We start from the raw sequence: 72,089 nt of genomic DNA on the forward strand, positions 1-72,089 counted from the left end.
GAGCAATTTCACAGTAAAAAACAATCCACTGCCTACTAAGGATGCTCATGATGCATGGATGCAATTTCTACCCTCATCATACATCTCTAAAATTTCTCTTTTCTATGCACATGGTATGCATGGGGATCCCTTACTCTACTGCCAGCGACTTGCCCAGCATTTAGTGTAGAGTTAGCAATTTCATATCCAAGTCGTGTGGCGATCGGAGGACTCCATTCCCCACATCACAATTTGCACAGAAAACATTTATTTCATTATTCCAAGAACACCCAAAACTGGTGCTGGCCCCAAATTGGGTCTCTTCGGGAATGGACCTCAACGACCCTAGGATGTGGAGTTCTTATCGGGCTTGGCTAAGGCTTGCAAGTAGGGTCACGACCCGGCCACAGAGAGCTCTACTGCGCCATCTAGGTCGGCTGTTCCCCCTTTCGCCACCCCCGTAGGTCTACTCGGGAACGAACCTCCAATACCTACAGCTGTGCCTCTGTCGTGCCATCAAGTCGTTCAAGAAAATGATATGATGCATGAAACATTTTTATGTTCACAGTTCCCATAAGCAGACAAGGCACATTCCATCATCTTATAATCTTTACCATCCAAGTTTCATGAAGTCACACCATCCAAGCACAAGTTTTACCATCCTTCATCGTTAAAAACTAAAGGTGATTACAGTTTAAAGCCATGTCAATCACATTTTTCCAGCCCTTGTACATAATCACATTCAGAACTTTCCTAACTTCAAAGCTTGGCCAAATTAAAACATACACTTTTTTTTTTCTCACGAGGTCAATCACTCAAACTCACAAGCAACAACAATCATTCAACCAATTAAATTTAGCATGGGTTCAATCAATTAATTCAAGGTAAAATGCTTCCAATCTCTTTGGTTATACCTAGATAAAACAAGACATCAAGGCACGAAAACACTAATCGTTTCCCTAAGAGCTAAATCTGTCCAGCACTCACGTTCATTATTTTACTTAAGTTTTCTAACATACTAAAGTAGGAAAATCAACATACAAAGACTCTAACTCAATGTCCAAGTTTCATGATTTTATTTTATAAGAAATCAAGCTTTTAGGGACACAAAACCGAGGCATATACAAGGGTTCTCCTTTCAAAAATTCGGTTGTTAAACACTTTAGTTTACACATTCGTCAAGGTTCAATCCAAGCATGACATCTCCAAATAATTTGCATCACTTATTGTCAAAACCGAAAATCATTGAAGTTTATTGGTCCTTTCTTTTTACAAGGTTAATGTCCATGGTCCATTCTCATGCTCCCAATTTATTTTAAAGTTCTAAAATACGAAATCTTTGCCTTTTTCCTCAAAACGTTCAAAACTGTCCAGCCTTATGAACCTCCTTATTGCTTCCTTCTTTTTCAATCATCACACCACTAAATCAAGGGAAATTTTCGTGCAAAAACAAGGTTTCATCATCTTAGTGCAGTACCTCAAATTTCCTAAGGGGTGTCTAAACTTTCAAGAGTGAAACCGAAATACATAGGGCTGAAATTAACATGCAATGATGCAAAATTAACGTGTAAATCCGTGGTTTCTTGATTCCAAGGGTCAATAAATATTTGAACAAGAGATCAAGTCAAAAGGTATACAAATCCGAGACATGCAAATGGAAAGAAACCACACGCACACATCAATGGTTCAGACTTTTAAGAGTGAATTCGTTAAGAGAAAGGTTCACACATTTTTTTTTTTGAGAACTTAGAATGCAAATTCAGATTTGGAGTATATTCAACATGCAATCCAATTTATAGATTTTTCTAAGGACAAACAAGCAAAAATAGTCGAGGAAAGACAAGGAAATCAACATGCACACTCCAAAGTCTCAACCTTTTTATGAATCAAGTTGATTGAGAAAAAGTCCACTCTTTTTTTTTTTTCTAGGGGCTGGCCAAGACATGTAAATGGGAAGATAACACACTCTTTGAAGGGATTCAACATGCAAAAATCATATTCAAGTCACTTCCACATGCAGTCCAAAATACAAGAGTTTATCAAGGAAAAACAAGCAAGAACATCAAATCGCAACATGCAAAATCAAGCAAGGTGAGAACTCCCCCTTGCCTTTGATTTTTGGACATGAGATTGAAGAGAGAAAGGCTGGAAATGGTTGATCTTCAAGGGAAGCTTGCTGGACCGAAAAAAACAGTGGCAAGATTCTTCAAGTTCTCCCTCTAAAGTGGGTTCCTTCAACACGAAAATTAGAAAGAAAGGTGGAGGAAGGTGCTATGGTGTTAGGCTCCCCCAAATCAAGGAAGTAAAGATGAAAAATGGCTTACCTCTTTGGTGTTATGGTCTCGGTTTGAAGAAAGCAAGCAAGGAACAAGGTGAGTGCTTGGAGTCTCTCGGTTTTGGCCTTGAAAAGTTGAGAGAATGTGAGATTTTTAGGGAGGGGAGGTCACGGTTTGAAGAGAGGATGGAGACGATGAGAAAGTGGAAGGGTTTCAAGAGAGAGTGTGAGATAGTTTCTTGGTTTGGTGCAGCAAAAATGCAAATTCAGACCAAGTGTCCCCTTTTTGCATGAAAGGTGAAAATGAAATGGCCAAGGAAATGGATTCACGGTCCTAGGCTCCTTGGACAAGGTTCTAAGGCTTCCAAATTTTGAAATTGGCCAATTGAAGTAAGAGGATTGTTGCATGAAAAAGGGCTCACAGTTTTTTGTACATGAAAAGTGAATTTTAGAAAGGCTTGCAAGTAACACTTAGTGTATTTTGATAAGCAAGCTGCATGGAATGGTCTAGGCTGCATGCACACGGTTTTTGATGAGGCAAGTTCCAAGAATCGGCACAAAGTATCAAGGCTTAAAGCTTTGGACAGCATGCATGCAAAATAATTGGTCGACGAGGAATTTGACGCAACTTGGTTGACATTTGAAAGGACATTTGACATGGTGGCAATTTCAAGGAAATCATGTTGGAATTTGTGAGACAAGACAAGAAGGTTCCGAAGTTACTTGGTCTAGGAATTGGGGAACAAGATCCATTGCATGCAATCTTAGTGGCCGAACTAGATTTTTGGGATCTTCAAGGGAATGATTACTAGATCTCGTGAAGTTCCGTGCAAAATTATGATGGCTAAGTAATCATTGAAAATCCAAAGTAATGATTACCAAATCTCATGCTTTTCAAGAAAGATAATTATGACAAATATATTTATCAATTAATTATTATTACTATTTTTTGAATAATTCAAATAGAACGAAAATATACTTTCTGAACAGAATTATCAGTGGACACTTTAGACAGTACTGCAGAATAAATTAGTCCTGGATGATTCTGAAACCAAGTATTGCACGCAATTTTCCCTAAAATTCCAACTCAAAATTAAATCACTATTCTAAAAATTTTAATTTCCATCTACTCCTTCTGATACTAGAAAGTCAGAGACAGCGAGAAGTTCTAATCCAAGAGTTGCTAATTAATTCGTGAAATTTGGGGCGTTACACGTAGTGTTCCAGTTTAGTCTTCACTAGAGTGATCACTTTCACTTCTGAAAGTGGTTACACGCAAGGTTCTTCATCATGGGGCTTTCTGGAGTGATCATTATGAAACTTGAGAGTGATTACGCGCAGACACTATGGTTCTCTTTAGCTCTGAAGTGATCACTACTACTTCTGAAAGTGGTTACTCTGGCCTATCCTTTGAAATCAGCTCCCTAGAGTTATCACTATGGAACCTGAGAGTGATTACTCTCAGTTCATATTTTCCCAAAGGGTTAAAAATCCATGGAATTTGTCTAGAATCTCCTGCATAATTATTCAACTGCTCATAATTGTGAAATATATTCACAAAAATTAGTGTAAATAAGGTAAAAATTAAGAAGCTATAATATTTGACCTAAATGAGATTTTTATACTATTTATAATCTCTAAGTCTATTTTTCCTATTAAAACCCTATAAAAAGCTAGACAAAATATCTATAAATTATGGATTCATCACAATCTCGCTATAGCAAGATTCTGCAGCAGCCAGGGTGCAGAATCGTCTGATATTTTTGCTGCAGTGAGAGATGGCTCACTGTAGCGAGAGTGTCGTGACCAGAAAGGTATTTGAGGGGTTTAGGATTTGGGAAACACATTTCCACACTTTTCTCTTCATCTCTCTTCCAATTCTCTCTATTCCTAACCCGTTCTTATCGATTAAATTGTCTCTAAAGCCATTCGTAAGTTGAATTGAAGGTTGAAATTGTGTTTGGGATGCTTGGAGAATGAAACTCGTGTGGGGAGCACATTCTTTGTTGATTTCGTGTTTGGGTCTTCAATTTGAGGTAAGAGGGGACTCTACCCTATCTCCATTTGTTTTGAAATCCAAATATTTGCTCTAAGTCACAATGTGATTAAGATAAAATGTAGAAATGAGTGTATTTTGATAAAAGATTCTTGATTTAGCTTGATGAAATGTATATTGGACATGTGTGAGTGTGGAATGGAATGGCTTGATTGTGATGAGGTCCTAGGAAAATTGGATGCTTGTGCATAATGTGATTGGATGTGGGCATATATGCCGCGTGTGTGAAATTGAATATTGCGTTGTGATTTAGATTACGAATGAAATTATGTGTTAGCATGCCATCGCTGGATGTTGAAAAATTTGAATAGTTGGAAATATGTGTGAATGACATGTTAGATGCGATTGTGAATGTGTTGGAAGCTATGAATGGTTCAACGATACACTGGGGATGTGGAAGATGGGGGCGGAAGAAATACGTCGGGGAAGAGAGGGTGGTGGTGACACCAACAGTGAGCATGACTGCACCACAGGCTACACACTCTCCTCCTGACTCGGCCTCTGACTAACACCTTTGCCAAGGAGCCCATGACCACACACGTTGTATCCGTGAGGCGGGGGTTATCTGGCGACCATCCATTGTGTGAACTGATTAAGTCCCTAAGGTTGAGGGCATTAGGAAACTGTGATCATAGTGCCACAGTGAGTGCACATGTGTGTGGAATGTTTGTTTGTGCAGTGTGTGCACCTGTTTCTGAATTGAAATGGAATATTTGAAATGCGTTACTTGTGTTTGCTAATGCTTGAATTAAGTTGTGCTAGAAAATAAATGGAGTGTGCAAGGTGAGTCTCTATGCTTGCGTGTGTTGGATAGTGTTGAGTACTCACCCTTACATTGTTTTTTATGTGACCAAGACAATCACCACCGGACTTAGTGAAGGGATGAATGATACTGCTATAGGACTTAGAGTATTTATTTTCAAACTCAAATGTATTAATTAAGTTCTATAGCAATTATTTGATTCAAATTGTAATCCATCCTTATTTTGAAAGATTTTATTGAAACTATATGTTGATTGTCATGACCCCTTTTATAAGGAATCGAGAACACTGTTTCTACACCACATACTTATTTAAGATAAATAAATAATAGAGAATATAAGTATAAAATTCACTTCTCATTCAAAATAAAACAAAGTTTCTTACAACAAATATCCAATAGAACAACATAATATTACATTTAGTTCATAATATTCAAAATACACAAAATTATACAATGTAGCTCCTCTACATGAGGTCTCAAAATATAAGGAAAAAGGACTTTGATGCAAAATTACTTGACTCTAGCTTCTAACATTTCTCCACTGACCCCTCAGCCTGTGAAGTAGATGTAACAGTTGCTACATCTGCTCATGTACCACCATACGATCATCGCAATACACACGCACACAACGACATAAACATAAATGCAAGGGTGAGCTTTTAAAAAAATAAAATGAAATCGTATATATAGAGCAAAATATTACTCACAGCAACAGCCCCATGCATTACCAGCCCATCTAATGCACAACATGAAAAATGGTTTCCAACTGGTTTTACAGCCTAAGTAATCCAAAAGGAACCAAGCCGGTACAAGAACGACCCATTCCAGTATCTGGATCCAGACAACATAGCACACCACAACTCAGCATGCTCTACCATTACACGCCTACCCATCTAAACACGTAAATCAGCTCTATAATGATGCAAGACATATATCTCAGCATGATGCAACACGGCTAAAATCATTTCAATAGCTCAGCTAAGACAAATTTATAATAAATCAGCCAAATCTCAATGTTATTAAATCAGTTATCAACAGCTACAACATAGAAAGATAACTTTCAAGTATTAAATTCTTTATATCTCAGCTTTTACCAAAGAGATTTAACAAAACTGACTCAAACCTTTCTTAAATATCATATCAAACCGTTCAAAACATAGTTCATAGACTAAAATAAGCTCCCCTTACCTTGGAATGGTGATTCACTCCAGATCTACCAAATATTACTTATTTTATCGCAAGATTCACCGAAGATTTGGCTTTAGAATGGAGTTTCTCCTAAGAACACCATGAACTTCTATGAGAAAAAGAAGGAGAAAAGAAACAAACGGTGAATCTAACTTCAAACTTAAAGAAACTTACTTCAGATCCCTTAGAACAGATGCAAAATCACAGATCTTGAGAGAAATGTAAGTTTAGGAGGGTTTAATATGAGACAAAATGTTAGTATATGGCCTTGGAACCTTTAAGAACCTTGGATAGGAGTGAAAAATAAAAATTTCGTGTGAACCCCTTTTTTATAGAAAATTTTTGGAATTTACTATTCACTGCCGGAAACATTGTTCACTGTCTTACTGTTCACGCCAGAAACACTGTTCAGGACACTATTCATGCCAAAACACTGTTCATCACCTTACTATTCACGCCGAAAACACTGTTTAGGATACTATTCACGCTAGAAATACTGTGCATGAGTACTGTACACGTACTATACGCTTATGTGACATCAAGGTGACATCACTGATGACGTCACTGTTCACTTTTTTTTTTTTTAAATAATTTTAAACTCCATCTAAATCTATTCCAATACCAAATAATCCTTCAATTAGCATTTAACAAGTATAAAATATTATAGATTATTTAATAATAGATTACAAGCCTGACATTGGGAACTAATTGAATGAAATTTTATTTATTCCCACTTATTGCGAAATTAATTTATTTTAGGAAATTAAATTAAGGTGTCACAATGGATGCATTGACTGGGTAGGACTAAAATGATGCACTTGATGTTCATAAATTTTGAGTAAGCAGATTTAGTGCTTGATAATTGATGAATCCGCATTTTACTAAATTTTTATACAAAATTTATTACTTTTTATAGAAAAGAATAGACTTAGATAGTGTAAATAAGATGAACATTCCAATTAGGCTAAATAATATAGGTCTCTTAGTTTTTGGTTAATTTACATTGATTTAGATAGTTTATTTTACATGTTTTAATCATTTGAATAATGTGACAGGAATCCCTAAGCCTATTTTGAAGAATTATAGGATTTTGAGGAATTTGAGGTGAAAGTAACTACTTTGAAGATTGATAGTAACCACTATAGCAAGCTACTTTCAGCAAAGGGACCAAAGTGATCACTTTCAACTTTGAAAATAATCACTCCAAAGAGCTCAGAATCCACTAAGCTGCGCGTAATCACTTTTAAAGTTGAAAGTGATCACTCCAGAGAGTGCATAATTTCAGGAGCTGCGCGTAAACACTTTCTAAGTTCAAAGTGATCACTCCAGAGAGCCCAGAATTCGCTGATGTTGCGCGTGTTTACTCTGAAGATTCATAGTGATCACTTTGGAGGGCGCCTACCTTAGTATAAATAGATTTTTACCAAATTAGGGTGCGGACTTCTTACATTTTTCATACCTTTTCTCTTCCTTACTAAATTAGGATGATTTTCCAGAGCTTAGGGCAACCTTGGGTGACAGCTAAGGGTCCAACCTAGGGTTTGGTTTCTCATTTCCCTTGCTTTTACATTAGTGCCAATGAGTTTTTTACATTTCCAACTTGCGTTTTTGACCCCCATTTCCATGGAGGGCTAAATTTTGTGTAATCCTTGGTGAGTTCACATGGATTCTTGAGTTCCTTGATTTTAATGATAATATAACTCCTTTCTTTACATGAATTACTTCTTCCTTGTCTCTCGAATTGAATTAATGGTGAATGAGGGGGATATTGCTTAATTAACCCTAATTCGTTTTAAGGAGATTCTAAACTAGAGATTGCTTAATCCTATGTTTAATTCCAAGGTTGTGTAATCTTGGGATGAGGGATTAGAGCCTAACAAATTGCGTAATTTTGTTAGGACTATAAGGTTGATTTTTGCTTGTTAAATTAACCTAATTCATGGGAGAGAGGATGAGTGTTAAATCTTGAGTGGAATGAGGATAGAATCTATGTGAGTGAACCAAGGATTGCTACTTTCTATTGTTTTAATTAATTAAACTTGTTTGATTGTTGTTCTTTATATTGATTTGAAACCACAAAACCCCCCATTTTAATTGTTTGTTCGGTTAATGCCTTCATCATGTTTAATGAAGATTAATAGCTAATGTTCACGGGAGACAATCTAGGGTAAACCTAGTACTACATTAAGTTGTTTAAATTTTGATGAGGATTTGCAACAAATCTTTTAAACATAATGACAAATCAATTCGATCATCAATAATGAAGAAAAGCTACCCTTATCTAACATTATTAACATGCAATGGTTGTGAATGTAGCCAATGTCATCAGTCTATGCTACATTAAATATGAGAGATGCGGAATAGAACATGTCTAAACTAATCCATTTGTTTGTTAATTATTGGTACTATTTAGTTAATATATAAGCTAACTCTATGTTATTTCACATATTTAAATTTACCACATGAGCATTACCATCTATGAAAATAATGAAAATATGCAGAAGTTTTTGGATTTTGTGATGATATGTAGCTTTTAAAATTTTACGCATCAAATTTGGAGAAGGTTTTACTTTTCTTTAAGTACCTTTGTAATGAATAAAATATAGCATTCTTTTACTTAATCTAATTTGTTGAATTGATTTGATTTAGGAGTTATTTCTATAATATATATATATAACAATGGTTAATTTAAGAGCTCTTGGTTGTAGAAACCAAAACTACTATTGCTCTATCTTTCATTTGTGATCATTTAGGATACAAACTTCTTTCCTTTTGTACTTGTTTATTCCTGAATAAAAAATATAACAAAAGAATATAGACGTGTTAACATGACATTTACCATACCAATGGATAAACATCATGGCTTCAAGTAGGCAGATCATGTCAACATTTTGTGTTTTTTTTTACACGTTATGATTGATAATGTAACGTCTAAAATTTTAAATGTCTGTTTTATGCTATTAATTGATTTTCTCAATTAATTTACATGAATAAGGTTAATAAGACATTAATTGAATATTTATTAGAATTCAAATCTATGTTAATTAGGTAGACTAGAATTAAAAATTTATAGTAGAATTTTCTCTTAGGAGAGAGACTGGTATAGTTTCAGTAATTTAAATTATCAGAATAAAATAATATTATTTACCCTAGATCCAACGGTGGAGAAGCCATCCACCACACCTTGATTCAATGGTTCATAATCCACTTTATGGCTCATTTGAGACCACAAAATTTGTGAACCAATCAAAATTTGTCAAGTAACTCCATTCATCATGGCCACTTAGATATTTTGCTTTCCCTCATCGCTTTATAAAATTGATCAGTTCTCCCTCATTCTCTTCTCCATCTTTCTGCTTTTCTTACCTCCATAAGCTTTTCTCTCAAGCTCACCTACACTTGCAACTTAGAAACATCTTTGGAATCAAATTGGTGCTCAAAGGAGGTAGGGTTCTATCTATGTTAATATGCTTATATGGATGTGTGTGCCTATTTATTTCATGTTTTAAATCTTTTAATACATGATATATGTGGTGTTTTTATGATGTATAGTTGGATTAATGATGGTTTGGGTTAGTTTGAAGGTAGATCAAATAGAAAAACAAAGAAGAGAAAGAAAACAGCAAGTCTAAAAATAGAATTTTCTAGGGTTTCCGTACAAATAATATTTTAAATATTTTTAAAATATTTTTAACTTAGAATATACATCCAGATCTTTCTATACATATAAATTATTAAGCAATTGGATTAGTATAGAATTAGTTATGAATTTTTGAAGTTTGGGTTAAGTTTCATATTTTGATTTTGGCCAGGTAAGTTTGCGTAAGACATAACTCGTTCCACATAACTTGGATTGAGGTGAAACAAATTTTTTTAAAAATCTAAGATATAATAGTTTCTACCATAACAATTTCACAGTCCAATTCGTTTTGAGCAGTTCCCAGAATTTTTCCGAAGTTACCCCTAGTGCTATTGAGTCAGAAACAGAGCAACCTATAATAACCAACTTTAGAACCTTATAGCTTGAATTCTATTTAACCAAATGAAATGAAACTTTTTGGATATTGAAATTTGATTTCTTAAATTTAAAATGACATGAATTTCATAGTCATACACTTAGAATTCGAATTTTGGTGGATTTTAACATTTCTGAGTGCTGTTCTAACTAATCACAGAAGAGGTCATAGTAGAAAGCAAAAATCTTGAGCTGTATTTGTCAAAACTGAATGGGACCAATTTGGTTAGAAAATAGACAAATAGGGCTTCAACATTTAAAAAAATTCAGGTATATTGAATTCATATAACAATAAACGTAGTAAAAATAAAACAAGGCAAAATTTATCGCTTTAAGGAAAGAATTATGAATTTAAAGGTTTTGTTTATTTATTTATTTATTTGCTATGATATGTGAATGATTGTTTGTTAGCTGGCACAATTCATTGAAAAACAAATATGATATGTTATGCTACACATATTTTGTAAGAATTATGGATAAATTGTAAAATTTCAAAGATATATGTGAGATACAATATGAAAGTTATGAAAGTTTAAGATTATTGAAAGTTATAAGAAAGTCCTATATCACTTGGGCCAGTCGGTGGGAGCATTAGGAAAAGTAAACCTGACAAATCCTATATATGAACGAGCTCAATCTTGATAAGCAGACTATTACCCAGGAGTCTTATGGCCAAGAACTCTCAGGGGACCAAGGATAGAAACATATATGAGAATTAAGTACTTGAAAGTATTTTAATTAATATTAATGCATTTCAATGTTGCTTTCAATTACAACTTTAAGTACTGTTATGTCACATGTATGATTCATGTTGAGTCCTTTAATTATTTATTTAATTTCTTGTATATGTGTATCATAATCATTATGATCTTGTGTATTACAACTGTTAAACATAAAATTTACTTTGTTTCAGGCCATGTTTTCAATAAGCATAATTGAAAATTTTCCTTATTGGTTTAACAATCTTTTATTTAAATAAAAATCGAAGCAACTGAGAATAAAAGCGATGTCACATAGAAATACACAGCCCTACTGAGAATTTTCAAAATTCTCATCCTACTTAGTTGTAGGACACTGAGTTCCCGAATGTGCAGTGGGCCACGATAGTAGTTGTAGGACACTAACCTTGGTTCTAAATTGTCCGGTGAGAACTTATTAGGACTGCACTTTGATGACATTGAGCCACTAATCTTTTTGTATGTAGTGGTCCTTATATGTATTCCTGATTATATGTAAATAACATGGTGTCCTATATATATATAAATATGTATAGTTGTCTTTCTGTAAAATGTATGAGTTAAATTAATTACTATGTTTATTTAGGTTATTCCATATTCAATTTTCTTTTATTTTTGTTATTATAACGTCTCACTCTTTTATACATCTGATAATTACTACTAAATCAACACGAAATGAATGAGCAGAATAAATAAAATTTTTATTACTGTAATGGAACTACTGTATTTAGTAATTATGACTTAAGCATAAACTAAATTCAGTAGGGTGTTACAAATTTGGTATCAGAACCTGGTTATCCTAGCAAGGGTCTGAGGATTGGATTGACTATGCTTCGTATATATTCTTTAACTTTTAGATTTAATGCACTGGATTATGGTTAAATTCTAGAAGTGCATTTGTAAGAGGTGTCTGTCCATGTGAGCTATTATTTACTAGCACACTAAACTTAGTGTTGAGCCTGATTAACTCAATGACTTTTGTTTTGTGTGTTCAAAACTTAATGGTTTCGGGAGAGCGAGGTAGACCACGAATTGTACCTGATCAAGAGGACCAGACTAATTTTATGAATACGATGCAAGATATTGCGCATGCCATTAATAAATCCACATTTTACCATAATTTTTAGTATAATTTTGTTAATAAATAAGTAGTAAAGTGCTAAGCAAACTTGAAAATATCATAAACATTGCATTAATATTCATAATTGTGTAAATAGTTTTCATTTTAAGATTTTTAGTCCAATTCTTGAAAAATTTGACTTAAAAGTGACTTAATCCTTGTGCAGAAGCTTGAGCTCAGAATTTGAGTTGAAGGTTGAAGGTTGAAGTGAAGAAAGTAAAGGAATTAAGCTTAAAAGATGAAGAATCAAGTGTTATATGAAGGGCATAATCACTCTGAGTACATAGAGTGAACACTTTGAAGAAGGAAATTCATGAATATCAAGAAAGTAGCTACTTCAAGTGTTCAAAGTAGCTACACAATTGAGTGTGTAGCCACTTTAAGTGCCTAGAGTAGCTACGCAAAGCGCGTAGCCACTTCAAGCATTCAGAGTAGTTACGCCCAAGGCTAATTCAGAACTGCACAGTGCGCGTAGCTACTTCAAGTGCCCAGAGTAGCTACGTTGTCAGCGCGTAGCCACTTCAAGTGCTCAAAGTAGCTACGCAAAAATAACAGAATTTTAAATATCACTTTTAAGTGTCAACTTCGGACGATTGGAGTTATTAAATCAGTTTTAGAAGCTTCCAGAAGACCTTTGATGCTAGATTTCTCAGAGATTAATGTGTAGAAAGGAAAAAGGTAGGAAAAACCATATAAATAGAAGTTAAAGGTTCAAAAAATGGGACTTTGGTTCATTTTTGTTATTTTTCACTTTGTAACTGTTTTAACTTCCAAGGGAAGTTAGAGAGAGAGATTGGGAATGACTTTCAAGCTTTATTTCTAGAGGAATCAGAGTGAAGATTGGGTCTTTGAAGTTGTTCTTCTGCTTCTTGTCTTCTTCTTCTCTTACTTCTCCTTTCTCCATTGTAATGTTGTTCTAAACCTTTTTGGTTATGGATCTATGGATCCAGATTTCATATTGTGATGTAATTGTGGATTGAATCTTGAGATTTTAATTGAATTGAGTATGTGATTCTGTTCTTAATGTAGTTGTGAACTAATCCTTCATTCAATTAAAATTAGAGGAATTTTCATCAATGAAAATTGAGTTTATTTCTCATATCTGAATCATATGCCTAGGTTATTGAGATCTTAGGAATAAGTATCATGATCTAGTAATCCTATAATTTTCAGAACTTAATGCAGTATTTGATTAAATTTTACTTAAGGGATTAGGGAGATTTAATTAGATATTAGGATCAATGAGGCAAGGAATTGTCCTTTGGTTAAAGAAGTGAAATTAATTATTAATCAATTAAAATTCTCAAGAGTTCAGAACATGATTACATTGCAATTGAAAATCTGGTGAAGTGATTCCTAACTATTTTCCATATAGCATTCTTAATACAAATTCGTATTCTGTTTTTACAGCAAGTTTATTACCTTTTATTGTCTTTATTTCTTACTTTCACATGTTACAAACCTCTCAATAATTGTTTTGCTGAACTAATTGTTAAATTGTGAAGTGGTAATTGAAATAAGATCCTTGTGGACGATACTTGGGGCTCATATTGAATTCCAAATTTTCGTACTTGCTACAACTACCTAGTACACTTGCTAGTTAGTTCTCCAATTATGTGACAAGTTTTTGGCGCCGTTGCCAGGGATCTTTATTTTCAATATCATTAGTAGCAAGTAGACAACTAGATTGAGCTATTTGTTCTCTGTTTTCTTTTTGAAAATTTTATTTTTATACATTGAATTTTGTATTACATTTTCTGCTAGTTTTCCTGTACACCTTTGCTGTCCAATTTTGTATAATTTCTGTGTCACTGTATTTTGTGTATTTACATGTTTAGATGTTATGTTTCTTTCTTAAATTTTCATAGGATATTCTGCTAGTAAATTTTCTACACTATATTGTTCTGTATTTTCATCATTTTCTTTTAGTGTTTCTGTTGTGTTCAGTTTTTCTAGTGTTATATGCGTGGAAAAAATAAAAACAAGACTGCTTTTGTATTTGATCCGGACATAGACAGAACATTAAGGAGACTGAGAAACGAATTAATAGAAAAAAATTCAGCAAAGAAAGAATAAGAATTGGAATCTACACATTCTACTCCTAAATCGGAAGAACTTCAAATTCCTTCTCCTACACCACCAACGCCTCAAGATAAGATAATGGTTGAATAGAACATGATGAGAACTTTAGGGGATTATGCAGTGCCTAACATGCATGGATACAACTCCTCTATAGTTGGACCTACCATACAAGCCAACCATTTTGAAATAAAACCAGCTTTACTTCATTTACTTCAGCAAGATCAATTTTTTGTTCAATTTCGGATGATCCTAACTTACATATCTCTAACTTTTTGCAGCTTTGTGATACAATAAGGATGAATGGAGTTAGCGAGGATGTAATTAGATTGAGACTATTTCCATTTTCATTAAGAGATAAAGCTAAATATGGTTGCAAGCTCAACCACAAGGAAGCATGACCACTTGGGTAGACCTTGTTAATAAATTTCTTACCAAGTATTTTCCACCATCTAAAGCTGCCAAACTAAGAGGAGAAATTACATCATTCATGCAGCAAGAGAATGAATCGTTATATGAAGCTTGGGAGAGGTATAAAGAATTATTGAGGAAATGTCCACACCATCGCATACCGGAATGGATGCAGTTGGAAACTTTCTCAAATGGAATGAGTCCAGCCACTAGAACCATGATTGATGCAGCTGCGGGAAGATCATTGAATACTAAGTCATTGGAAGAAACTCAATGAATTATAGAGATGATGGCTTCATCTATGTATCAAAATTCTAATTCGAGACACTTTACAAGGAGTGAAGGATATGAAGCCAAAATTCTTGAGACTTTTCTTGCACAAAACCAGCTGCAAAGTCAAATGTTTTTAGAACAAATCGCTGCACTAACTTAGCAAATAAGCAACTTACAGGCTGCTCCAATTCAGAATACTCAACTAACTTGTGATTTTTGTGGAGGAAATCATGCTAATGGATCATGTGATGCATCTAACAATGAACCTCAAGAGCAAATTAATTATATGGAAAATTTTCAGAGACAACAACCTTCATTTCCACCTGGTTTTCAGTATCCTAATAACAGAAATCAGCAGTACTCTAATTGGAATACTCAATATTCTGCTACAAAGAATTTTAATTCTGCTTTACCTTTTTTTGGTGCAGGTCCAGCAGCACAATAATCCTATTTTCAAGGGAATCCAGCCACTCAACCTCAAAGGAATCAAAAATTCTCCAAGCCTATGACTGAAAGGTTGAATGAGATGGAGGAAACCATGCTGCAATTTATGAAAGTAACCCAAACAAGCTTCAAGAATCAAGAATCTTCCATGAAGAAGCTTGAAACTCAAATTAGACAGTTGGCTGAACAATTATCCAGCAGAGAAGAGGGGAGATTTCCTAGCAATACAGTTGTAAATATAAAAGAACAATGTCAAGCTGTAATGACTAGGAGTGGAGCTGTTGTGGGGAGTCCCAAACCTGTCGAAAAAAGAGGAAATAATTCTGCTACAAAGGAGAAATTAAAATCTGATCTAGATGAAGGAAATTTTACCTTGCTAAAATGATAAAATTCAGAAAAAGAGAGTTCTCCAAGGGCTGTAAGGAAGACAAAGAGGCAAATACTTGAGGAAGCTAATCAACCTATTGATGAGGAGAAATACAAGAGACTTCCTTACCCTCAAAGAATGCCCAATCCAAAACAAGAAAAACAATTTGAGAGGTTTCTAGATGTCTTCAAGAAACATCAAATAAATATTCAATTTGCTGAAGCACTTGAGCAAATGCCTTTCTATGCTAAATTCATGAAGGAGCTTTTATCTAAGAAAAGAAAGCTTGAGAATGATAAAACAGTCCCTTTGACTGAAGAATACAGTGCTATTTTACAAAGGAAGCTCCCTCAAAAATTAAAGGATCCAGGTTCTTTTAGCATTCCATGTTCTATTGGAAATTGCATCATGGGGAAAGTTTTATGTGATCTTGGGGCCAGCATCAATCTCATGCCTCTTGCTATCATGAAGAGACTTGGAATAGAAGAAGTCAAGCCTACTAGCATAACATTACAACTTGCGGACAGATCTTATACATATCCCTATGGTGTTGTAGAGGATCTGCTAGTTAAGATTGACAAATTTATTTTTCCTACAGATTTTGTAATTTTGGACATGAAAGTGGATGCCGACATTCTTTTAATTTTGGCAGACCATTCTTAGCTACAGGAAGAGCTTTAATTGATGTTCAAAAGGGAGAACTTATGTTGAGAGTGCAGGATGAAAAGGTTATTTTTAATGTATTTGAGGCACTCAAACATCCCAATGATGATGTTACTTGTATGAGGGTTGATATTCTAGATTCTATTATTTTCCCTCATTTTATTGATAATGCTGATGAAATCTCATTGTTAAAGGAAACAATAGTTGCAGGGAATCATGCAGCTGGTCACTTTGCCAATTGTTCCTTTTTCAAAAAATCCAATAAAGGAAGAACTAAAAAATGAAATGAAGGAAAAGAAGACTGAGAAACTAGAGCTGAAACAGTTACCTTCTCACTTGAGATACTCTTTCCTAGTCCAGTCCAAGTTGTCCCTAAAAAAGGAGGGATGACAGTTGTGCCTAATGAAAAGAATGAATTAATTCCTTTTAGGACTGTAACGGGCTGGCGCATGTGTATGGACTATAGAAAATTGAATGATGCAACTAGAAAAGATCACTTTCTATTGCCATTTGCTGATCAAATGTTGGAAAGACTAGCTAGACATGCATATTATTGTTTTCTTGATGGATATTCCGGCTACAATCAAATAGCGGTGGACCCTATGGATCAAGAGAAGACTTCATTTACAAGTCCATTTGGAGTTTTTGCATATAGAAGAATGCCATTTAGATTGTGCATTGCTCCCGCTACTTTTCAAAGGTGTATGCCGTCCATTTTTTCTGATTTAGTAGAGAAAATTATTGAAGTGTTTATCGATGATTTCTCTATTTTTGGCAATTCTTTTGATAATTATTTAGCTAATTTGTCCATTGTTTTGCAGAGATGTCAAGATACTAACCTTGTTTTAAATTGGGAAAAGTGTCATTTCATGGTCCAAGAAGGAATAGTCCTTGGCCATAGAATTTCAAAAAAAGGAATGGAGGTGGATTAAGCAAAAACAGAAGTTATTAGTAAACTGCCTCCACCAATTTGTCCATTTGTATTTGATGATTCTTGTTTGCATGCATTTTCTGTTTTGAAAGAAAAACTTATCTCTGCACCTATTCTTGCAAAACCTGATTGGAATTTACCTTTTGAATTAATGTGTGATGCAAGTGATAGTGCAGTAGGTGCTGTTTTAGGACAGACAAAGGATAGGAAATTGCATGTCATTTACTATTCTAGCAAAGTCTTAAATTTTGCACAAGTAAATTACACAACTACTGAAAAGGAACTCCTTGCTATTGTGTTTGCTTTTGATAAATTTAGATCATATTTGATGGGATCTAAAGTCATAGTCTATACTGACCATTCTGCACTCAAATATTTATTGTCCAAACAGGATACCAAGCCAAGATTATTGAGACGGATTCTGCTGCTGCAGGAGTTTGAATTGGAAATTAGAGATAAAAAGGGAAAGGAAAATGGGGTAGCTGATCATCTGTCCAGGCTTCCATTGGACAATTTAACCTCTAATTCCTTGGACATTAATGAAGAATTTCCAAATGAAAGACTACTTGCTGTGGAAGATCTGCCTTGGTTTGCTGATAATGCAAACTTTAAGGTCACTCAACTCATTCCAAAGAAATTTGCTTGGCAACAAAGAAAGAAATTTTTACATGACAGCAAATTTTATGTGTGGGAAGACCTTTATCTATTCAAAATTGGGGAGGATGGTCTACTTAGAAGATGTATCCCACAAAAAGAACAAGCTGAGATATTATGGCATTGTCATAATTCAGATTATGGAGGCCACCATGGGAGTTCAAGAACTGCTGCAAAAGTTTTGCAAGTAGGAATTTTCTGGCCTACACTTTTTAAAGATGCCAAAAAATTATGTTAAGAGTTGTGATAAGTGCCAAAGGACAGGCAACATCTCTAGGAAACATGAATTGCCTTTGACAAATATTTTAAAAGTGAAATTATTTGATGTATGGGAGATTGATTTCATGGGACCTTTTCCCACATCTTTCTCTCGTGAATATATTCTTGTGGCAGTTGATTATGTTTCTAAGTGGGTGGAAGCCATTCCAACAAGGACAAATGAAGCCAAGGTGGTAATTTCTTTTATAAAAAGGAATATCTTTGCTAGATTTGGAGTGCCCATATTTTTAATAAGTGATGGAGGTGCTCATTTCTGCAACAAGCATCTTGAATCAGTTTTAGCAAAGTATAATGTAAAACACAAGGTTACTACTGATGAAACGATATTTGAGCTACTCGTCATGCAAAAGATTGTCGTTAATCCTCATCAAATATGCAAAGAAATGAATGCAGTACTAGGGTGTTATCCTAGGTCGTCTCCAAGGAATTTTTGGTTGGGAACATACATCGAACAAGTGTAAACATGTATTTTAAAGCAAATAAATTGGGGGGAGTTTGTCAAATTCCGGGTTTTAATCAAGAACGAAATGTAAATTTAATGAAATTCAATCAATTAAAATGAGTAATCCCTAGTCAAGCAATGAGTTCTATCATTATTCTTCCAAATGATTCAATAATCCCCTTTTCTTTCCCTTAAATTAAGTTAATCTAACAAGCGAAGACTAACTTTAACATCCCAATTAAAATTAAGCATCTTAATGGGCTCCAATCTCTATCCCTAAGATTAAGCAACCTCAAGGATTAACCAAAATTAAGCAATTTTGAATTAGAATTTCGTTAGGTAAATTAGGGTTCATTAAGCAATGTTCCCTTCATGCAAATTCCATTTCATTCAGAGATTGGGGTTAATAAATTCAAGGAAAGAAAGATTTGTATTGCAATTAATTCCAAGAATTCAAGATTCATGTGCATTGACTAGGAATTACAAGGAAGTTTAGCCCTCCATGTGGATGGGCTTCACAAAAGAGAGAAAGAAATGCAAGAACGTAAACATCATTAATGCAAATTCAACAAAAATCAAAAGAGAAATTGGAAATTAAAACCTATAGAGGACCCTTGGCTGTCACCCAAGACTCCAATGTCGTAAGCAATTATCCCAATTTGGCAAAGGAAAAATGTGTAAAGTGTCAAAAGTCTCGTACCCTAATTCCTAAAATCTATTTATAGTGGATGACATGTCACCAAAGTGTCCACTTTTGCCTTTGAAAGTGTCCACTTTGGGCCTTGAAAGTGTCCACGCGCAGGATGGAAGGAATGCCGCTTCTCTGGAGTTACCACTATTTGTGCTGAAAGTAGCTACTTTGGATGGGCGTAGCTACTATGAGAGCCCATAGTAACCACGCGCAGGAAGGCTTCAAAATCAGCGTCCAGGAGCTTCTGAAGTTGCCACTTTTGGTCTTCAAAGTAACTACTTTGGATGCGCGTAGCTACTATGAGAGCCCATAGTAACCACGCGCATCATGCTTCAAGATTGGCGTTCCTGGAGCTTCTGGAGTTGCCACTTTTGGGCTTGAAAGTGGCTACTTTGGAACCTTTAATGCCATGCTTGCTGTAGTTGCCACTTTTACTCCTCAAGGTAGCTACTTTGGGGGCAACTTTCATCTAAGGACCAAGATTTCTCAAATTTGACTTGGGCATTCTGCAAAATCATCAAGATAATTAAAATTGCAATCTATATCTATGTAATTAAATGCAAATTAACCAAAAATTAATAAACCTATGATATTTATTCAAAATGTGATTTCTATATTATTTTCACTATCTAAGTCCATTTTTTCTATCCAGAAGCATAAAAAAGGCAAGTAAAAATATAATAAAAATTGGATTCATCACAACCCCAAACTTAAACTTTTGCTTGTCCTCAAGCAAATCAAAATTCAAACAATTCAAATGAAGAGGGTTGAATTTGTCCAAAGAAAATTTTAGAAATTTTCATTTCAACTTCATGCTTTAATTAGCAATTCCAACATCTTCACAACCATAGACTCATTCAACAGAGGAATCATATTCATGTCAAATATTCCATGCAAAGTCCCACTAAATTGAAACAAAATAATCAAGCAAGGTTTCATGTGACTCTCATAATGCAAAGAAACTATCCATCTCACAAGGTGGTGTTTCACTCATCACTCAACAACATTTCAGGCTAAGTGTTTTCCCTCAATCCATGCATTTAGCCTCACCCTACCATAGGCTTGCCCATATTCTCGATCTCCCTTGCCTAGATACAACGAACCACCTATCATGAGGGCTTTGTTGGTCACAAATGGGGTTAGGATAGGCTCAAATTTTAACCAAGGAGGGTGACAAGATCAAGTGGGTACTCAAGAGGAGGGAGTTCTTTTGAGTGATTTAGTGCAACAACTAGAGTGGAATGCCTTAAATGATGTAGCTTAAGAGGTTGAAGCATTCTTTCACCACATTAATTTTTTTTTTTTTTTTATTTGCCTTATATGGAGATCCTTTTTCAACTCAAATGCCTTGCTATATTTTTCTTTCTTTCTTTTCTCCTTTTTCATTCATTCATATTTTTGTGATATTAAGGACTTTGAGAATTATTTTTTTTTTTTTTTTGACATGTATTATGAACATGTATGCTGTCCACCACCCCAAACTTAAGACATTGCTTGTCCTCAAGCAACTACAAGCATAATCAACACCCCAAACTTAGTTTCTTGCACTCAATCTTGAGGCAACTCAAAAGAAATACCTCTATTAAGGAAAAGGGAAGTAAATTTGTTGACTAAGTTTGGAAAAAGCAAGAAGTGGGGAACAGGGAAGTGAAGTGCAAGGGTGGGGGGAAGGGTATGTGCAAAGAAGGCCTCAATCATCTAGATGGAAAATTGCACAATGCATATTGAATTAAGAAACAAGGCAAGTTCTAGAGGATGAATGCAACAATACATGTAATATGCACACAGAAAAAAAAAAGTAAGAGGCCCAATTCACTACCATGGTAAAAGTGATAATGACTTGCAAAATGAGAGCACAATTCACCCGGCAAGAAAATATGTTCAAAATGTTAGGAACGAAAATATGTACAAAAATGAGAATGAGTATGGGATGGATGGAAAATGCAATCAAAGCATAAAAGCAAAATTATAAAACAGGGGAGTAAATTAAAAGGAAACTAGAAGAAATGAAATAAGGAAAATATTTTTGTATTTTATCTAGTACGGTGCAGAAAAAGTAAGCTACAAATAAATGCAAAATAGAGACAAAGAGTTCACCCCCCTTTTATAGATGATGTATTCAAAGTTCAGGGTAAAATGATGCTCCTCTTGATGGAACTGAGGGCATCTCTGCACAATGATAACAAGAGTTCAGAAAAAGAACGAAAAGGGAGGTAACATAACTGTTTGAAGGAAAATAACATAAAAGCAGGAACAGAAAGACAATAAAAGGACAAGTGGTTCCTAATTACTTGGGAAAATAAAGGAAAATAAGTACAAGCAGAGAAATAAAAGAAAACACGAAAAGTGGACTAAATGGCATCTTCATCAGAGGTGGATGAGGTGGCGCCTTCATCTTCTTCTACTTCTTCTGCTTCCTCTGAGGAACTGGAGTTGTGGACATCTCTGGGAGCATTGGGATTGAATGGGGGCAAGTCATTCTGAACAGCAGCTCGGAGGAAAGGGGCAGGGAAACGGTGGGCCTGATATATCTGGTCTGAAGTCATCCCCATCTTCTTGCCAATGTTCAGCATCATAGTCTCCATGAGGAGGAGCATGCTGGTTTGACCAGAGTGGATGGCAGACTGCCTCTGTGCTATTTGCTGCAGCTGCTCCTTGATTGTTGCAGGGGTTTCCTTCTTGTATTCGGGTGGCAAGGTGAGACCGGGGTCTGAAGACTTCTTTGGCTTAAATAGGTCCTTTACCAAGGCAGTGGAAATGGGAGGAAGTGCTCTAATTCGCTGCTGGTAGTCTCCAAAATCAACACCTGCATCCTGGCACAACATAGTGATTAGAGAGGGAAAAGCTAAAGAATCTCTGCTCCTTTTAAGGACTTCCAGCATGGCTCTGCTGATGACCTCCCCAACATGGATGGGCATGCCAGTGAGAATAGCATAGAGGAGTTCTGCCCTCTTTACTGCAATGGTGGAGGTGTGGATGACTGGCATGAATGAGCTGACAACAAAGATACTCCACACCTTGGCAGGAGGGAGAAGGTGTTTAGTGGTCAGATTCTTGGGCTGCATTTTACAATCAAATTCCCAATTTTCTCCTTCAATACAGATTGCTTGAAGTATAGGCTGGTAATCCTTTTCCTTTTGTTTGGAGAATGCAGTGAAATCCAATTGGTCAGGTTGCTTCTGCAGAGGAGGGATGTTTAAAACCCTCTGGATGGTGGCTGGAGTGAAACTAACTTGCTTACCCCTGACCATGGTGTGCTTGGGGGGGTAAATGTCATCTTCCAGGTGCAGGGCATTAGCATAGAACTCCTGGGTGATGTCCTTCCACCCATTGCCTGCACAAGAAGTGAAAAGTCCCCAGCCACGTCTGTCTATCTCCTCCTGAAACTGTGGAAATGTCCCCTGCTGGATTTCAAAATTCCTGTCCTGGACGATCTGGCGCCTCAGGATGTTCTCTTTGAAATATTGTTCATGCTCTGGGGACCTAAACCTTGGGTCATGAGTAGGAGGGGGTTGTGATGAAGAGGCTTCAGCTGTCCTACTCCTCTTGGTTCTAGGTGTGTTCCTTCGAGGATTGCCCGACATTATCTGCAGAGAAGAGAGAATATGTGAATGAATAGTGCAGGGGCTGCAAAATAATTTGATATCATCTTAAGTGATTTGTGCACAATAGGGTGTGTAGTGCTACATATGACCCAGAGGGCAATGAATTTCAATCATAGCCTACAAACATAGAGCTCAAATGGTATAGACAAGAGCAATTAAGCACAAAGAATGGTGTGACATACGTACACTATGTATAGCAATCCAATGGATAGTAGAATATGACTATTAAAGCTTTGAAACTCAAGGATCATAATGCAGCAATTAGTGAAATTAAAGTCACGAAAAGCATGTTCAACACCCAGAAAGAGCAACAATTATGGTTAATTTTGTAATATGCATGAGAATCAAGTGCAGCAAAAGTAAAATGGCATGGGATTGAAAAGCAAAACAGCAAAATGGAGGGGCCGAAACTAAATGGAAATAGGCACGAACCAAATTTAGGCATTAACACACATGAACAAGAAGTTTAAAAGCACTATTGGCATGTTTAGAGCATAAAAATGAGGGAGGGGAGCATAACAAAAACAACAAATGAGAGTTTTGGCAAAGAGAGAATGGGCGTGGCCACTATTGGGGCCAAAAGTGGGAATGCTCACTTGAATGGGATTAATACGCCCCTTTTGAGTGTAGTTTAGTGACCTCTCCCCCTCTAATTCAAGTAAGAATGCTCAATTATACAAGAATTACACCTCAATTTCAAGAAAAAACAAGTAAAATTGAAAAGCCCCAAATTGGGGAGTCTATGAACCCTAACCATAAATGGAGAGAAATTGAGAGAATTACCTTGTTTGAAGCCTTGGGTGTGGTGAGGGAAGGTGCGTTTTGGGCTTAGGAGTGAGTGGGTGTGAGTGGGTGGGAGTGGAAATGGTGCGTGTTGGGTGGTGAGCGGTGTGAATGCGTCGTGAATGGGAGGAGTGTGTGTGAAATAGTGAGCGTCTTCACTTTGAAGGGAATTAGTGCCTACTATGGGTTGGGCCAAAGGGGAATAGTGCAAATGGTGTACGTGCCTACTCTAAACAAGTAACGTGGGGCACCTAAAAAGCTAAAATTTAGTTCCAAATTGCGCGTAGCCACTTTCATCCAAGAAAGTGACAACTACAGTGAGGGTGTGAGGAATGCCATTTGCGCGTGGCTACTTTGGTTCTCCAAAGTGGGAACTCCAGAGAAGCATCTTTGCAAAGAGAATTGCGCGTGGCTACTTTGGTTCTCCAAAGTGGGAACTCCAGAGAAGCATCTTTGCAAAGAGAATTGCGCGTGGTTACTTTGAAAGCCCATAGTAACCACGCGCATCATGATTGAGCTCCTGGCGCCAAAGTGGTCACTCCCACTCTTAAAAGTGGGAACTACAGAGAAGAAGTTGCTTACCTTGAGCCAAAGTAGCCACTATAGCCTACGAGAGGGGCCACTTTCATGAAGGATGAATTGCATCTAGCAAGAATGAGTGCCCAAAGTGGTGCTGCTGCTAGAATTCCTACAAAATTGTGCATCCACAAAAAATTATTCACACAAAATTGAAGCATATCAGAAATTGCTTAGCTCATTACACCTCAAATGAAGACAAAAATGTAATTGAAAGAATGCAAAGGAGAAATAATGAAAAGACAAAATTGCTTATTCACTTGTGAGTTGCCTCTCACAGAGCGCTTCTTTAACGTCATTAGCTTGACATGTGAAGTGATTTACTCATGGCAAGGGTCTTGTTTGGAGGGAATGATGGGGGAGTACACATCCACCTCTTCAATCTCCTCCACAGGAACTGAGTTCTCTAAAAAATGCTTCAGGCGATGTCCATTCACTGTGAAACATTTGGTAGTGGATTCACTCTTGATTTCCACTGCACCATTAGGGAACACTTGTGTGACTATAAATGGACCAATCCACCTTGAGCGAAGCTTTCCAGGCATGAATTTAAGGCGGGAGTTGAACAAGAGCACCTTTTGACCAACACAAAATTCTTTCCTGGCTATCAATTTGTCATGGTATCTCTTGGTTCTCTCCTTATAAATTCTGGAATTTTCATATGCCTCTAGACGTAACTCTTCCAACTCTTGTAATTGAAGCTTTCTTTGCTCTCCAGCTAAGTCATAGTGCATATTACAAGCCTTCACTGCCCAGTATGCCTTGTGTTCTATCTCCACTGGTAAATGGCAAGCCTTGCCAAAGATTATTCTGTAAGGAGACATGCCCAAGGGTGCTTTGAATGCAGTCCTGTGTGCCCACAAGGCATCATCTAGCCTGCGGCTCCAATCTTTTCTGTGGGGCTGTACAACTCTTTCAAGTATTTTCTTTATTTCTCTGTTGGAAAGTTCTGCTTGGCCATTCGTTTGCGGGTGGTAGGCTGTGGAAACTTTGTGCAGAACTCCATATTTTCTCAGCAAGACTTCCATTGTCTTGTTGCAAAAATGACTCCCTTGGTCACTAATGATGGCACGTGGGATGCCAAACCTGCAAAATAGGTTGGAGCGAACAAATTCTGCAACAACTCTAGCATCATTAGTCTTGGTAGCTTTAGCTTCTACCCATTTTGAAACATAGTCAACAGCAAGTAAAATGTATAAGAAACCAAAGGAAGAGGGAAAGGGACCCATGAAGTCAATACCCCAGACATCAAAGATGTCACAATATAGGATAGGTTGCTGAGGCATTTCCTGTCTCCTGGTGATCATTCCTCCTGACCTCTGGCAACTCTCACAGACAGAATATGTTTGCCAAGAGTCCTTGAAAATGGAGGGCCAGTATAATCCTGAGTCCAATACCTTTCTTGCTGTTCTTTGAGGTCCAAGGTGTCCTCCCACAACCGAATTGTGGCAAAACTGCAGTATGGATGGGATTTCCTCATCAGGGACGCATCTTCTGATCACTTGATCATTACAGAACTTCCATAAGTAAGGGTCGTCCCACACATAATGTTTGGCATCGCTCTTAATTTTGTCCCTTTGAATTTTTGATGCATTTATAGGGAAAATTCCTGAAACCAAAAAATTAACCAAATCAGCATACCAAGGTACATGTGATGTGCACAACTCTAAGAGTTGTTCATCAGGAAAATCATCCTTGAGGGGAATAAGTTCAGGGACTCCTTCTATTCTGCTTAAATGGTCTGCCACCAAGTTTTGTGCTCCACTTCTGTCTTTAATCTCCAAGTCAAATTCTTGAAGTAAGAGCATCCACCTTATCAGCCTGGGTTTAGAATCTGTCTTTTTTAGCAAAAACTTCAAAGCAGAATGATCAGTAAACACCACAACTTTTGATCCTAACAGATATGATCTGAATTTATCTAATGCAAACACTATGGCCAACAATTCCTTTTCAGTTGTGGTGTAATTGGATTGTGCAGTGTCTAAGGTCCTAGAAGCATAATAAATGACATGAGGGACCTTACCAACCCGCTGTGCAAGGACAGCTCCCACTGCATAATTTGAGGCATCACACATCAGCTCAAAGGGTATTGACCAATCTGGAGGTTGGATAATTGGTGTGGTGGTTAAGGCTTTTTTAAGGAAGTTGAAAGCCTCCTTGCAGTCCTCATCAAAGTCGAATTCAACATCTTTTTGCAGCAGCTTTGAAAGAGGAATTGCAATCTTGGAAAAATTCTGAATAAACCTCCTGTAAAATCCTGCATGGCCCAAAAAAGAACGAACCTCCCTCACGCATGAGGGGTAAGAAAGGTGTGAAATAACATCCAATTTTGCAGGATCAACCTCAATACCTTTTTTAGAGATTATGTGTCCTAGAACTACACCCTGCTCTACCATGAAATGGCATTTCTCAAAGTTAAGTACAAGGTTAGTTTCAATACACCTCTTCAAGACTTTTTCCAAATTGACTAAACATGCATGAAAGGAGGTGCCATAAACTGTGAAATCATCCATGAATACCTCTATGCAATGCTCCACTAAATCAGAAAAAATACTCAACATGCATCTCTGGAATGTGCCAGGAGCATTACATAGGCCAAAAGGCATTCTTCGATAAGCGAAGGTGCCAAAGGGACATGTAAATGTGGTTTTCTCCTGGTCTTGAGGGGCAATACAAATTTGAAAATAACCAGAGTAACCATCTAGAAAGCAATAGTGGGATTTACCTGCCAATCTTTCAAGCATTTGATCAATGAAAGGTAGTGGAAAGTGGTCCTTCCTTGTGGCCTGGTTCAGCCGCCGGTAGTCTATGCAGACTCTCCAGCTGTTCTGGACTCTAGTAGGTATCATTTCATTCTTCTCATTCCTAACCACTGTAAGTCCAGATTTCTTGGGGACCACTTGCACAGGGCTAACCCAAGTGCTATCAGAGATTGGGTAAATGATCCCAGCTTGAAACAACTTGGTGACCTCCTTCTTCACCACATCTAGGATGATGGGATTCACCCTCCTTTGAGGTTGTCTCACCGGTTTAGCATCTTCTTCCAACAAAATTCTATGCATGCACATGGAGGGACTAATTCCTGGTATATCAGCAAGTGTCCACCCAATGGCTCTTTTGTGCTTTTTGATCACTTCTAGCAACTTCTCCTCTTGATCACTATCAAGCTTGGTAGAGATGATAACTGGGAGCTTTTCATTTGGTTCCAAATAGACATATTTCAAATGCTCCGGTAGAGGCTTTAACTCTAATGTGGGAGGTTGCTCTATAGATGGAAGTGATTTAGCCTTTTCATTTGACAAAATTTCTGCAACATTCAAATCAAAGGGGTTAGATTCAACTGTATTTGCTACATCCAATACTTCACATTCCAACCCTATGGAATTATCAGCTTCATCAACACTAAAACTTTTAGAACTTTCATTCAAATAAGCAGAATTTTCAGCACAAGTATCATACAAAGAATTTTCATAAGATTCACAAACAAAAGCATCTACATAATGGGAAAAATTAAGAAAAGAGTTTCTCAAAATTTCGGTCCAGCTCTCATCCACCAATGCATCAAATACATCAATATGGAAGACAGAATGTTCTTCAATCGGATGTTTCATGGCATCCAATATGTTGAAGCGCACAATGTTATCCCCAAATTCCATGGTGAGTGAACCGGCATGTACATCAATCTTCGTTCTTGCAGTCTTCAAGAACGGTCTTCCCAAAATGATAGGTGCAGAATTTTTGAGTGACTCTTCTTCTTGCATGTCAAGGATGTGAAGTCAGCTGGAAATATGAGGTCATTCACCTTCACCAACACATCTTCAACAAGTCCAGCTGGGTGTGTTGTGCTTCTATTGGCCAACTGAATCACTACACCTGTGGGCTGCAAGGGACCAAGAGATAGAGAAGAAAAAATAGACAATGGCATAACATTAATGGATGCTCCTAGATCTAGCATTGCATTGTCTATCCTATTATTACCAATGATGCATGGAATAGTAAATGTTCCTGGGTCTTTACACTTCTCAGGCATTGTGGTTCTTTGTTTCTCAAAAAGTACAGAAACATTCCTACCCATGTTGATTCTTTCATTACCCTTCAGACGCCTTCTATGTGTACATAAATCTTTCAAGAACTTGGCGTACTTGGGTATTTGTTTAATTGCCTCCAGCAAGGGTATGTTTACCTCAACTTTTCTGAAAGTGTCCAAGATTTCTTTGTCACTCTCCTCAGCTTTCTTACTTGGTTTGGCAATCATAACCCTTTGAGGGAAAGGTGGTGGAATTGCCCTTTCAGCTTCTTCTACCACTTCTTGAGTGGTGGGTGCATTTTCTTCCTCCCTTTCATCAACCAAGGGGCTTGGGATCTCCTTCTCCCTAGGCATTTCAGGCTCTTGCATTACCTTTCCGGACCGCAAAGTAATTGCACTGACATTCTTTGGGTTTGTGACTGTCTGTGCTGGGAGGTTGCCTGAACCTTGGGACTGAATTTGATTTATAGAGGAAGCCAACTGTCCCATCTGGTTCTCAATTGTTCTGATACTGGCCTCTGTGCGCTGTTGAAAATTAATGTTGCTCATGGCCATTTGCTTCACAAGCTCCTCCAATGATGGCTCATTCTTCTGACAAGAAGAGGCTTGGGATGAGGATGCTTGCTGCTGCTGGTGAGGTTGTTGCCCATGTTGTTGATCATTCCATTGGCGTGGCTGATGTGGCCTACCTTGACCAGCTTGGTAATTGTTACTTTGCTGATTTTGCTGGTTGGAATTTCCTCCCCACCTCAAGTTTGGATGATTTCTCCAGCCCGGGTTATACCGGTTTGAAGAAAGATCCCAGTTTGGTTGTTGCTGTTGCTGCTGAAAAGGAAATTTGTTAGTGTAAATATTTGCAGCATAGGCCTGGGGGTTACCTTCAGGAGTATCTGACTCCTGTAATGTGGGGCAGCTGTCTGTATAATGATCTGCAGCTGAGCATATTCCACAAAGTGTAGCTGGAACTGGTGGTGGAGGTGTTGAAGAGACAGCACTCTTTTGCATTGCAGCTAGTTGCTTTACCATGGAAGCTAGCTCATCAATCTTGTGCTCCAATTTGTTTGGTTCTGTAGCTTGAACTTCATGCACACCTCTAGTAACACAAGAATTCTGTCTAGTTGCAAATTGCTGGGAGTTGGCAGCCATGTTTTCTATCAAGTTCCTGGCTGCCACAGGGGTCTTGTCTACCAAAGCTCCTCCACTCGCTGCATCGATCATACTCCTATCCATTGGGTGTAATCCCTCATAGAAGTACTGGATCAGCAATTGATCGCTAATTTGGTGGTGGGGGCAGCTTGCACATAGTCTTTTAAACCTCTCCCAGTATTCATAGAGAGTTTCTCTTTCTAGCTGCCTAATTCCACAAATCTCCTTTCTTATGGATGCAGCTCGGGAGGCCGGAAAGAACTTCTCTAGGAAGAGTCTTTTGAGGTTGTCCCAACTTGTTATTGATCCCGGTGGAAGGTAGTACAACCAGTCCTTTGCAGTGTCCATTAATGAGAAAGGGAAGGCCTTCAATTTGACATGCTCCTCTGGGACACCTTGAGGCCGCATGGTGGAGCAAACAATATGAAACTCCTTCAAGTGTTTGTGAGGGTCTTCACCTGCAAAACCATGAAATTTAGGTAGAAGGTGAATTAATCCAGTTTTCAAAACAAAAGGAGCGTCTACATCTGGATATTGGATGCACAATGTTTGGTATGTGACATCCGGTGCAGCTAGCTCCTTAAGAGTCCTCTCGTCACCTGCCATTGCTCCAAAACTAGAGTTAAGTGAAAATGGAGAAGAGTAAATAGAATTTGGTGTCACAGATTGCAAAGATGCAGTAGGTGATGATAATGATTCAGAGTGTTCAGAGTGATCCCTATGTGTCCTAAGGTTCCTATAAAAAGTCCTATCAATCTCCTGGTCTAATGGATACAAATCTCCAGGGTTTGATCGGGTCATGCACTAGATATCAACTAACTAAATTGAAAGCAAATTGAGTAAATGAAATAACAAGAACAATTTAAAATTTCTCTGCAGAATTCTGCAGAAATATGCAGCAAAAGTGCAGAAAAACAGAGAATTATGCAGCAAAATGAGTGCAGAAAATTGGAAGTGAGAGATTGAAAAATTTTAGCACTTGAATGAAGGAAATGACGCAAGAAATCTTGCAACAACAATGCAGAAACAGACTACTAAATTCGTATGACTATCAACACAATACAAAAACTCAAAATGAAACAAACGTACTAACATGCAAAACACAAAAACAGAGTACCAAGCATGTTCAACATAAGTTCAGCACCAAAAACTCCCCGGCAACGGCGCCAATTTGATGAAACGATATTTGAGCTACTCGTCATGCAAAAGATTGTCGTTAATCCTCATCAAATATGCAAAGAAATGAATGCAGTACTAGGGTGTTATCCTAGGTCGTCTCCAAGGAATTTTTGGTTGGGAACATACATCGAACAAGTGTAAACATGTATTTTAAAGCAAATAAATTGGGGGGAGTTTGTCAAATTCCGGGTTTTAATCAAGAACGAAATGTAAATTTAATGAAATTCAATCAATTAAAATGAGTAATCCCTAGTCAAGCAATGAGTTCTATCATTATTCTTCCAAATGATTCAATAATCCCCTTTTCTTTCCCTTAAATTAAGTTAATCTAACAAGCGAAGACTAACTTTAACATCCCAATTAAAATTAAGCATCTTAATGGGCTCCAATCTCTATCCCTAAGATTAAGCAACCTCAAGGATTAACCAAAATTAAGCAATTTTGAATTAGAATTTCGTTAGGTAAATTAGGGTTCATTAAGCAATGTTCCCTTCATGCAAATTCCATTTCATTCAGAGATTGGGGTTAATAAATTCAAGGAAAGAAAGATTTGTATTGCAATTAATTCCAAGAATTCAAGATTCATGTGCATTGACTAGGAATTACAAGGAAGTTTAGCCCTCCATGTGGATGGGCTTCACAAAAGAGAGAAAGAAATGCAAGAACGTAAACATCATTAATGCAAATTCAACAAAAATCAAAAGAGAAATTGGAAATTAAAACCTATAGAGGACCCTTGGCTGTCACCCAAGACTCCAATGTCGTAAGCAATTATCCCAATTTGGCAAAGGAAAAATGTGTAAAGTGTCAAAAGTCTCGTACCCTAATTCTTAAAATCTATTTATAGTGGATGACATGTCACCAAAGTGTCCACTTTTGCCTTTGAAAGTGTCCACTTTGGGCCTTGAAAGTGTCCACGCGCAGGATGGAAGGAATGCCGCTTCTCTGGAGTTACCACTATTTGTGCTGAAAGTAGCTACTTTGGATGGGCGTAGCTACTATGAGAGCCCATAGTAACCACGCGCAGGAAGGCTTCAAAATCAGCGTCCAGGAGCTTCTGAAGTTGCCACTTTTGGTCTTCAAAGTAACTACTTTGGATGCGCGTAGCTACTATGAGAGCCCATAGTAACCACGCGCATCATGCTTCAAGATTGGCGTTCCTGGAGCTTCTGGAGTTGCCACTTTTGGGCTTGAAAGTGGCTACTTTGGAACCTTTAATGCCATGCTTGCTGTAGTTGCCACTTTTACTCCTCAAGGTAGCTACTTTGGGGGCAACTTTCATCTAAGGACCAAGATTTCTCAAATTTGACTTGGGCATTCTGCAAAATCATCAAGATAATTAAAATTGCAATCTATATCTATGTAATTAAATGCAAATTAACCAAAAATTAATAAACCTATGATATTTATTCAAAATGTGATTTCTATATTATTTTCACTATCTAAGTCCATTTTTTCTATCCAGAAGCATAAAAAAGGCAAGTAAAAATATAATAAAAATTGGATTCATCACAACCCCAAACTTAAACTTTTGCTTGTCCTCAAGCAAATCAAAATTCAAACAATTCAAATGAAGAGGGTTGAATTTGTCCAAAGAAAATTTTAGAAATTTTCATTTCAACTTCATGCTTTAATTAGCAATTCCAACATCTTCACAACCATAGACTCATTCAACAGAGGAATCATATTCATGTCAAATATTCCATGCAAAGTCCCACTAAATTGAAACAAAATAATCAAGCAAGGTTTCATGTGACTCTCATAATGCAAAGAAACTATCCATCTCACAAGGTGGTGTTTCACTCATCACTCAACAACATTTCAGGCTAAGTGTTTTCCCTCAATCCATGCATTTAGCCTCACCCTACCATAGGCTTGCCCATATTCTCGATCTCCCTTGCCTAGATACAACGAACCACCTATCATGAGGGCTTTGTTGGTCACAAATGGGGTTAGGATAGGCTCAAATTTTAACCAAGGAGGGTGACAAGATCAAGTGGGTACTCAAGAGGAGGGAGTTCTTTTGAGTGATTTAGTGCAACAACTAGAGTGGAATGCCTTAAATGATGTAGCTTAAGAGGTTGAAGCATTCTTTCACCACATTAATTTTTTTTTTTTTTTTATTTGCCTTATATGGAGATCCTTTTTCAACTCAAATGCCTTGCTATATTTTTCTTTCTTTCTTTTCTCCTTTTTCATTCATTCATATTTTTGCGACAATTTGAGTTTAATCAAAGATGAATTTTTTAAACTAAGCTTGGGGTGGCTTCTTGTTTTGCATTGCTTAATGACAAGCAAAGTTCTAAGTTTGGGGTGGGCAGCAACAAAGCTCTAAGTTATTTGAAAAAAAAATGAAAAGCAAAATGTTAAAAAGTGTGAAAAACATAAAAGAATTGAAAAAAAAAATTCTCTGTATAATTGATGCAATGATAGTTCTTTAAATGCTGCAAAAATTCTGTAAATTTTGTGCATATTTGGATGAATGAGAAAGATGAGGTAACCTCAATTTAAGTTTTGAACATTCATCTACTTGAATTGCATCTTTTCTGTTTGGAAGTAACCACATTGTTTCCCTAATTGATTGAACACCTACCTGTCCTTTAACCTCAATTTCACCTGAAAAAGTCCTCTTGATATGTGACTTGTTGTATATTTGCAGAGGAGATTGAGAATATTTGTAAGCCTATGGTAGAGTGTGGTAAAAATGATGATTTTGAGAGAAAACATTAAGCCTAAACACTGCTGAGTGATGAGGGAAACACTACTTGTGAGCTGTGAATCATGTTTTTCAATTTTGCTCACATGAAACTTTGCTAAATTACTTGAACTCAGATGACAAGTTTTTTTTTTGGTTGTGTGATTAATTCAGTGTGATTGTCATGATGATTGAAATGATTAATAACTTGATTGAGAATGAGAAATCAGAAAACATAGAACTGGAAAATAGAAAAGTTTTGAAAAAAGTCAGTTTTGTTGCTTAATTTCAATTAATGGATGAATTTTTTCCCATTTATATGATTTGATTCGCTTGAGGACAAGAAAAATTCTAAGTTTGCGGTGGTGATAAATCCACATTTTACCATAATTTTTAGTATAATTTTGTTAATAAATAAGTAGTAAAGTGCTAAGCAAACTTGAAAATATTATAAATATTGCATTAATATTCATAATTGTGTAAATAGTTTTTATTTTAAGATTTTGAGTCCAATTCTGAACAATTTGACTTAAAAGTGGCTTAATCCTTGTGCAGAAGCTTGAGTTGAGAATTTGAGTTGAAGATTGAAGTGAAGAAAGTAGAGGAATTAAGCTTAGAAGATGAAGAATCAAGTGTTATATAAAGGGCGTAATCACTCTGAGTACATAGAGTGAACACTTTGAAGAAGGAAATTCATGAAGATCAAGAAAGTAGCTACTTCAAGTGTTCAAAGTAGCTACGCAATTAAGCGCGTAGCCACTTCAAGTGCCCAGAGTAGCTACGCAGAGCGCGTAGCCACTTCAAGTGCCCAGAGTAGCTACGCAGAGCGCGTAGCCACTTCAAGTGCTTAGAGTAGCTACACAAAAATAACAGAATTTTAAATATCACTTCTAAGTGTCAACTTTGGATGATTGGAGTTCTTAAATCAGTTTTAGAAGCTTCTAGAAGACCTTTGATGTTAGATTTCTCAGAGATTGATATATAGAAAGGAAAAAGACGGGAAAAACCATATAAATAGAAGTTAGAGGTTCAGAAAATGGGACTTTGGTTCATTTTTGTTATTTTTCACTTTGTAACTGTTTTAACTTCCAAAGGGAGTCAGAGAGATAGATTGGGAGCGACTTTCAAGCTTCATTTCTAGAGGAATCAGAATGAAGATTGGGTCATTGAAGATGTTCTTCTTCTTGTCTTCTTCTTCTCTTACTTCTCCTTTCTCCATTATAATGTTGTTCTAAACCTTTTTGGTTAGAGATCTATGGATCCAGATTTGATGTTGTGATGTAATTGTGAATTAAATCTTGAGATTTTAATTGAATTGAGTATGTGATTCTGTTCTTAATGCAATTATAAACTAATCCTTCATTCAATTGAAATTAGAGGAATTTTCATCAATGGAAATTGAGTTTATTTCTCATATCTGAATCATATGCCTAGGTTCTTGAGATGTTAGGAATAAGTATCATGATCTAGTAATCCTAGTAGGTCAAAATGTTTGCTTTGGATGTGGCAAACCTAGCCACAAGATCTACGAATGTCCAACCAGGAATCCGCAACAAAACTCTAGACCTCAACGTCAAGGGCGAGTTTTCACCATAGATGCATATGAAGTTGAAAACTCTGAGGAATTAATTCGAGATACATGTGAAGTGAACGGTGAGATTCTAATTGTACTTTATGATTCAAGTGCTTCACATTTATTTATTTTAGGTAATTGTGTGTCTATTTTGCAAATTCCAATTTATGAGTTATCATATGATTTGTTGGTCTCTACCCCAACCAACAAACCTGTTAAAACTAGTCAGATATGTATGAATGTTCTCCTTCAAATTAAGGATAGAACTTTTTCAGCCAATTTGATTTGTCTTCCTCTGTCTGGATTTCATATAATCTTTGGCATGGATTGGCTTTCTACTAACCGTGTCGTGCTCAATTGTTCTGATAAGACTGTAATATTTTCCTCTGTTTCACTTCCTAAATCTCAACTTAGTAAACCTCTATTTGAACTCCATAACTATAAATCATTGCGGACTAGAGAGCCAAGGTTTCATTCTTCTGTCAACCAGTGTGATAGAAGTTAATCAGAATAGGAAAGATATTCCAGTTGTCAAGGAATACCCTGATGTATTCCCAGAGGATATTCCCAAATTTCCTCCTGAAAGGGAATAGAGTTCACCATTGAACTGGTGCCGAGGATAGGGCCAATATCTATAGCTCTATATAGGATGTCACCTTTAGAATTAGCAGAACTTAAGAAGCAGATTGAAGAACTCTTGGAAAAAGGATTTATACGACCGAGTGCATCACCATAGGGAGCTCCAGTTCTGTTAGTCAAAAAGAAGGATGGAGGTATGCGGCTATGTGTAGATTATAGACAGTTGAATAAGATGACAACTAAGAATAAATATCCTTTACTAAGAATTGATGACCTCATGGATCAGTTGCACGGGGCGATGCTATTTTCCAAGATTGACCTATGTTTTGGATATCATCAAATCGGAGTTCGGGAGCAAGATATTCCTAAGACAACATTTTGAACCCGTTATGGACATTATGAATACACTGTGATGTCCTTTGGGTTGACTAATGCACCAGCAATATTCATGGATTATATGAATAGAATATTTCTATCATATCTTGATAAATTTGTGGTAGTGTTTATTAATGACATACTTGTTTATTCGAAGACAAAATAGGAGCATAAAGAGCATTTGAGAATGGTTCTACTCTAAGAGAAAAAAAACTTTATGCTAAGCTATCTAAGTATGAGTTTTGGATGGCTGAAGTGAAGTTTCTTGGACACGTAGTATCCCAAGGATAAGTTTCTGTGGACCCCAGCAAAATAGAAGCCGTCCTAAGTGGGGAAAGGTCAACCACAGTCACTGAAGTCAGAAGTTTTCTGGGTTTAGCTAGATATTATCGACGATTTGTAAAAGATTTCTCTTAAGTGGCTCTGCCTTTGACAAAGTTAACCAGGAAAAATGCTCCATTTGAGTGGACACCAGAGTGTGAGCAGAGCTTTCAAGCATTAAAGAGAAAGTTAACAACAACATCAGTGTTAACTTTGCCAGATCCTCAAGGACCGTTTGAAGTCTACTGTGATGCCTCCAAACAAGGACTAGGATGCGTACTGATGCAAAATAAGAATGTGATCGCATATGCTTCCAAGCAATTGAAACCACACGAAAGAAATTACCCAACACGTGACCTCGAGTTGGCAGCAATCGTGTTTGCTTTAAAGATATGGAGACACCACTTGTATGGTGTCAGTTTTGAAGTCTTTTCTAATCATAAGAGTTTGAAATACCTCTTTGACCAGAAAGAATTAAATATGAGACAACGGAGATGGATGGAACTCCTCAAGGATTATGATTTTGAATTGAAATACCATTCGGGAAAAGTAAACATTGTAGCAGATGCCTTAAGTAGAAAATTTCTAAGCGCAGGTTGGATGACAATCAAGGAAACAGAACTTATAGAGAGCTTTCGAGATCTTAAGTTAGGAATTTTTGTGACTCCTTCTACTATCCAATTATGCCAAATGCAAATAACCAGTGACTTCAAAGATCAAATTCAACAAGCTCAACAAAAGGATACCAATTTCCAACAAACGCTCAATCTTGTACAATCAGGGAAGTTGACTAACTTCACTCAGGATAAAGAAGGTATATGGTGATACCGAGATAGGGTGTGTGTACTTCAGGGAGATGACCTCCGAAAGAAAATCTTAGAAGAGGCTTACCGAAGTGAGTTCATCGTACACCCCAGTATTAATAAGATGTATTAAGACCTTAAGAGAATGTTTTGGTGGCCGGGTATGAAGTCAGATATGGTACATCTTGTGAATAAATGTTTAGTCTACCAGAGAGTAAAAGCAGAGCACCAAAAACCTTCTGGAACATTACAACCTCTAGAAATCCCTGAGTGGAAATGTGAGAGCATTTTTATGGATTTTATAATGGGTTTACCTAGGACCCCTACAGGGTATAATGCTATATGGGTTGTAGTGGATAGACTAACTAAATCTGCTCATTTCTTACCTATTCGAGCAAATTACTCCTTGGACAAATTGGCTCAATTATACATTCAAGAGATTATAAAGCTAGAAAGGGTTCCTTCAACCATTGTCTCTGATCGAGACCCAAGGTTTACTTCAAGGTTTTAGGGGGCATTACAAAAAGCATTTGGTAGTAGACTATGTCTAAGTACAGCATACCACCCACAAACTGATGGTCAAACTGAACAAACGATTCAAACTTTAGAAGATATGCTGAGAGCGTATATAATGGAACAACGAGGAAGCTGGGATCGATACTTACCACTGACCGAATTCGATTATAACAATAGTTATCATTCCAGCATTGGCATGGCTCCCTATGAAGCATTGTACGAGCGAAAATGTCAATCTCTGTTATGCTGGTATGAATCAGGTGAAGCAAATTTATTAGGACTGGACTTGGTTAATTAGACCACAGAACAAATCAAGAAGATTCGAGGTAAGATGCTTGCAGCTCAAAATCATCAGAAAAGTTATCCAGATGTCAGAAGAAAACCGTTAGAATTTCAAGAAGGAGATCATGTATTCCTTAAGGTTATGCCTATGACGGGAGTCGGACGAGCCATGAAACTAAAGAAGTTAAGTCCTCGATTCATTGGTCCTTTCCAAATTTTAAAATGAATTAGGCCAGTTGCATATCAACTTGCTCTACCCCCACATCTGTCAAATCTTCACAATGTATTTCATGTATCTCAACTTAGAAAATATCACCTGACCCTATACATTCCTTTGAACCTAAATCCATACAGTTAAAGGAAGATCTAACCTTCCATGTATCTCTAGCACAGATTGTAGATAAGGGAAGTAAGCAACTTCACAACAAAACTGTAAAGTTGGTAAAAGTAGCATGGGAAAAGAGGGTGCTCAAGGTTTCACATCGGAATTGGAGTCTGACATAAAGAGAGAATATCCTAAAATATTCTCAGGTACTAAAATTGATCACTTCTCTCCCTCATTCTCTTCTCCATCTTTCTCCTTTTCTTACCTCCATAAGCTTTTCTCTCAAGCTCACCTACACTTGCAACTTAGAAACATCTTTGGAATCAAATTGCTGCTCAAAGGAAGTAGGGTTCTATCTATGTTGATATGCTTATATGGATGTGTGTGCCTATCTATTTCATGTTTTAAATCTTTTAATGCATGATATATGTGGTATTTTTATGATGTATAGTTGGATTAATGGTGGTTTGGGTTAGTTTGAAGGTAGATCAAATAGAAAAATAAAGAAGAGAAAGAAAACAGCAAGTCTGAAAATAGAATTTTCTAGGGTTTTTGTACAAATACACTATGTCAACCAATTATTTACAGTTTAAATATTATTAAAATATTTTTAAATTAAACTATACATCTAGATATTTCTATACATATAGATTATAAAGCAATTGGATTATTATAGATTTAGTTATGAAGTTTTTAAGTTTGGGTTAAGTTTTAGATTTTGATTTTGGGCAGGTAAGCTTACGTAAGACATAACTTGTTCCACATAACTTGGATTGAGGTGAAACAAATTTTTTTAAAAAGCTAAGATATAATAGTTTATACCATAAAAATTTCACAGTTCAATTCGTTTTGAGCAGTTCCTAGAATTTTTTCGAAGTTACCTCGAGTGCTATTGAGTCAAAAACAGAGCAACCTATAATAACCAACTTTAGAACCTTATAGCGTAAATTTTATTTAATCAAATGAAATGAAACTTTTTGGATATTAAAATTTTATTTCTTAAATTTAAATGAATTTCACAGCCATACACTTAGAATTCGAATTTTGGTGGATTTTAACATTTTTGAGTGTTGTTCTAACTAATCACAGAACAGGTCATAGTAGAAAGTGTAACATCCCAAATTTCGGTCTACATGGCAGAGAGTGTTAATTATTAATTAGTGACTCTTTTGTTTGATTTTTAGTACTCTAGTTCAGTTCTTGCTACAACTGTTTAATCGTATTATGTTCCCTGCTTGCACAATTATTTCTCCCAGGGTGTGTTTAGTTAATTTCGTATGTGTATGTCTATATGATTATGTGATGAAATTACCTTGACTTAACCCAAGGTTAGTGAGATTAGCCTGGGGGCGAGATAGTCTTTTGAGTTAGATGAATGGACCCTATTTCTTTCATTCCCCTGATGATTGTTATTAATGTTACATAGTTCTTTTAATTCTTATTATTTGATTGTGTGATGTGCTTCTTAAATTTAAGTGGAACTGCACGTGTAACTTTCTTTATTTATATTGAATGTTCATTAGGTTCTAATAGTGGATGTACTTAAGTCTTCCAGTATTCTGGTACCATGCACACTAAGTTAGACCATTAATGAGAGCCGTCATCTATTTTTTTTACCCTAGAAGTCACGTGTACTACAAAGGACCCAAGAGGCAAGTTTTAATCTTTCCTCATTTAGTGCTAGTAACCGAAAATTCATTCATGTCCAGGGAGAGAATCGAATTTAATAGCCTAGGATTCTAGCCCAAATTAAGTATACTTAATGCAATTCCATTGTTCCAGGTTACTCTAAATAAATACAGTCGCCACCTCTTGGACTGCCATATTTTGAGTGGATCTTATTTAAAAACTTTCCTTTTTTTTTATATATGGTGCAACCGAAAATTTAAAGCCCCAATCCTCTTCTAGAAGGAAACTTTCCATATTTTCGGCACTTACACATAATTGCCACCTTATTCATTAATGCGCCTCATGATTTATTTAATACCCCTCTTTTAAATAAGGTAATCAGATTTTCGTTATATGTTTATGTAGGAAAGAGAAAGACACTGGCCATAATGACCTAGATTCTGAACCTAAATAATTGCACTTAATACAATTATCAATTCCCTAGTTACTCTAATTAGGTGTAGATGAGAATAGAGTTTTATTCCTTTCCTTAATTATAAACTTTCCATATTCTCGTGCACATTTAATTAAGGTAGGTTATTAATCATAAATTAATGAGAATCTTGTAGTTAATTAGAGAAGATACCCTTGCCTTTTCATTTACTCGAAGAAACCCCCCTTTTCCTCATTTAACCGCCATTAAACTCCCTTAATTACCCACCTACATTAAATACCATAGGGGAGTGAAAAGGCGCCTGCTTGATTCCCTCCACATTAATCCAATCGGTTACATGCATTTAGTGGGCGTGCCAATCAGCTTGAAACGTTTCACCTGAGGCAATTAATTCCCCAGAACCGTGCCTGACATCAACTATGTATATTCCTTCCTTAATTACCTTGTATTTATGGTAAAACCCTAGGGAGATTTGTGTGAATGCATGGCCAAAAGTGGCGCCACCTTCCATCAGAAAATTTAAGTAGCCACCCTGCATTAATTGCATGGCATTACCGAAAACAATCAATCATTCACATTATTTTGTTCCTAATAACCATGTTTTAAATTGCTTAAAACCGAGGGCCTCTCTTGCCTCATTTAAACCATCATTAAAGTTACCTGATTTACCTCTAACCGCATTTAACCTCATGAGAAAAACAAAGGAAAAACCTACTCAACTTCCTTCTGGAGTTGACCTAGCCGCCAGCCTGCACTTAATGTACAGCCAAAAACTTAGCAACATATTTCTGGAAATTATGCTCCATTAATTTCATGCAATTATTTCCTATTTTATGGCACTGGCCACACGTCCAAGGCAGAGAGAAAGGCACCACCTTTTCACTAACCAATCAAAATAACATCACTCTTTTCAAATTGTGGGACACGAAGGGTTTGAACCTGCTTCCCTCCACAACAAACCCTAGCCGCCAACGTGCATTAATTACCCACTCTTACCTAGGTCAAACCCCTATTTCGGTTACTCCATCATGATGAATGGCGTGTGGAGATGTTTGGATCACCTACGGCTTGCTTCTTTTACACTCTGTGCATTGAATGCTCTTGAGAAGGCGCATCACCTGCACTTGGACACCATGAGACGTGACTATTCAAGTAAGAAGGCGAAAGGGTGTGTCACTTCGCCTAACCTAACCCTAAAACCCTTCTTGTGCACTCACCGCCAGCCTTTGGAAGACGAATGGGCAAAGCTTTAAGCCACACTATATAAGAACACCTTCTAATCCTCACGCGCCCTTTTTCCCTTATTTTCCAAAAACACTCTCAACCTCACCACTTCTTTTCTCTCTCGACACATTCTCACCCTCTCACAAAACCTCTACTCACCTTTTTCTCTGGTGGACAACACACTCCATCACCAACCTCAAGGAGGCGACAAAACACCAAGGACTCAAGTTGTGATCAAGATCCTGCTAGTACCAAGACCAAGCCTTCCATTCTATCTCTCTTTCTCATACCAAACAAGGTTAGGGGAGCTCTTGTTTGTGCTTGAATGCATGTGGTTGTTCGTTAACTTGTAAACTCTGCATGCACTCTCTTCTTCTTGTTTTCGTCTCCGATCTCTCAATAAAATTTACATGCAAACCATTTTCTTCATCTCGTGGTGATTTTATCTGGTTAGTATTTTAAAAATCCATGTTTTGTAACTTGCGTGAACTTGATTGAGGTTGAAATAGTTTTGCATGTTGATAATATTGAAATCCTGTATGATCCTTGTGTTCTTTTCGGTTTTCATCGACTACCCTTCTTCCTTTTTGTTTTAGCTGAGAAATTACTCACCTTTTTCTCTCGGTTTATTCTGTATGACCAAGGAACCCTTTTCTTAACAATGAAAGAATTCTCCTACCACCTAATCACTATTTTTACGAAAAATTGTGGTAGAAACCCATGATTCCTTGATGATCATTTTGTTTGTTAAGGTACATTTCGACTATGATATTTCAACAAAAATTTTATAACTATCTCCATCTTCTCTCCTTTTTCTTTTATTCTTGGACCGTGAACAAATGGTTCTTTTATTCTTTGAACGTACCAGCTCTTATGAGCATGGATTTGGATATGTGGTTTGTGACCTTTGGGAATTTAATGTGCGTTCAAAAATGGTGTAAGGAGGATGCGGTTACGAAACTCTTTATGTGTATGATATGGAGGATGGAGAGTCAAGGTCACAGTCTAGCACAGCTGAGGGATGTGAGTGTTCAGGTTTGAAGGAAGAACCTTGGGGGTAGTGGAGGGGGTTGCCCCAATGGTGCGGAATAGCTCACCGCGGCCGGGACACGTCGCCATCGAAACCTCCACTAATCTTGACGCGAGCAAGCATTACCGAGGATCGTGGAAGGACTCATTCCTGAGGAACCGAAATGGTTAAGTTGGGAGAATATTCTTGATGGATTACATACAATGTGTGCTTGTAGGGAACGAGGGTCTCCGATCACCTTGACTGGAGGAATAGTGGGACAAACTGAAGAAGTAGTGACGTTTCAATTACCTTGAGTATAATTATGTTATGAGGAACTCATTCACTTTATTTGCGTTGTGGCTGTTTGATGAATATTATGTTATGATAATGTGATTATTGAACTATGAGTCACTAGGTTCGTTACTATTATGCTGATTTTCTTACGTATTCGATTTTTGATAATTGAATGTATTGAGCTCACCCTTTCTGTTCTGTTTTTGTCTGGTGTTGCGTCTTGTCTTGCTGTTGTTGTGTGTTGCATGAATGCATGGCAGATGGACCCACTCCGAGCGAGGATTTGGGGAGAGGATTCGAGAGGAAAGGGGATGGATCTACGACCCAGCAACGCGCCGCTTGACGTACCAGGGAATGGTCTCCATGACCATGGGACCTCTCACTGAAGGCGAATGGAAGCCCAACTGGATGGACCACATTTTTACCGAAATCTCCGTGCCCCTACCACCCGAACAGAGTATCATCATTCATACACCTCCCTTTTCTCCACCGTCTCATGAACCTCCCGCCAAACGCCTTAAGACTTTTGTGGATAAAGGTAAAACTATCATTGACCTTGACCCTGAACCCAGCCCTTGTCCTAGCCCTACTCCTGCGCCCGCACCTGAATGGAAAGTCATTGGAGTGGTTGCGTCTTCCGTCAGGCCAGTCCCTCGTCAACCTCTCGATATTCAGGCGCCACCTTCCGACGAAGCTGGACCTTCCACCCGACACCCTTCTCCACCACTGCCACCCATCTCAAGATCGCCACCGCCTACCATCGGTTGGATTGACAGTGACCCGGACGACTTGCCGCCCTCTCCTCGCCCTCAGCCTGTGGATGCTGCACCTGATTCTGATGGAATGGAATCTGATCCTAGTGAGGATTCCTTTCCACCAGAGTTTTATATGTAGATGTTTTATTATTATTTTTGTCATGGATGAACACTGCTCTTAAGTTTTATACTTTCCTTTCTTTTTGGGGCTGTTTATAATTAATTTTGAAATACTGAACCATGAGGTCTTCTCTTTTGTTCGTTTCATGATGGTTTACCTTGAATTGTTTAAACTAGGGACGTATATGTACAAAATTGAAATTTTCTCTCTATTTATGTCTCTCGTTATGATTTCAGAATTCCATTCCACGAAGCATGTGATGTTGAGCACTCACCTTTATCTCTTTCATAAAAAGAAATTAATTTGAAGAAATTTCAAGTACACTAGTAAAACATAATACAATATGCATAGTTTGGTAACGAATAGATTGGATAACGAAATGGAGGATAATGTACCCTCACCTATGAAGTAAATTGTGAAATTGTTGTTTAGTTCCACACTAATGTCGAATGGATAATTCCTTGTTCATGTTCAATTGGGTACACTATCTTAGGGAGTCTAAATACATACATTTTTAGGAGATAGGATCTTGGTAGTAATTTAGGTGTTACAGAAAGCAAAAATCTTGAGCTCTATTTGTCAAAACTAAATGGGACCACTTAAGTTAAAAAATAGACAATAGGGTTTCAACATATAAAAAAATTCAGGTCTATTGAAGTATATAGCAATAAACGTAGTAAAAATAAAACAAGGCAAAATTTATCGCTTTAAGGAAAGAATTATGAATTTAAAGGTTTTGTTTATTTATTTATTTGCTATGATATGTGAATGATTGTTTGTTAGTTGGCACTATTCATTGAAAAGCAAATATGATCTGTTATGCTACACATATTTTGTAAGAATTATGGATAAATTGTAAAATTTCAAAGAGATATATGAGATACAATATGAAAGTTATGAAAGTTTAAGATGATTGAAAGTTATAAGAAAGTCCTATATCACTTGGGTCAGCCCTCGATAAATAGTTAAGAGGAATAAGTCAGTGAGAGCGTTGGGGAAAGTAAACCTAACAAATCCTATATAGGAACGAGCTCGATCCTAATAAGCCGACTATTACCCAGGAGTCTTATGGCCAAGAACTCCCGGGGGACCAAGGATAGGAACATATATGAGAATTAAGTACCTTATTATGTGATTGAAAGTATTTTAATTAATATTAATGCATTTCAATGTTGCTTTCAATTACAACTTTAAGTACTGTTATGTCACATGTATGATTCATGTTGAGTCCTTTGATTATTTATTTAATTTCTTGTATATGTGTATCATAATCATTATGATCTTGTGTATTACAACTATTAGACATAAAATTTACTTTGCTTCGGGCCATGTTTTCAATAATCATAATTGAAAAATTTCCTTATTGGTTTAACAACCTTTTATTTAAACAAAAATTGAAACAACTGAGAATGAAAGTGATGTCACATAGAAATACACAGCCCTACTGAGAATTTTCAAAATTCTCATCCTACTTAGTTTCTGTTTCATTCTCAGATTTGCATGATGAACGCAAAACAATGATCTACATTGAGTTCCCGGATGTGCAGTGGGCCACAAAAGTAGTTGTAGGACACTAACCTTGGTTCTAAATTGACCTGTAAGAACTTGTTTGGACTGCACTTTGATGACATTGAGCCACTGATCTTTTTGTATGTAGTGGTCCTTATATGTATTCCTGATTATATGTAAATAACATGGTGTCCTATATATAAATAAATATGTATAGTTATCTTTCTGTAAAATGTATGAGTTAAATTAATTACTATGTTTATCTAGGTTATTTCATATTCAATTTTCTTTTATTTTTGTTATTATAACGTCTCGCTCTTTTATACATCCGATAATTACTACTAAATCAACACGAAATGAATGAGCAAAATAAACAAAATTTTTATTACTGTAATGTAACTACTGTATTTAGTAATTATGACTTAAGCATAAACTAAATTCAGTAGGGTGTTACAGATAAAAACCTTTCCTAAATTTAACTTTTATTTATGTGATTATTTATTTATAGTACTCAGTTCACAATCACATGAAATTGTTCCTAATTGCCAAGGCTGTGAGTAGAAATATTAATTTATTCCCAGTTTAATCTATTTTAATTGATGTTCTATAGCCATAATCTGTTTTTTTTTCTATCTTGACTAGTAGCTTTATATTCACTTGTAATTTTCATGTATGATAGATGCACTTGTTGATACAGGTAGGACTAACATGATCCACTTGATGCTTATTAATTGTGTTAGTAGATTTAGTGCTTGATGATGAAGGAGAGTTGCCCTCATCTAACATTATTCACATTTGATGCATGCGAATATAGCCAATGTCATCAGTCTATCACATATTAAGAATAGGAGAGATGTGGAACAAAACATGTCTAAACTCATGCACTTATTTTGTTAATTACTGGTACTATTTAGTTCAATATACAAGCTAATTTAATGCTATTTCACATATTTACATTTACAACCTGAACGATGTGCTTGGATATATTTAGATTTTATTCTAAAATTTTTATGATGAATGAGAGATGTATGACTAAACAAGTCAAAACTGATTTAGTGCTTTATAGTTTCATTTTATTTCAATTTGGACAAATTTTTTAATCTCTTGATTTGGCATTTGTAATGAATCTTTAGTTAATGTACTTTCTTGGCTAATTATTGGTACTATTCAGTTAAGTATATTAACTAATTCTATGTTTATTTGTTGAATTTTGAGAGTTCTTAACTACGAAAACCAAAATTATTATTGCTCTATGTTTCTGTTTTGATCATTTTGGATTCATACTTCCTTATTTCATGTACTCTTATTTACCATACCAATGGATAAAGCATCATGTCTTCATGTAAACTAATAATGTCAACTTGCTTGTTTTCTTTTTACATGTTATGATTGAATAAATTTTTTCCTAAAATTAACTTTTGTTATTGTAATACATTGATATTATGATTATCAAATCACAATCACATAAAATTTCTCCTATTAAAAGAATTACTTTTTTTGTCTTTTTCATGATAATTAAATACTAAGTATGGTTTTTGTTTATTTTAATTTATATGGAATATTAGTTGTACCTACCTCTATCCCCACCAAGGGGAACTTTTTCACTCTCCTCTCAATTAGGTTAGAGAAACACACCCATTCAATTACTTAGGATGTTAAAATTAGGAATGCCAACAATGCTTGTAGTGAAAATGCACAAACTAGATTGAGAAACACACCCATCCTATTGAGAAGAACACTAGCAATTTGTGATATTTTGAGAATTGCGAGTGTCTAGTTGCTGCTGCACTTCCATGATATCTTCTTCATTTAGAGTTTCAGATTTGTCATTCCCTGCAGATATTATCTCTTCTAACACAGCAATTTCATCAAAATCTTTCATATGGTGTTGTGTAATGAAAGTATCCAGTATATCTATCTTCATACATGTATTATCTTCAACTGGATATTTTAAAGCTTAAAACACATTAAATATTACCTTCTCATCTTGAACTCGAAGCATAAGTTCACCTTTTTGCACGTCTATTAAAGCTCTTCCAGTTGCAAGAAATGGCCTCCCTAAGATCAAAGGAATGTTAGAATCCACCTCCATGTCCAGAATTACAAAATCTGCAGGAAAAATGAACTTATCAACTTTAACTAATAAATCTTCAACAACTCCATATGGATAAGTGTATGATCTATCAGCTAGCTGCAGTGTAATGTTGGTAGGCTTCACTTCCTCTATTCCAAGTTTCTGCAGAACAGCTAATGGCATCAGATTTATGCTTGCTCCCAAGTCACACAATGCTCTTCCCACAGTGCAGTTTCCTATTTCACAAGGAATGCTAAATGATCCAGGATCTTTCAACTTTTGAGGAAGCTTTCTCTTGAGAATGGCACTGCACTCCTCTGTCAAAGGTACTGTTTTGTCATGCTCTAGCTTCCTTTTTCTGGAAAGTAGTTCTTTCATGAACTTTGCATATGAAGGCATTTGCTCCAAAGCTTCTGCAAAAGGAATGTTAATTTGTAATTTCTTAAAGACATTCATAAACCTTTCAAATTGTTCCTCTTGTTTAGGATTTTGGACTCTTTGAGGATAAGGCAGCCTCTTGTATTTTTCTGGGTCTATTGGCTTACAAGCTTCTTCAAAGAGTTGCTTTTTGGTTTTCCTTTCAGAATTCATGGGAACTTTTTCTTTTTCTTCTGAATGGTCTTTCTTCAATAGCTTAAAATTTCCTTGTTGCAGATCTTGTTCAATATTTCTTTCTACTGCATCATTCACTTTCTTTTCTGCTGGTTTAGGGCTTGAAACTACAGCTCCACTCCTTGTAGTTATGGCTTGACATTGCTCTTTAGGATTGATTACTGTATTACTTGGAAATCTTCCTTCATCCCTGCTGGATAATTGTTCAGCTAATTGTCCAATCTGTGTCTCTAGTTTCTTCATGGAAGCTTCTTGGTTTTTGAAGCTTGTTTGAGTTACCTTCATGAATTGCAGCATAGTTTCTTCCATCTCAGTCAACCTCTCATTCATAGGTCTGGAAAATTTCTGATTTCCTTGAGGTTGAGTGGATGAATTCCTCTGAAAATAAGGCTGTTGTGTTGTTGGACCTGCATTAGGAAAAGGCAAATTTGAATTAGAATTCTTTGCAGCAGAATATTGATTATTCCAATTAGAATACTGCTGAGTTCTATTATTTGAAAATTGAAATCCAGGGGGATATGATGGTTGTTGTCTCCGAAAATTATTCATATAATTCACTTGTTCTTGTGGTTCACTTGTGGATGCCTCACATGCACCATTTGCATGGTTTCCTCCACAAAAATCACAACTTAGCTGACTGGTAGGCATACTCCCTGTTTGCAGATTGTTGATTTGTTGTGTTAAGGCAGCTAATTGTTCTGAAAACATTTGATTTTGTAGCTGATTTTGTGCAAGAAAAGTTTTCAGAACTTTAGCTTCATGACCAGAGTTTCTTCCTTGGTTCCTTGAGTTTGAATTCTGATACATTGAAGATGCCATCATGTCAATAATCCTCTGAGCTTCTTCCAAGGACTTTGTATTTAATGAACCTCCAGCAGCAGCATCAACCATTGTTCTTGTTACTGCATTCATCCCATTATAAAAAGTTTCCAATTGCATCCAATCTGGAATACAATGATGTGGACACCTTCTAAGCAGTTCTTTGTATCTTTCCCAAGCTTCATACAATGATTCTCCATCTTGCTGAACAAAGGATGTAATTTCTCCTCTCAGTTTAGCAGCTTTGGATGGAGGGAAGTACTTGGTTAAAAACTTATTCACAAGTTCTGTCCAGGTTGTGATGCTTCCTTGTGGTTGAGCTTGTAACCAGCATTTTGCTCTATCTCTCAAGGAAAAAGGAAATAGTCTCAGTCTGATTGCTTCTTCACTAACCCCATTTATTCTTATGGTGTCACATAGCTGTAAAAAATTTGAAATATGTAAGTTAGGATCATCAAAATTTCCACCAGAAAACTGATCTTGTTGGACTAAGTGTAATAAAGCAGGTTTAATCTCAAAATGGTTGGCTTGAATAGTTGGCCTGATTATAGAAGAGTTAAAACCTTGCATGTTAGGAATAGCATAGTCCCCTAATGTTCTAAATCTGTTCTGTTCTGCCATCTCTATTTCTGAATTTAGTTGTCTCAAAGATGTAGGTGTTCTTTTCACTCTAGGATTACTCTGAGATTCTGGAGAATGGACAGCTTCTAACTCACTATCACTCCCTATGGCTTTTTCTGCTCTAGACTCTTTTCTCAATCTTCTTAAGGTTATGTCTATGTCAGGATCAAAGACTAGAGTTGATTTGTTTTTGTTTTTGCCACGCATATACAATTCAAAATGAAGCAAAAGTAAACTACAAGTTAGTATTCAGAACTGCACCACGAAAATTATGCAGTAATTATCAGTAAAAGTAATTGAAACACAAGTTAAAAAGTTGCAGAATTATGCAGAATGGACAAAATGTCTAACTACAGACTACTACTATAGAAATTCAGAGAACAAAATACTCAATCTAGCTATTCTTATGTTACTAATGATATTGAAACTCTAATTTCCCTGGCAACGGCGCCAAAAACTTGTTGTTCGCAATCTAACACTAGCAAGTGCACTAGGATTGCAGCAAGTGATGAGTAAATTTAAGATCAGAATATCGTCTCCACAGGGAATTTAGGTTTCAAGTACCACTTCACAGAATTATAACCATTTGAGCCATACGAATTTTTGAAGGAGATTTGTAACATATAACAGCAATAAACCAAAGCAATTAAAGCAAAGAACTTGCAGAGAAACAGAGTATAAGATTTGTGATGAAATGAAATAGCAAGGAAGGATAGTTAGGAATTTACTTCACAAGAATATCAATATCAATCCAATTAAATCCTCTGAACATTCAAGCAATTGAATAATTGACAATCAGTTTCACATATATCTAGCCAAAGGTTAATTCCTTAACTCATTGACCCTTACAATCCACTAAACCTCCCTAATCCCTTAGGTGAGATTCAATTTCAGGTTGCATTAAGAATTAGAACTATAAGATTGCCGAATTAGGTCTCCTTATCCCTAAGAAATCCCTAAACTCTGGTTGCCAATTCAGATCGGAGCAAACAATCCAATTCCCATTGGTAAAGATTCCTCTTGATTAATCAAATGAATTTCCATTCAGAGATTGCATGAAAAGCAGAATTAATAACTCAATTAATCCAAGAACTTAAAGTTCAGAAGATAAAGTCGAATCAATACATCAATTCGAGTTCCATAAACCCCTAACTATGGGAAATTAAGCACACATTGCAACAAAAACAGAGAAAGAAGAAGAAGAAGATGAAGAAGAATGCAAAGCAGCCATGGCCACGAGCTCCAATCCGATCCCTCTTCTTGGAGCTTCAAGCTTCGACCCCAGTCTTCTCTCCACTCTCTCTCAACGAGACTCTAACTAACAAAACAGAAAATGAGCAACCGATCCCGGTTTTCGCGCTTCAATCATGTATATATAGAAACCCCACTTCTGCGTGTTGTCACTTTTCTTCACAAGAGTAACCACGCAGAAGCTTTATGTAGTGCGCGTGTTCACTTTCAAGAGCAAGAGTAACCACGCGCAACTTGCAGGGTTGAAGGCTTCTCTGGAACATTCACTTTTATTCAGAATAGTGGCAACGCAGGAGGTCAAGGGCTGCGCGTGATCACTTTCGTGAGTAATAGTAACCACGCGCAAGCTGTCCTGATACAAGTGCCTCTGGAACGCTCACTTTCGCTGGCGAGAGTGATAACGCACAGCTCCTCAGGAATAGAGTCTTCTCTGGAACGTTCACTTTCGCTGGCGAAAGTGATAACGCACACTGGCAACGCTCACTCTTGTAACTAAAAGTGATTACGCACAGGCTCCTCTTTTCATTTAGGCTCTGGAATGATCACTTTCACTAACAATAGTGATCACGCCCAACCTACATCCCATCATTCTTGTATTTTGGAGTCCAACATTGCCATTCTTCCTCTTCCTTTCCATTGATGATCCATTTCCATGACTTTTGCTCAGCTTATTCCTTCAAAACAAGATAAATTCCTTAAGAACTAAGCATAAATTCTACAAATGCGAAAATAACTACAAATTGAATTAAAACTTTCAATCATTCTCTTTTTCTGAGTTTTTCCTGCTTTCTTCATATATTTTCCTTATTAAATGAGCTAGAATTATGCTAAAATATCAGTAAAAATATGGATTCATCACATGCTCTCTTAACTTTTCAGATATACCAGAACTTAGGTACAAAATTAATCAAACCATATTCATGGGATTTTAAACTGGCCTTCATAATTTGTTCCCTTAGAGTTCACAATTTCACCAAGAATGCAGAAAAAGAATCACAATTTTCAACCAAATTTCAACTACTAATGGTTCCTAAAAGAATTTTTCTTCTGACAGTAAAATTCATCCAGAATATTGCCTATTATTTCTTTGAATCACATACAATTAGGACAGTGCACTCATTCCTTATCATCAAAGACTAAAGATCAGTTTAATGCAGGACTATCAGTATGCTATCTGTACAATCAGGCAGTGCAATATACAACAGTAATTCGTTCCATACAACTCAGTTCAGACATCAACATTCAAATATTACATGCAAGGAGTATTTTCGTTGATGGCAACTGGAGTATTTCTATTTCTTTCAAAGTCATGTTCAGATTTTTTCGCATAATGCAGATGTAAATATGTTAACAGAGGAGATTAAATGACTTTGAAAACCTATTCACAGTATTTAAAGTTCCTTAATTCAAATACACTCAAGATATTTCCCCACTTGCCATTTTTGACATTTTTCCAGAGTTGCAGCAAAGAAAAACCCTAAATACAATTTCAGAGAATGCACAGAACGTACCTTGAGCTTCAGAAATGTGAATGACAGTGAAAAAGAAGGAGCAATTGCTTGCTGGTTGCTTCACGAAAGACTGAAAGTCAGAGGAATTTCAGAGGGGAATGGGGATTTAGGTTTAAATGGATGTGAGCGTGGTTCCTTTATATGGAGTCTGGGGTCACGCATGTGCACGTGCCCACTTTTTAAGTGAGAAGTGAACGTTCCCTTGTTAATAAAATTCTACGTTGTCACTCTTGTCGAACAGAGTGAGTGTTCCAGAGAACTTGAAAATTTTGAATGCAATGCGCGTTATCACTATTGCTGGGCAAAGTGATAACGCGCAAGCTTTTTGCTTGGGCGTGGTCACTTTTTTCATTAAAAGGAGTAACGCGCTAAGAAATATTTCATACTTACCTGCACGTGGTCACTCTTGACAAGGAAAGGAAGTGATCCAGAGAGTGTGTTTTTCCCATCTGCCTCTGCGTTATCACTCTCATCAGCGAGAGTGATTGTTCCAGAGAGCTGTGTTTCCTAGTCAGTTTCTGCGTTATCACTCTCATCAGCGAGAGTGATTGTTCCAGAGGGGAAATCTCAGAATTCCATCTCTGCGTGATTGCTTTCCTGCAAAAGAGTGATTCCTTTCATCAATCCAAGTTCTCCAAACTTTAATTGGCTCACTTAACAAATCATAATCATTCCAATACACACTTACCATATAAAATACCTACTTCCCTCATCATGTTCACCTTTAATTACATATGCAACATTCATCCAAGGCTGAATTCTGCAGAATTTCTGCAGAACATGTATTCACTCCCTACTTATGCAGTTTTGACTTTTACATTACACACTCCTATCATGAACTCTCAATTCATTCATCATTTTTGCTCCAAATTACAGATGCAACAAACATCACAGTTCAATTCTGCAGAATTTCTGCTTAACATATTCATAATGCAATTCTGAATTTTCCATAACACATTATAGCATGAAGTCCAATTGCATTTATCAGATTCGCTACAAATGACAGATTTAGCATGCTTCAAAATTTACCTTTTGCATCAAAATTATAGAATATGATGAGTATGATGCAGAACTTTGTATTTTGCAGAGAATTTGCAGAATTTGATAACTATTATTCAGACTTTACAAGAACTTTAAGCATTCTAATTAATTCCAATCTGCATTCTTGTTTCAGTCACCAGATTTATTCCAAACATCAGATTCAGCAAGGTAACCAAGATGAAAAGTTCAGACTTTGACTTCTATGAATACTGTTAATTCAAAAATAATGCAGAAAACTTAAATTGGGTTAGAAATGTGAGTTGCCTCTCACAAAGCGCTTCTTTAATGTCATTAGCTTGACATTAAATGTTTCTCACTCAAGAGAAACCAATTTCATGCATGATATGTTCCTTGTAAACTCCTCTCCATGATAGATCTTCAATCTTTGGCCATTGACCTTGAATTCTCTCCCTATTTTCAAATCTTCTATAAGAATTGCTCCAAAGGGAGAAGTTTCCTTGATTAAAAACGGTCCAGACCATCTAGATTTCAATTTCCCTGGAAACAATTTTAATCTTGAATTGAATAATAGTACTTGCTGGCCAGGTCTGAAATCTTTTTGCAGAATAAATTTGTCATGGATCCTCTTGGTTCTTTCTTTGTACAACTTTGCATTCTCATAAGCTTGTTGTTTGAATTCTTCCAATTCATGCAACTGTAAAACTCTCTTCTTTCCAGCACTTGACAAATCAAAGTTAAGCCACTTGGTAGTCCAATATGCTCTGTGCTCCAGCTCTAGAGGTAAGTGACAGGCCTTTCCAAATACTAGCTGATATGGAGACATACCAATTGGAGTTTTAAAAGCAGTTCTATATGCCCACAGTGAATCATCCAGTTTCTTTGACCAATCCTTCCTTGAACTGTTCACTACTTTCTCTAGAATTTGCTTGATCTCTCTATTTGAAACCTCCACTTGTTTGTGGATGGTATGGAGTAGCAACCTTATGCTTCACACCATATTTCATTAATACAGCTTCAAGATACTTGTTGCAGAAGTGAGTACCTCCATCACTTATCAGCACTCTAGGCACACCAAATCTTGAAAAAATGTTCTTTCATATAAAAGAAATCACTACCTTTGCATCATTTGATCTGGTGGGAATTGCTTCTACCCATTTAGACACATAATCCACTGCAACTAGAATGTATTCGTGTGAGAATGATGGGGGAAATGGTCCCATGAAATCAATCTCCCATACATCAAATGGTTCCACTTCTAGGATGTTGGTTAATGGCAGCTCATGTCTTCTTGAAATATTTCCAGTTCTTTGACATTTATCACAGTTTTCCACATACTTCTTGGCATCTTTGAAGAGTGTAGGCCAAAAGAAACCTGCTTGCAAAACTTTTGCAGCAGTCCTTGAACTTGCATGGTGGCCTCCATATTCTGAATTGTGACAATGCCATAGTATCTCAGCTTGCTCACTTTGTGGAATGCATCTTCTAATTAACCCATCTACTCCAATTTTGAACAGGTATGGGTCTTCCCAAACATAGAATTTGCTGTCATGTAAGAACTTCTTCTTTTGCTGCCAAGTAAACCTCTTTGGAATGAATTGAGTGGCTTTAAAATTTGCAATGTCAGCAAACCAAGGCATGTTTTCCACTGCAAACAGCTTTTCATCTGGAAATTCTTCATTTATTTCCAATGATTCAGTGGTTAAACTCTCCAAAGGAAGTCTGGACAAGTGGTCAGCAACACTGTTTTCTTTCCCTTTCTTGTCTTTGATTTCTAGCTCAAATTCTTGGAGGAGTAGAATCCATCTTAATAATCTGGGTTTTGCATCCTTTTTTGTCAAGAGATATTTAAGAGCATCATGATCAGTGTATACAATCACTTTTGAACCCATTAAATATGATCTAAACTTATCAAAAGCATATACAACAGCTAAAAGTTCTTTTTCTATTGTTGTGTAATTCACTTGTGCAGGATTTAACACTTTGCTTGAATAATATATAGCATGTAATTTCCTATCTTTCCTCTATCCTAAAACAGCACCCACTGCACTATCACTTGCATCACACATGAGTTCAAAAGGTAATTTCCAATCTGGTTTTGCAAGAATAGGTGCAGAAATTAGTTTCTCTTTTAAAACAGAAAATGCATGCAAACAATTATCATCAAATATGAAATCTGCATCTTTTACAAGTAAATTACTCAAGGGTTTAGCAATCTTGGAAAAATCTTTTATGAATCTTCTATAAAAACCAGCATGTCCTAAAAAGCTTCTAACTCCCTTAACATTGACAGGTGGAGGCAATTTACTAATGACTTCTATTTTAGCTTGGTCCACCTCCATTCCCTTCTCTGAAATTTTGTGACCAAGGACAATGCCTTCTTGTACCATGAAATGGCACTTCTCCCAATTTAACACAAGGTTAGTATCTTGACATCTCTGCAAAACAGTGGATAGATTAGCTAAACAATCATCAAAAGAATCACCAAAAACAGATAAATCGTCCATGAACACTTCTATGATGTTTTATACCAAATCAGAAAAAATAGAAAGCATGCATCTTTGGAAAGTGGCAGGGGCATTACACAATCCAAATGGCATTCTCCTATATGCAAAGACTCCAAATGGACGTGTAAATGCAGTTTTCTCTTGATCTAAAGGATCTATAGCTATTTGATTATATCCTGAATACCCATCAAGAAAACAATAAAATGAATGTCCAGCAAGTCTTTCTAACATTTGATCTGCAAATAGTAGTGGGAAATGGTCTTTTCTGGTTGCATCATTTAATTTTCTATAATCTATGCACATTCTCCATCCAGTCACAGTCCTAGTAGGGACAACTTCATTCTTTTCATTAGGTACAACAGTCATACCACCTTTCTTTGGAACAACTTGGACTGGACTTACCCAATTGCTGTCAGAAATTTAGTATATTATTCCTGCATCTAGCAGCTTTATGACCTCTTTTTTAACTACCTCTTTCATGGCTGGGTTTAACCTCCTTTGTGGCTGCACAACAGGTTTAAAATTCTCTTCAAATAAAATTCTGTGCATACAAAATGAGGGATTTATACCTTTCAAATCTGCAATACTCCAGCCAATTGCAGCTTTGTGTTCTCGCAAAATTCTGAGCAATTTTTCCTCTTGTTCTTCCTTAAGTTCATTGTTGATGATGACTGGATTTTCATGTTTCTCATCCAGAAATGCATACCGTAGGTGTGAAGGGAGTTGTTTCAGTTCTAGCCTTTGCCTTTCCTCTTCTTTATCATCCTTTTTCAGCTCTTCTTTCACTAAATTTTCTGCAGGTTTTTGAATTGGGAGAGCTTCTAGTTGCTGCTGCACTTCCATGATATCTTCTTCATTCAGAGTTTCAGATTTGTCATTCCCTGCAGATATTATCTCTTCTAACACAGCAGTTTCATCAAATTCTTTCATATGGTGTTGTGTAATAAAAGCATCCAGTATATCTGCCTTCATACATGTATTATCTTCAACTGGATATTTTAAAGCTTCAAACACATTAAATATTACCTTCTCATCTTGAACTCGAAGCATAAGTTCACCTTTTTGCACATCTATTAAAGCTCTTCCGGTTGCAAGAAATGGCCTCCCTAGGATCAAAGGAATGTTAGAATCCACTTCCATGTCCAGAATCACAAAATCTGCAGGAAAAATGAACTTGTCAACTTTAACTAATAAATCTTCAACAACTCCATATGGATAAGTGTATGATCTATCAGCTAGCTGCAGTGTAATGTTGGTAGGCTTCACTTCCTCTATGCCAAGTTTTTGTAGAACAGCTAATGGCATCAGATTTATGCTTGCTCCCAAGTCACACAATGCTCTTCCCACAGTGCAGTTTCCTATTTCACAAGGAATGCTAAATGATCCAGGATCTTTCAACTTTTGAGGAAGCTTTCTCTTAAGAATGGCACTGCACTCCTCTGTCAAAGGTACTATTTTGTCATGCTCTAGCTTCCTTTTTCTGGAAAGTAGTTCTTTCATGAACTTTGCATATGAAGGCATTTGCTCCAAAGCTTCTGCAAAAGGAATGTCAATTTGTAATTTCTTAAAGACATTCATAAACCTTTCAAATTGTTCCTCTTGTTTAGGATTTTGGACTCTTTGAGGATAAGGCAGCCTCTTGTATTTTTCTGGGTCTATTGGCTTACAAGCTTCTTCAAAGAGTTGCTTTTTGGTTTTCCTTTCAGAATTCATGGGAACTTTTTCTTTTTCTTCTGAATGGTCTTTCTTCAATAGCTTAAAATTTCCTTGTTGCAGATCTTGTTCAATGTTTCTTTCTGCTGCATCATTCACTTTCTTTTCTGCTGGTTTAGGGCTTGCAACTACAGCTCCACTCCTTGTAGTTATGGCTTGACATTGCTCTTTAGGATTGATTACTGTATTGCTTAGAAATCTTCCTTCATCCCTGCTGGATAATTGTTCAGCTAATTGTCCAATCTGTGTCTCTAGTTTATTCATGGAAGCTTCTTGGTTTTTGAAGCTTGTTTGAGTCACCTTCATGAATTGCAGCATAGTCTCTTCCATCTCAGTCAACCTCTCATTCATAGGTCTAGAAAATTTCTAATTTCCTTGAGGTTGAGTGGATGAGTTCCTCTGAAAATAAGGCTGTTGTGTTGCTGGACCTACATTAGAAAAAGGCAAATTTGAATTAGAATTCTTTGCAGCAGAATATTGATTATTCCAATTAGAATACTGCTGAGTTCTATTATTTGAAAATTGAAATCCAGGGGGATATGATGGCTGTTGTCTCTGAAAATTATTCATATAATTCACTTGCTCTTGTGGTTCACTTGTGGATGCCTCACATTGACCATTTGCATGGTTCCCTCCACAAAAATCACAACTTAGCTGACTGGTAGGCATACTCCCTGTTTGAAGATTGTTGATTTGTTGTGTTAAGGCAACTAATTGTTCTGAAAACAATTGATTTTGTAGCTGATTTTGTGCAAGAAAAGTTTTCAGAACTTTAGCTTCATGACCAGAGTTTCTTCCTTGGTTCCTTGAGTTTGAATTCTGATACATTGAAGATGCCATCATGTCAATAATCCTCTGAGCTTCTTCCAAGGACTTTGTATTTAATGAACCTCCAGCAGCAGCATCAACCATTGTTCTTGTTACTGCATTCATCCCATTATAAAAAGTTTCCAATTGCATCCAATCTGGAATACAATGATGTGGACACCTTCTAAGCAGTTCTTTGTATCTTTCCCAAGCTTCATACAATGATTCTCCATCTTGCTGAACAAAGGATGTAATTTCTCCTCTCAGTTTAGCAGCTTTGGATGGAGGGAATTACTTGGTTAGAAACCAGCATTTTGCTCTATCTCTCAAGGAAAAAGGTAATAGTCTCAGTCTGATGGCTTCTTCACTAACCCCATTTATTCTTATGGTGTCACATAGCTGTAAAAAATTTGAAATATGTAAGTTAGGATCATCAGAATTTCCACCAGAAAATTGATCTTGTTGGACTAAGTGTAACAAGGCAGGTTTAATCTCAAAATGGTTGGCTTGAATAGTTGGCTTGATTATAGAAGAGTTAAAACCTTGCATGTTAGGAATTGCATAGTCCCCTAATGTTCTAATTCTATTTTGTTCTGCCATCTCTATTTCTGAATTTAGTTGTCTCAAAGATGTAGGTGTTCTTTTCACTCTAGGATTACTCTGAGATTCTGGAGAATGGACAGCTTCTAACTCACTATCACTCCCTATGGCTTTTTCTGCTCTAGACTCTTTTCTCAATCTTCTTAAGGTTATGTCTATGTCAGGATCAAAGACTAGAGTTGATTTGTTTTTGTTTTTGCCACGCATATACAATTCAAAATGAAGCAAAAGTAGACTACAAGTTAGTATTCAGAACTGCACCACGAAAATTATGCAGCAAATATCAGTAAAAGTAATTGAAACACAAGTTTAAAAGTTGCAGAATTATGCAGAATGGACAAAATGTCTAACTACAAACTACTACTACAGAAATTCAGAGAACAAAATACTCAATCTAGCTATTCTTATGTTACTAATGATATTGAAACTCAAATTCCCCGGCAACGGCGCCAAAAACTTGTTGTTTGCAATCTATACTAGCAAGCGCACTAGGATTGCAGCAAGTGATGAGTAAATTTAAGATCCAAATATCGTCTCCACAGGAAATTTAGGTTTCAAGTACCACTTCACAGAATTATAACCATTTGAGCCATACGAATTTTAGAATGAGATTTTTAACATATAACAGCAGCAAACTGGAAAAATTAAAAGCAAAATGAACTTGCAGAAAACAAGACAATGAACACACAGTTATGTGATAACAGAGGGAGAAACCATAGCTTGGGAATTGCTTCACCAAAACTCCAATGTTTAATCAATAAAGTTCTGAATTAACAAGCAATTGGAAAGAATGACAATCAGTTTCACTTTATACTGTTCAGAGGTTAATTCCTTAACTCAGTGAACCTAACATTCAATTAAACCATTCTAATTCCTTAGATCTAATTCCTTAGATCTAATTCAATTCAATGTTGCTTTAAGTGTAAGAAACCAAAAGATTGCAAGATCAAAGTTCCTTATTCCTAAGAAAACTAAAATCTCGGTGATTGGTTCAGATCTGAAGAACAAATTCAATTTCCACTGACAAAGGTTCCTCTGGATTTAGTTAATCAAATTTCCATTCAATTCACACGTGAAGTTCAGAATCAATCACTCAATCTATTCCAAAGCTTGAAATCCAGATCCAAATCAATTCAACATGTTCATTTCAGATCTACAATCCCTAACTATGAACGAATTACACAGCCATGGCAGCAGAAGAAGAAAAAGAAAGAGAAGAAGAAAAGAAGAAACTCAGAAACGCCATGGAAGCTTGCTCCACTCCAATTCCTCTTCGTGAAGCTCCAAGATCTGAATCCCCACTCCTCTCTCTCACTTCCTCTAACCAGGAACTAACTAAAAGAACTGAAAAATGAACAGAATCCCTCGTTTCGCGCTTCAATCATGTATATATAGAAACCTCAGTTCTGCGCGTTGTCACTTTTCTTCACAAGAGTAACCACGCAGAAGCTTTATGTAGTGCGTGTGTTCACTTTCAAGAGCAAGAGTAACCACGCGCAACTTGCAGAGTTGAAGGCTTCTCTGGAACATTCACTTTTATTCATAATAGTGGCAACGCAGGAGGTCAAGGGCTGCGCGTGATCACTTTCGTGAGTAATAGTAACCACGCGCAAGCTGTCCTGATACAAGTGCCTCTAGAACGCTCACTTTCATTGGTGAAAGTAACAACGCGCAGCTCCTTAGGAATGGAGTCTTCTCTGGAACGCTCACTTTCGTTGACGAAAGTGATAATGCACACTGGCAACGCTCACTCTTGTAAATAAAAGTTATTACGCACAGGCTCTTCTTCTCCTTTAGGCTCTGGAATGATCACTTTCACTAACAATAGTGATCACGCCCAGGCTGCAACCCATAATTCTTGTATTTTGGAGTCCAACATTGCCATTCTTCCTCTTCCTTCCCATTGATTCTCCATTTCCATGACTTTTACTCAGCTTATTCCTTCAAAACAAGATAAATTCCTTAAGAACTAAGCATAAATTCTACAAATGCGAAAATAACTACAAATTGAATTAAAACTTTCAATCATTCTCTTTTTCTGAGTTTTTCTGCTTTCTTCATATATTTTCCTTATTAAATGAGCTAGAATTATGCTAAAATATCAGTAAAAATATGGATTCATCATATATCACACACAATGAGAGAGGGTAGAGTCCCTCTTACCTTGGATTGAAGACCCACACATGAATTCAACCCAAGGAAGTGATTCCCACACGAATTTTGACCTAAACACATGGAAGAATCCCATGAGAACCAAGGGAAACTAAGAGAACAGAGAATGCAGATGAGAAATTGAAACAACTCACCTCCAAGCTTCCCAACACGAATCCAACCTTCAAGTTAGCTCCCGAACGACTTTAGAAGCAATTTAATCGGTGAAATAGGGTTTTGGGTCGAGAGAATCAAAGAGATTTTAAAGAGAGGAATGAGAAATGAATTTCCCAAACTGTAACCCCTTCAAATACCTCTCTGGTCGTGAGACTCTCGCTACAGCGAGATATCTCTTGTTGCAGTGACGCCCCTTATCGCTATAGCAAAAATCTCAGAGAAAACTGTATCCTAGTTTCTGTAGAATCTCGCTACACCGAGATTGCACCCAGAAATGCACCCTAAACTGTCCCTCTCTTGCTACAACAAGGGATCTCTCGCTACAGCGGGAAGGCGACAGTTTCACACCTTCCTCCCCAGGCCCTCTCACTACAGCATACATTTTTCACTGCAGCAAGAATACCATGCACCAGACACTTAGCCAAATTTTCAGTCCAGTTCCAATCATCTATGATAAATCCACATTTTACTATATTTTTAGTATAGTTTTTGTTAATAAATAAGTAGTAAAGTGTTAAATAAACTTGGAAAAACCATAAAAATTGCGTCAATATTCATAATTGTGTAAATAGTTGAGAATTTCAGATTTTATTCCAATTCTGAACAAATTGACTTGAGAAGATTTAATTCCTGTGCAGAAGCTTGAGCTAAAGATATTTAAGTTGAAGACTGAAATGAAGAAAGTAGAGGAATTGAGCTTTAAAGATGATGAATTAAGTGTTATGTGTTGGGCGTTGTTGTTCGTAATCTAACACTAGCAAGTGCACTAGGATTGCAGCAAGTGATGAATAAATTTAAGATCAGAATATCGTCTCCATAGGGAATTTAGGTTTCAAGTACCACTTCACAGAATTATAACCATTTGAGCCATACGAATTTTGGAATGAGATTTGTAACATATAACAGCAGTAACCAAGGTAATTAAAGCAAAGAACTTGCAAAAAAACAGAGTATGTAATAAGATGAGATAGGAATGAAGAATAGTTAGGAATTTACTTCACAAGAATATCAGTATTAATTCAATTATGCCTCTGAACATTCAAGAACTTGGTTAATTGACAATCAGTTTCGCATAGCAATAGCCAAAGGTTAATTCCTTAACTCATTGACCCTAACAAGCAACTAAACCACCCGAATCCCTTAGGTGAAGTTCAATTTCAAGTTGCATTAAGACTTAGAACCTTAAGATTGCAGAATTAGGTCTCCTTATTCCTAAGAAATCCCAAATTCTGATTGTTAACTCAGATCAGAGAAGCAAATCCAACTTTCATTGGTAATTATTCCTCTAAGATGAATCAAACGAATTTCCATTCATAGATTGCAAGAAAAACATAATTCACAATTCAATTAATCCAAGAACTCAAAATTCAAAAGCAAGAGTCAAATTAATTCATCAATTCGAGTTCCATAAACCCCTAACTACAAGAAAACTACTCAGACATGGGAGAAGAGAAAGAGAAAGAAGAAGAAGAAGAAGAAAAACTCCAAGAAGCCATAGCCGGAAGCTTCAATCCAATTCCTCTTTGTGGAAGATTCAAGACATGACCCCAATCTTCTCTCTCAATCTCTCTCAACGACAATTTAACAGAAAAACAATAAATAAAACTGAACTCCAAAAAATCTGCACGTTTCTGTTATTTATAGAATTTCTCAAATTTGCGCATTATCACTTTTATGAGAAATAGTAGCCACGCAGAAAGTTTATGGTTGCGCGTTAACACTTTTATGAGAAAAAGTGTCAACGCGCAACTTTCCTGATATTGAAGGCTCTCTGGAACTATCACTCTTGCTGATAAAAGTGACTACGCAGAGCTCAAGTGATTGCGCCTGATCAATCTTATGAATAAAAGTGATTACGCGCAACTCGCCAGGTTGAAGGCTCTCTGGAACGTTCATTTTCGCTGATAATAGTGGTTACGCAGAGCTTTTCCTGATATTTGCCTCTCTGGAACGCTCACTTTTACTGATAAAAGTGATAACGCCCAGGCTTTCTTCTTCTTTGAACTCTGGAGTGATCACTTTTACTGACAATAGTGATCACGCCCAGTCTGCACTTTCTTGGTCTTGTGTTTTTGGAGTCCAGACTTGCTTCTTTCTTCTTCCTTGTCATCAAGCCTCTATTTTCATGAACCTTGCTCGAATTATTCCTTCAAAAACAAGATTAAAAACTTAATTCCTAAGCAAAAATTCCACAATTGCTAAGATAACTACAATTTTAAAGAAAACTTAAATTCATTCTCTTTTTCTGAGTTTTTCTGCTTTCTTCATATATTTTTCTTATCAAATGTGGTAGAATTATGCTAAAATATCAGTAAAAATATGGATTCATCACTACCCCAAACTTGAATTTTTGCTTGTCCTCAAGCAAATCAAACTAAACCATGGGTAAGTTCCTCCATTTTCAAATTCAATTAGCAAACTGCTTTTCTCAGATTTTCCAATTTCCAATTTTGTGTTTTCGGCAAAATTTTCAATCAAGATGTTCATCCAATTACTCATCATTGCAATCACAATGCATTCATCAAATTTTAAGCAAGAATTGCTATCTAAGTTCATATATATCAGCCAAGTTCATGTGAGAAACATTAAAAAGCATGATCACTTCTCACTAGACAGTGTTTCTCTCATCACTCAACAGTGTTTATTTGCTGTTTTCTCTCTGAATCATCAATTCAACTACACTCTACCATATGCTTGCCCAATTTCTCCATCTCCTCTGCTTAATACAATTAATCACACATCTAGAGGGCTTTTTGCAAGTTATAACAGGGCTTAGGTTAGGGTAGATACTGAACAAAATAGGAAGCAAATGCAATTTCAAAAAAAATCAGAGGCATTTTGAGTGAATGACTGAAAAACTAACCTGGTTTTGCCTCATTTCTCACTAACTTCCTCAATATTACAACAAACAATTTGTTTTTGTGCAGCAGATTTTTCATTTTGATTTTTCTTTCCTTGCTTTCATGAGTTCAAATTTTCTTTTTCTGCAGCATTTTGCTGTAATTCTTTTTCTCTTGAACTCATTTTTTTTTTCTTTTCAAAATTTCCTGCAGCCAGTTTTGCTGCATAATTTCTTTATTTTTCTGCAGCACTTTTATTCTTACTTTCTGACTTTTTGAACTAAGACTTAGATAGCTTGCTATTCCCCTACCCCCAAACTTATAAATTTGCTTGTCCTCAAGCAACACAATATGGATGCTACCCCAAACTTAGTTTTAAAGCTCATTCTTGATTAAACTCACTATGCCTCTGATTAATTGAATGGTAAAATTGGTTTTTCAGCAGGGCTTGTAGTGAAGGTAATTCAAGAAAAGGAATATTAAGCTCAAAGGAGTAAACTAGGGCAAATAATCATAAGGGAAGGCATTTTAGGCTAACTAAGGATATCAATCATGGCCTCTATCATGTGGGTGAAAAATGTAACATGTATATTCAATTAAGAACAGGGGCAAGTTCTAGAGAATGCAGCCAAATATGATTAATCACACAAGAAAAAGAATTAGACAGCTCAAATCTCACTAGGTATTTATAAGTGATCATGTGGATTAATGAAAACACAATGCACTTTTCAGAAATATATGCACCTAGTGGCAAGACTGCCTCATTTTGAAAATACAAGTGTGATTTCATTTTGAGAATGGGAAAAAAAACTTAAAAAGAAATTCACATAGATTTCACAGCCAGTAGTTTATTATTTATTCTAGTATTTTGGTGTTTTTAAAAAATAATTCAGTGTAATGTGAGGCTAACACATGAATAAGAGGTAGAGAATGAACCCCCCTTTCATGGCAGCTTGTGCAAGTGTCACCATCCAATGTGTGTGAGTGTTGTGTGTGTGACATTCTCTGCACAAAAACACTAGAATTCCATCAATTCGCAGCAACAGAAAGGTAATTAGTTAGAAACTAATATAAATGCAGAACAAGTATGTGAATTTTAACCCAAATTGTACCAAATAGTAATTACAACCCAAAAAGGTTAAAACTACCAGAAATTTACAAACTCCTAATAACAGAAAATAAATTCGTAAACTAGTCTTCTGCTGCATCTTCTTCCTCTGAGCTTTCCTCTTCAGAATCTTCTTCTTCTTCTTCTTCTTCCACTACCTCTTCAAATGGTGGCTGAGGAAAGTGGGTTCTGTATATTGGCATATTCTTGAAAACAGAAGAACGAAGGCACTGGGCATTCTCTGCCAAGTCTGGAGTATGATACATTTCATCTTTGGTCATTCCCAATTTCTGACCAATATTCAGCATAATACATTCCATTAACATAACTCCAGCTTTGAGGCTATTGTGCAGCTCAGTCTGCCTTTCAGCCAATTGATTCTGCCCTTCAGCTAGCTGCTTCAGAGTGTCCTTCATCATCATCGGTTTCTCTTTCTTGAATTGTGAAGGAATTGGGGCTGCAGAGGTGCAGGAAACAGTTGCATAAGTCTCTTTTATCAGAGCTGCAAAAATGGATGGTGCAGCTCTGATTTTCTCTTGGTAATCGCCAAACTCTATTCCTGCGTCTTCACAAAGTAATGTAATTACTGAAGGGAAGGCTAATGAATCCCTTTTTGTCTTCAGTATTCCCAAAATGCATTCACTTATTACTTCTCCCACATCTATGTAGATGTCGGAGACTATGGCAAAAAGTAGAGCAGCCCTCTTGACAGCTAGTATGGAGCTATGTTTGACAGGCATGAAAGAATTTAAGATAAACATGCTCCATACTTTGGCAAACGACAGAAGATTTTCGGTGACAATGTGCTTTGGCTTCTTAGACTAGTTAAGCTCCCATGTGGTGCCTGGTTTTCCAATCCTTTCCAGAATTTGCACAAAATCAATATCTGGACTTTCCTTAAATGTTTTGAAGTCCAGTTGTGCAGCATGTTATGCAGAATTAATTTCTAGCACCCTGTTGATGTTTGCTGGTGAGAAGTCAATTCTCATGCCCTTGACCATGGAACTGAACTTAGGGATTCCTTTTCCTTTAAACCTCATGGCATTGGCATAGAATTCCTGAGTGATTTCCCTCCAACCCAAGCCAGTTATTGCACAGAAGAATTCCCAGCCTCTTCTCTGGATTTCCTCCTTGAATTCAGGGTAATTGTTCCCAGCTATTTGGAATGCTCTGTCAGGAACAATTTTTCTTCTTAGAATATTGGCTCTGAAAAAGTTTTCATGAGCCAAACTTCTGAATCTTGGATCATGTGTGGCAGGTGGTGAAGATCCTGAGGGTGCAGCTGTTCTTGGTGGAGGTGATGGTGAAGGTGAAGGTGCAGGAGATCGTGTCTGAGGTGGTGGAGAAGGTGAAGGTTCAGATGCAAGTGCAGAGGACCTTGTCTGAGGTGAGGGAGAAGGTGAGGGTTCAGTGATCTGAATAGGTGAGGAACTTGAGACACCATCAGTTCTGGTCCTCTTTGATGTTGCAGCTTGGAGATTTCAGCTGGATCTTCTTGTTGGAGTTGTGGAAGATGCAACTCGCTTCTTCTTAGGAGTGGTAGAAGATGCAGCTTGCTTCTTCTTAGGAGGACCTACAGGTGTATTGAATGCGGTCCTAACCATTTTGTAATTTTCTGCAAGAAAGGAGTAATTGTCAGTTTAAAATTTTAGAACCATAGAATAATCCTATACTGCAGAAAGTGCAATCAAGCAGTTTGCAGAAATTTAAATTTTCTAATACTTCACATCATGCAATCTGCTAATAATATCATTCACATTCAAATACCAACACCCAATTGCACAACTTAGTCAAAACATGCAAAATTTAACAGTAGAATTTTAGAGTGCACACTCTTATAAAATATCAGGGTAACGCAGAAAGATTATTACATGTCTTGACCAGATTTTCAAAACAATTCTGTACTGTCAGCAAAAATTAACAGGTTGTATTTATTTTGCAATCAAGTATGCACTTCAGATATTCCCAATTTAATGTCTAACTCAATTTCAGCACAGTTATGCATACTAATTTCCAATTCCACAGTTTCAGAAAATTCTGTTGCTATCAGTTCAGATTCTGTAGAGATTTGGTTCATATAGTGCAATGTGATTTCAACTATCCCATCAAACTAACATACATGATAGAGAACAGCTATTTGAAGTATTATCCATTCTATTTTGAACCAAATAGCCTCAGAGTGTGAATTCAAGTCTGTTGTTAGAACATGTATTATACAGATGCACAGTATAGATGCACAACATTAATCCATCACATTCAGAGAAATTTGGATACTCCTAATTTGGAAATTCATGATGTTTTCACTGTCATAAAGAATTAGGGTAGCGCAGAGCAATATTTTCAAGTTTTAACCAATTTTCAAACATTTTACAACCCAATCATTCTCAGCAAAAAGTTATTCTATCAAAGTAATGCAGAATTGATTGTCCTGGTATTTTCCAAACATTCAATTGTATTACATGCAGTGTATGGTTGGAGTTAATCTCATTCAACAGTTTTAGTTCAAACATTTTTACTGAAGTCTTTTTAGGTCATCCCAATTTCTGCAGAAATTTTATTCAAATATGTACAATGCAGATTCAAATGCACAATAAATGACAGGGAAGACTTCTTCAGTGTATTGTTCCTACAGTGCCTCAGTACCCCGTTCCACATTTTTCCAAAAAATTCAAACGCAGAAAACCCTAACTACAGTTACAGAGGGATGAGAGTAAGTGTACCTTGCAGGAAGATGTAGTATTGAATGAGAAATGCTGGTTGATTCTAGGTCGACACACATAGAGAGTGAGATTTGCAGAGAAAACTTAGGAAAGAGATGAAGTTTTAAGCATGAAAAGTGTGTGTGCGTGCTCAGGTTAAGGATTATATATGGTTACGCTGGGCACGTGACAATTTTTTTTAAACAAAAATGAACGTTGTAAAATTAATTGTTCCCAATGTAATCACTATTATTCGTAAGAGTGAATGTTCCAGAGAGTGGATTTTTCAGAGTGAGGCGCGCGTTATCACTTTGCTCAGCAAAAGTGATAACTTTTTTCAATAAAAGTACTAACGCAGAAATATTGGAAGTTTACTTACCTGTGCGTAGTCACTTTTGCCAATAAAAGGGAACAATCCAGAGAGCTAGTTTTCCCATCTGTCTCTACGTGATCACTTTTATCAGAAAAAGTGATTGTTCCAGCATGGATCCTCCAAACTGAACTCTCTGCGTAGCTCTTTTTCTGCAAAATAGTGACTCCTCTCATTAATCAAATACCTCTAAAACCTCAATAAATTTAATTTTCACTTTCGAATCCATCAAATACACACTCTAAACATTGAATCTTAATTCAAGTATCCCAATTGTGCCTCAGAAAATCAGATTCAGCAGAATATTCACATACATTATGCAGAAACTTCCAGAAATTGGTAAAATCAGATTATGCAGAATCTTAAACTCTTAACTACACATTCACCTCATCAATTCTCAAATTAAGCATCCAAATGCACCTCAGAAATTCAGATTCTGCAGTATTTGTGCAGAATTTTTGCAGAATATCAGAAATTTACAGAACATTAATATGTAGAATTCTAAAAATACTATAGAAAGTTAGAAATGTGAGTTGCCTCTCACAGAGCTTCTTTAATGTCACTAGCTTGACATTAGTTGTTCCTCACTCAAGAGGAACCAATTTCAAGCATGATATGTTTCTTGCAAACTCTTCACCATGATAGATCTTCAATCTTTGGCCATTGACCTTGAATTCCCTCCCTATTTTCTAATCTTCTATAAGAATTGCTCCAAAGGGAGAAGTCTCCTTTGTTAAAAATGGTCCAGACCATCTAGATTTCAGTTTCCCTAGAAATAATTTTAATCTTGAATTGAATAGCAGCACTTGCTGGCCAGGTCTAAAATCTTTTTGCAGAATGAACTTGTCATGGATTCTCTTAGTTCTTTCTTTGTACAACTTTGCATTCTCATAAGCTTGATGTCTGAATTCCTCCAATTCATGCAGCTGCAGAACTTTTTTCCTTCCAGCACTTGACAGATCGAAGTTAAGCCATTTTGTAGTCCAATATGCTCTATGTTTCAGCTCTAGAGGTAGGTGAGAGGCCTTTCCAAATACTAACTGATATGGAGACATACCAATTGGAGTTTTAAAAGCAGTTCTATATGCCCACAATGAATCATCCAGCCTTTTTGACCAATCCTTCCTTGAGCTGTTCACTACTTTCTCTAGAATTTGCTTGATATCTCTATTTGAAACCTCCACTTGTCCACTTGTTTGTGGATGGTATGGAGTAGCAACTTTATGCTTCACACCATATTTTATTAATACAGCTTCAAGATACTTGTTGCAGAAGTGAGTACCTCCATCACTTATTAGCACTCTAGGCACACCAAATCTTGAAAAAATGTTCTTTCTTATAAAAGAAATCACTACCTTTGCATCATTTGATCTGGTGGGAATTGCTTCTACCCATTTAGACACATAATCCACTGCCACTAGAATGTATTCGTGTGAAAATGATGGGGGAAACGGTCCCATGAAATCAATCTCCCATACATCAAATAGTTCCACCTCTAGGATGTTGGTTAATGGCAGCTCATGTCTTCTTGAGATATATCCAGTTCTTTGACATTTATCACAGTTTTCCACATACCTCTTGGCATCTTTGAAGAGTGTAGGCCAAAAGAAACCTGCTTGCAAAACTTTTGCAGCAGTCCTTGAACTTACATGGTGGCCTCCATATTCTGAATTGTGACAATGCCATAGTATCTCAGCTTGCTCACTTTGTGGAATGCACCTTCTAAGTAACCCATCTACTCCAATTTTGAACAGGTATGGGTCTTCCCACACATAGAATTTGCTGTCATGTAAGAACTTCTTCTTTTGCTGCCAAGTAAACCTCTTTGGAATGAATTGAGTGGCTTTAAAATTTGCAATGTCAGCAAACCAAGGCATGTTTTCCACTGCAAACAGCTTTTCATCTGGAAATTCTTCATTTATTTCCAATGATTCGGTGATTGAACTCTCCAAAGGTAATCTGGATAGGTGGTCAACAACACTATTTTCTTTCCCTTTCTTGTCTTTGATCTCTAACTCAAATTCTTGGAGGAGTAGAATCCATCTTAATAATCTGGGCTTTGCATCCTGTTTTGTCAAAAGATATTTAAAAGCAGCATGATCAGTGTATACAATCACTTTCGAACCCATTAAATATGATCTGAACTTATCAAAAGCATATACAACAGCTAAAAGTTCTTTTTCTGTTGTTGTGTAATTCACTTGTGCAGGATTTAACACTTTGCTTGAATAATAGATAGCATGTAATTTCCTATCTTTTCTCTGTCCTAACACAGCACCCATTGCACTATCACTTGCATCACACATGAGTTCAAAAGGTAATTTCCAATCTGGTTTTGCAAGGATAGGTGTAGAAATCAGTTTCTCTTTTAAAATAGAAAATGCATGCAAACAATTATCATCAAATATGAAATCTGCATCCTTTATAAGTAAATTACTCAAGGGTTTAGCAATCTTGGAAAAATCTTTTATGAATCTTCTATAAAAGCCAGCATGTCCTAAAAAACTTCTAACTCCTTTAACATTGATAGGTGGAGGCAATTTACTAATGACTTCTATCTTAGCTTGGTCCACCTCCATTCCTTTCTCTGAAATTTTGTGACCAAGGACTATGCCTTCTTGTACCATAAAATGGCACTTCTCCCAATTCAACATAAGGTTAGTGTCTTGACATCTCTGCAAAACAGTGGATAGATTAGTTAAACAATCATCAAAAGAATCACCAAAAACAGAGAAATCATCCATGAACACTTCTATAATGTTTTCTACCAAATCAGAAAAAATAGAAAACATGCATCTTTCGAAAGTGGCAGGGGCATTACACAAACCAAATGGCATTCTCCTATATGCAAAGACTCCAAATGGACATGTAAATGCAGTTTTCTCTTGATCCAAAGGATCCACAGCTATTTGGTTGTATCCTGAATACCCATCAAGAAAACAATAAAATGAATGTTGAGCAAGTCTTTCTAGCATTTGATCTGCAAATGGTAGTGGGAAATGGTCTTTTCTGGTTGCATCATTTAACTTCCTATAGTCTATACACATTCTCCATCCAGTCACAGTCCTAGTAGGGATGAGTTCATTCTTCTCATTAGGTACAACTGTCATACCACCTTTCTTTGGAACAACTTGGACTGGACTTACCCAATTGCTGTCAGAAATAGGATATATTATTCCTACATCTAACAGCTTCATGACCTCCTTTTTAACTACCTCTTTCATGGCTGGGTTTAACCTCCTTTGTGGCTGCACAACAGGCTTAAAATTCTCTTCAAATAAAATTCTATGCTTACAAAATGAAGGATTTATACCTTTCAGATCTGTAATACTCCATCCAATTGCAAATTTGTGTTCTCTCAAGATTCTTAGCAGTTTTTCCTCTTGTTCTTCCTTAAGTTCATTATTAATGATGACTGGATTTTCATGTTTCTCATCCAAAAATGCATACCGCATGTGGGAAGGAAGCAGTTTCAGCTCTAGCTTTTGCTTTTCCTCTTCTTTATCATCCTTTTCCAGCTTCTTCTTCATTGAATTTTCTGCATATTTTTGAATTGGCAGAGCTTCTAATTGTTGCTGCACTTCCATGATGTATTCTTCATGCAAAAGTTCAGATTTGTTATTCCCTGCAGATATTTTTTCTTCTAACATAGCAAGTTCATTAATTTCATTAATATGGTTTTCTGTAATAAAAGCATCCAGTATATCTACCTTCATACATGTACTATCTTCAATTGGATATTTTAAAGCTTCAAACACATTAAACACTACCTTCTCATCTTGAACTCGAAGCATAAGTTCACCTTTCTGCACATCTATTAAGGCTCTTCCGGTCGCAAGAAATGGCCTCCCTAGGATCAAAGGAATGTTAGAATCCACTTCCATGTCAAGAATTACAAAATCTGCAGGAAAAATGAACTTATCAACTATAACTAATAAATCTTCAACAACTCCATGTGGATAAGTGTATGATTTATCAGCTAGCTACAGTGTAATGTTGGTGGCCTTCACTTCCTCTATGCCAAGTTTCTGCAGAACAGCCAATGGCATCAGATTTATGCTTGCTCCTAAGTCACACAATGCTTTTCCCACAGTGCAGTTT

The 72,089-nt window shown here is 36.5% G+C and overlaps 3 non-coding genes and 1 pseudogene across 3 annotated transcripts; 2 read left to right on the top strand and 2 right to left on the bottom strand.

The window, feature by feature from the left end:
• Nucleotides 1-14,675: 14,675 nt before the first annotated feature.
• Nucleotides 14,676-14,782, bottom strand: LOC113868292. The gene has a single exon (XR_003505313.1). It is a non-coding gene; the product is annotated as a small nucleolar RNA R71 (small nucleolar RNA).
• Nucleotides 14,783-27,879: 13,097 nt separating this feature from the next.
• On the bottom strand, nucleotides 27,880-30,005 carry LOC113868184 (annotated as a pseudogene).
• An 18,759-nt stretch (nucleotides 30,006-48,764) lies between these two features.
• Nucleotides 48,765-48,871, top strand: LOC113868287. The gene has a single exon (XR_003505308.1). It is a non-coding gene; the product is annotated as a small nucleolar RNA R71 (small nucleolar RNA).
• A 9,335-nt stretch (nucleotides 48,872-58,206) lies between these two features.
• On the top strand, nucleotides 58,207-58,313 carry LOC113868288. Its single transcript, XR_003505309.1, has one exon. It is a non-coding gene; the product is annotated as a small nucleolar RNA R71 (small nucleolar RNA).
• The last annotated feature ends 13,776 nt before the right edge of the window (nucleotides 58,314-72,089 follow it).

This window comes from Abrus precatorius, unplaced genomic scaffold (assembly GCF_003935025.1).
Source record: "Abrus precatorius isolate BTA unplaced genomic scaffold, Abrus_2018 Scaffold5, whole genome shotgun sequence".
NCBI lineage: Eukaryota > Viridiplantae > Streptophyta > Magnoliopsida > Fabales > Fabaceae > Abrus > Abrus precatorius.